The 72,089-nt window shown below is 40.6% G+C and overlaps 1 protein-coding gene and 1 pseudogene across 1 annotated transcript; both read right to left on the bottom strand.

The window, feature by feature from the left end:
• Positions 1-19,586: 19,586 nt before the first annotated feature.
• On the bottom strand, positions 19,587-54,650 carry AQP9 (aquaporin 9). Its single transcript, XM_007458906.1, has 6 exons — positions 54,185-54,650; positions 34,405-34,531; positions 28,779-28,916; positions 27,267-27,385; positions 24,743-24,960; positions 19,587-19,786 (listed from the first exon to the last, which is right to left on the bottom strand). Exons 1-6 carry the CDS (start codon positions 54,293-54,295, stop codon positions 19,612-19,614), a joined length of 888 nt encoding a protein of 295 aa, XP_007458968.1. The 5' UTR covers positions 54,296-54,650; the 3' UTR covers positions 19,587-19,611.
• Positions 54,651-70,488: 15,838 nt separating this feature from the next.
• The window catches only part of LOC103072859 (putative pre-mRNA-splicing factor ATP-dependent RNA helicase DHX15 pseudogene), a 2,384-nt pseudogene continuing 783 nt past the window's right edge, over positions 70,489-72,089 (bottom strand).

Below are 72,089 nucleotides of genomic sequence, written 5' to 3' on the forward strand. Positions count from 1 at the left end.
ACTCTCTCTGTCTGTACCATCAAGGTGCCCTTAAGTGTCACTCAAAAGCCATCTAAGACTTTTGCCATTTAAAAATTTTTAAAACTAAAAAAATTTTTTTTAAAGAAATGGAGAAATAAACTGCATCACAATTCCACCTTCTGGAGAAAATCTGTTAAAATTTTGAAGTGTATCTGAGCTAGTTTCTTTCTGCCCTCCTGTCCCCCCCCCCCCCCATGTACCCGCTTTCTTGTCCTCTTCTTTCTCTTTCTTTCTTTGGACCTCAGGGGCAGAGAGTTGAGTTATTTATGCTTTTCAGTCATGACGCATTATCAACATTAGCATGTCCTTGGTTTTCCTTCTATTTTACTTTATTATTTTCCCCCTTTCAACTGAATCTTTACTCTCAGTCCCCCCTCCTACTACTGGTGGCCCTTCTAAGATGCTGTATTCTTGCATTTGCACTCATCATTGAAGAATATATTGTATTTACGTATTTTCAATTTACATACATGGTACTTGCTATAGGTCTTGTTCTGTTTCTTTTTATTGTTTAGCGCATGATCTGTTTATAGTGCAGACGTCCATCTGGCTCATTGCCGCTTACAGCTGCATGATGTTTGATAGTATATATTCACCACATTTTATTTGTCTATTTCCCTGAGTGATGGACTTTCAGGTTGTTTCTAACATCTTACTGTCAAAAACAACACAATAACCATCCTCATGTATATACCCCTGTGCATCTGATTATCAGAAGTATATACACAGGAGTGAGATTGCTGAATTATAGGGATACACATATTTAGTATCACTAAGGTGTTCCAGATTGTTCTTCAAATGGTCATAACATTCTTTTTTATTGAGAGATGATTCACATTCCATAAAATTCATGCTTTTATGGTATATAATTTAGTGGTTTTTAGATTATTCACAGAGTGGTACATCTAATTCCAGAACAGTTTCAGTTCCTCCAAAAGAAACCTGATAACTATTAGCAGTCACTCCCCATTTCCTCGCCTCCCAGCCCCTATCAACCAGGGGCTGAAAATCTACTTTCCGTCTCTGTATATTTGCCTACTTTGGACATTTCATATAAATGGAATCATTCTGTATGTGGCCTTTTGTGTCTGGTTTCTCTCACTTATTAAACTGTTTTCGAGGTTCATCCATGTTGTAAAATGTATCAGTACTTCATTCCTCTTTATTGCTGAATAACATTCTATTGTATGGAGATACAGTATTCTTTTAATCCATTCATCAGATGATGCACCTTTGGGCTGCTTTTTGGCTATTATGGATTATGCTGCTATGAATATGTATGTATAAGTTTTTGTGTGGACACACATTTTCAGTTCTCTTGAATATAGACCTAAGGAGGGAATTGCTTGGTCCTATGGCAACTTCACTTAATTATTGAGGACTGTTCCAAAGCAACTGCACCATTCCATGTTTCTCCCAGCAGTATATGAAGGATCTAATTTCTGCACTTCCTCACCAATACTTATTATTATCAATCTTTTTTATTATAGCCAACAAAGTAGGTGGCTTCTCATTGTGCTTTTGATTTGCATCTCCTAATGACTATTTTTGAGCATCTTTCTATGTGCTTATTGGCAATTTATGTATCTTAATTTGAAAGAAAGTCTATTTAAATCCTTTGCCCATTTAAAATTGGCTTATTTGTCCATTTATGGTCTAATTGTAATGGTTTTTGAAAAAATACTATGGATAAAAGTTCCTTATCAGAAACACTCCCATTTATCATTGCAACAAAAAGAATAAAACACCTAGGAGTAAACCTACCTAAGGAGACAAAAGATCTGTATGCAGGAAACTGTAAGACACTAATGAAAGACATTAAAGATGATACAAACAGATGGACAGATGTACCATGTTCTTGGATTGGAAGAATCAACATGGTGAAAATGACTATGTGACACAAAGCAGTCTACAGATTCAGTGCAATCCCTATCAAACTACCAGTGGCATTTTTCACAGAAATAGAACAAAAAATTTTGCAATCTATATGGAAACACAAAAGACCCTGAATAACCAAAGCAATCTTGAGAAAGAAAAACAGAGATGGAGGAATCAGGCTCCCTGACTTCACACTATACTAGAAAGTTACAGTAATCAAGACAGTATGGTACTGGCACAAAAACAGAAATCTAGATCAGTGGAACAGGGTAGAAAGTGCACAGATAAGTCCACACACTTACAGTCACCTTATCTTTGATAAAGGAGGCAAGAATATACAGTGGAGAAAAGACAGCCTCTTCAATAAGTGGTGCTGGGAAAACTGGACAGCTACAAGTAAAAGAATGAAATTAGAATACTCCCTAACACCATACACAAAAATAGACTCCAAATGGATTAAAGACCTAAATGGAAGGCCAGACACTATAAAACTCTTAGAGGAAAACATAGGAAGAACACTCTATGACATAAATCACAGCAAGATCCTTTTTGACCCATCTCCTAGAGAAAGGGAAATAAAAACAAAAATAAACAAATGGGGCCTAATGAATGAAATGAAACTTCAAAGCTTTTGCACAGCAAAGGAAACCATAAACAAGATGAAAAGACAACCCTCAAAATGGGAGAAAATATTTGCAAACAAAGCAGCTTACAAAGGATTAATCTCCAAAATATATAAGCAGCTCAGGCAGCTCAATATCAAACAAAGTACCCAATCCAAAAATGGGCAAAAGACCTAAGTTGACATTTCTCCAAAGAAGATATACAGATTGCCAACAAACACATGAAAGGATGCTCAACATCACTAATTATTGGAGAAATGCAAATCAAAACTACAATGAGATATCACCTCACACCAGTCAGAATGGCCATCATCAAAAAGTCTACAAATAATAAATGCTGGAGAGGGTGTGGAGAAAAGGGAACCCTCTTGCACTGTTGGTGGGAATGTAACTTGATACAGCCACTATGGAGAACAGTATGGAGGTTCCTTAAAAAACTAAAAATAGAACTACCATACTACCCAGTAATCCCACCACTGGGCATATACCCTGAGAAAACCATAATTCAAAAAGAGTCATGTACCACGATGTTCACTGCAGCTCTGTTTACAATAGCCAGGACATGGAAGCAACCTAAGTGTCCATTGACAGATGACTGGATAAAGAAGATGTAGCACGTACATACAGTGAATATTACTCATCCATAAAAAATAAATGAAATTGAATTATTTTTAGTGAGGTGGATGGACCTAGAGTCTGTCATACAGAGTGAAGTAAGACAGAAAGAGAAAAACAAATACTGTATGCTAACACATATATATGGAATCTAAAAAAAAAAAAGTTTCTGAAGAACCTGGGGGTAGGACAGGAATAAAGTCGCAGACATAGAGAATGGATTTAAGGCCTTGGGGAGGGCAAAGGTTAAGTTGGGACGAAGTGAGAGAGTGGCATGGACATATATACACTACCAAATGTAAAATAGATAGCTAGTTGGAAGCAGCCGCATTGCGCAGGGAGATCAGCTCGGTGCTTTGTGACCAGCTAGAGGGGTGGGATGTAGGTGGGGGTGGGATAGGGAAGGTGGAAGGGAGATGCAAGAGGAAGGGGATATGGGGATGTACGTATACGTATAGCTGATTCACTTTGTTATACAGCAGAAACTAACACACCATTGTAAAGCAATTATACTCCAATAAAGATGTTAAAAACAAAAAAAGTTCCTTATCAGATGTATGATTTTTACCCATTCTGTAGATTGTGTCCTTGAAGCACAAAAGTTAAAGTCCAATTTATCTATTAATTTTTGTTGTTGATTATGCTTTTGGTATAAACCACTGTCTAATCCAAGGTCATAAAATTTTATGCCTTTGTTTTCTTCTAAGAGTTTTATAGTTTTAGCTCTTACATTTAGAGACTTTGATCCATTGTGAATTAATTTTTGTACATCTTACAAAGTATTGATCCACATTCATCTTTTGCATGTGGATATACAGATATCCAGTTGTTCCAGCACCATTTGTTGAAAAGACCATTCTTTTCTCCATTGAATTGTCTGTGTACCCTTGTTGAAAATCAGTTGACTATAAATGTGAAGATTTATTTCTGGACTCTCAATTCGATTCCATTTTTATATGTCTATTCTTATCCACACTGTCTTGATTACTGCAGCTTTGTACTACGTTGTAAAATTGGGAATCATGAGTCTTCCAACTTTGTTCTTTTTCAAGATTGTTTTGGGAGTGTTTGGGCATGTTAACCATCTGTATTAATTTTCTACGGCTCCTGTTATAAATTAGCACCAACCTAGTGGCTTAAAACAACAGAATTTTGTTATATTACAGTTCCACATGGATTCACCAAAATCACAAATTTCACATGGATTCACCAAAATCAAGGTGTTGGCAGGTTTGTGTTCCTCCCTAGTTGCTCCAGGGGAGAGTCTGTTTTCTTGTCTTTTCTAGCTTCTAGAGGCCACCCTCATTCCTTGGCTCCACGATATGCTTTTCCATCTTCAAAGCCAGCGGTGGCAGGCCTAATTCTTCTCACGCTGCTCTCTCACACATCTCTCTTTTGAGGGAGGCACACCTCCCTCCCCAAATAATGTTTTGTAGTTTTCAGTATACAAGACTTGCACGTCTTTCATTAAATTTATTTGTAAATGTTATTCTTTTTGGTACTATTGTGAGTGGAATTGTTTTTGTAATTTTGTTTTCAGATGGTTTGTTGCCAGTGTATAGAAATAAAATCTATTTTTGTTTTTTTGATCTACCCTGCAAACTTCCTAAACTCATTTATTATATCCAATGATTTTTTGTGTGTGAAATCTGTAGGATTTCCCACAAGAAATATCATGTCATCTCAAAATAGAAGTAGTTTTACTTTGTGTTTTCCAATCTAGCTGTCTTTTACTTCTTTTTCTTGCCTTATTGCTATAACCTCCAATAAAATGTTGAATAGATGTACCAGAATGGACAACCTTGTCTTGTTTCTGATCTTTGGGGGAAAGATTTGAGTTTTTCACCATTAAGTTTGATGTTGCTTTGTGTTTTTATGTAGATTCCCTTTATTGCATTAAAGAAGTTCCCTTCTATTACTAATTTGTTGAGTGTTTTTTATAATAAAAGTGTTTTGAATTTTTGTCAAATTTTTGTCTGTTAAGATGACAATATATCCTCCCATGTTTTTCTGTAAAAGCTTAATAGTTTTAGCTTTTATTCTGAAGTCTATGATCCATCTTGAATGATTTTTTGTGCATTGGGTTATCCTGAAGTAGGAGTCACGGTTTCCTTTTTTCTAGTTGTTCAGTACCATTTGCTGAAAATAGTTTCCTTTCTCTATAGGATTGTATTGGCTCCTTTACTGAAGATCAGTTTACTGCATAAGCATGGGTCAAAGTCTGAATTCTCTCTTCTGTTCCATTTATCTATTTGTCCCTCCTTATGCCAATAGCATACTGTCTTGATTACCATGGCTTTATAGAAAGTCTTAATATTATATAGTATAAGTCCTCTAACTTTGTTCCTCTTTTTCAAGGTTGTTTTGTTTCTTCTAGCTCCTTTGTATTTACACATACATTTTATTTTTTTTAAACATCTTTATTGGGATATAATTGCTTTACAGTGGTGTGTTAGTGTCTGCTGTATAACAAAGTGAATCAGCTATACATATACATACATCCCCATATCTCCTCCCTCTTGTGTCTCCCTCCACCCTCCCTATCCCACCCCTCTGGTTGACACAAAAGACCGAGCTGATCTCCCTGTGCTTTGCGACTGCTTCCCACTAGCTAGCTATTTTACATTTGGTAGTGTGTATATGTCCATGCCACTCTCTCACTTCGTCCCAGCTTACCCTTCCACCTCCCCATGTCCTCAGGTCTATTCCCTATGTCTGCGTCTTTATTCCTGTCCTGCTCCTATGTTCTTCAGAACCTTTTTTTTTTGATTCCATATATATGTGCTAGCCTACAGTATTTGTTTTTCTCTTTTTGACTTACTTCACTATGTATGAGTCTCTATGTCCATCCACCTCACTACAAATAACTCAATTTCGTTTCTTCTTATGGCTGAGTAATATTCCATTGTATATATGTGCCACATCTTCTTTATCCATTCATCTGTCAATGGACACTTAGGTTGCTTCCATGTCCTGGCTATCACAAATAGAGCTGCAATGAACATCGTGGTACGTGACTCTTTTTTTTTCCTTTTTTTTTTTGCAATACGTGGGCCTCTCACTGTCGTGGCCTCTCCCCTTGCTGGACGCGCAAGCTCAGCGGCCATGGCTCCGCGGCATGTGGGATCCTCCCGGACCGGGGCACGAACCCATATCCCCTGCATCGGCAGGCGGACTCTCAACCACTGCGCCACCAGGGAGGCCCCGTGACTCTTTTTGAATTACAGTTTTCTCAGGATATACTCCCAGTAGTGGGATTGCTGGGTAGTATGGAAGTTCTATTTTTAGTTTTTTAAGGAACCTCCATACTGTTCTCCATAGTGGCTGTATCAGTTTACATCCCTACCAACAGTTCAAGAGGGTTCCCTTTTCTCCACACCCTCTCCAGCATTTATTGTTTGTAGACTTTTTTTTTTTTTTTTTTCATAGAGCTGCAATGAACATTTTGGTACATGACTCTTTCTGAATTCTGGTTTCCTCAGGGTATATACCTAGTAGTGGGATTGCTGGGTCATATGGTAGTTCTATTTGTAGTTTTTTAAGGAACCTCCATACTGTGTCCTCCCAGACCGGGGCACGAACCCGCGTCCCCTGCATCGGTAGGCAGACTCTCAACCACCGCACCACCAGGGAAGCCCTGTTGTTTGTAGACTTTTTGATGATAGTCATTCTGACTGGTGTGATGTGATACCACATTGTACTTTTGACTTGTATTTCTCTAATGATTAGTGATGTAGAACATCGTTTCATGTGTTTGTTGGTAATCTGTATATCTTCTTTGGAGAAATGTCTATTTAGGTTCTTTTGCCCATTTTTGGATTGGGTTCTTGGTTTTTTTGATATTGAGCTGCCTGAGCTGCTTATATATTTTGGAGATTAATCCTTTGTCAGTTGCTTCATTTGCAAATATTTTCTCCCATTTTGAGGGTTGTCTTTTCATCTTGTTTATGGTTTCCTTTGCTGTGCAAAAGCTTTGAAGTTTCATTTCATTCATTAGGCCCCATTTGTTTATTTTTGTTTTTATTTCCCTTTCTCTAGGAGATGGGTCAAAAAGGATCTTGCTGTGATTTATGTCATAGAGTGTTCTTCCTATGTTTTCCTCTAAGAGTTTTATAGTGTCTGGCCTTCCATTTAGGTCTTTAATCCATTTGGAGTCTATTTTTGTGTATGGTGTTAGGGAGTATTCTAATTTCATTCTTTTACTTGTAGCTGTCCAGTTTTCCCAGCACCACTTATTGAAGAGGCTGTCTTTTCTCCATTGTATATTCTTGCCTCCTTTATCAAAGATAAGGTGACCATATGTGCGTGGGTTTATCTCTGGGCTTTCTATCCTATTCCATTGATCTATCTTTCTGTTTTTGTGCCAGTACCATACTGTCTTGATTACTGTAGGTTTGTAGTATAGTCTGAAGTCAGGGATCCTGATTCCTCCATCTCTGTTTTTCTTTCTCAAGATTGCTTTGGCTATTCGGGGTCTTTTGAGTTTCCATACAAATTGTGAAATTTTTAGTTCTAGTTCTGTGAAAAGTGCCAGTGGTAGTTTGATAGGGGTTGCATTGAATCTGTAGATTGCTTTGGGTAGTAGAGTCATTTTCACAATGTTGATTCTTTCAGTCCAAGAGCATGGTATATCTCTTCATCTGTCTGTATCATCTTTAATTTCTTTCATCAGTGCCTCATAGTTTTCTGCATACAGGTCTGTTGTCTCCTTAGGTAGGTTTATTCCTAGGTATTTTATTATTCTCGTTGCAGTGGTAAATGGGACTGTTTCCTTAATTTCCCTTTCAGATTTTTCGTCATTAGTGTATAGGAATGCAAGAGATTTCTGTGCATTAATTTTGTATCCTGCTACTTTACCGAATTCATTGATTAGCTCTAGTAGTTTTCTGGTAGCATCTTTAGGATTCTCTGTGTATAGTATCATGTCATCTGCAGACAGTGATAGTTTTACTTCTTTTCTGATTTGGATTCCTTTTGTTTTTTTCTTCTCTGATTGTTGTGGCTAAAACTTCCCAAACTCTGTTGAATAAGAGTGGTGAGAGTGGGCAACCTTGTCTTGTTCCTGATCTTCGTCGAAATGGTTTCAGTTCTTCACCATTGAGGATGATGTTGGCTGTGGGTTTGTCAAATATGGCCTTTATTATGTTGAGGTAAATTCCCTCTATGCCTACTTTCTGGAGCGTTTTTTATTATAAATGGTGTTGAATTTTATCAAAAGCTTTTTTCTGCATCTATTGAGATGATCATATGGTTTTTCCCCTTCAGTTTGTTAGTATGATGTATCACATTGATTGATTTGCGTATATTGAAGAATCCTTGCATTCCTGGGATAAACCCCACTTGATCATGGTGTATGATCCATTGAATGTGCTGTTGGATTCTATTTGCTAGTATTTTGTTGAGGATATTTACATCTATGTTCATCCATGATATTGGCCTGTAGTTTGCTTTTTTGTGGCATTTTGGCTGGTTTTGGTATCAGGGTGATGGTGGCCTTATAGAATGAGTTTGGGAGTGTTCCTCCCTCTGCTATATTTTGGAAGAGTTTGAGAAGGATAGGTGTTAGCTCTTCTCTAGATGTTTGATAGAATTGGCCAGTGAAGCCATCTGGTCCTGGGCTTTTGTTTGTTGGAAGATTTTTAATCACAGTCTGAATTTCAGTGCTTGTGATTGGTCTGTTTATATTTTCTATTTCTTCTTGGTTCAGTCTTGGAAGGTTGTGCTTTTCTAAGAATTTGTCCGTTTCTTCCAGGTTGTCCATTTTATTGGCATAGAGTTGCTTGTAGTGATCCCTCATGATCTTTTGTATTTCTGCAGTGTCAGTTGTTACTTCTCCTTTTTCATTTCTAATTCTATTGATTTGAGTCTTCTCCCTTTTTTTCTTGATGAGTCCGGCTAATGGTTTATCAATTTTGTTTATCTTCTCAAAGAACCAGCTTTTAGTTGTATTGATCTTTGTTATTGTTTCCTTCATTTCTTTTTCATTTATTTCTGATCTGATCTTTATGATTTCTTTCCTTCTGCTATCTTTGGGGTCATTTTGTTCTTCTTTCTCTAATTGCCTTAGGTGTAAGGTTAGGTTGTTACTTGAGATGTTTCTTGTTTCTTGAGGAAGGATTGTCTTGCTATAAACTTCCCTCTCAGAACTGCTTTTGCTGCATCCCATAAGTTTTGGGTCATTGTGTTTTGTCATTTGTTTCTAGGTAGTTTTTGATTTCCACTTTGATTTCTTCAGTGATCTCTTTGTTATTTAGTAGTGTATTGTTTAGCCTCTATGTGTTTGTATTTTTTACTGTTTTTTCCCTGTAATTGATATCTAGTCTCATAGCATTGTGGTCAGAAAAGATATTGATACGATTTCAATTTTCTTAAATTTACCAAGGCTTGATTTGTGACCTAAGATATGATCTATCCTGGAGAATGTTCTATGAGCACTTGAGAATAAAGTGTAATCTGCTGTTTTTTGGATGGAATATGCTATAAATATCAATTAAGTGCATCTTGTTTAATGTATCATTTAAAGCTTGTGTTTCCTTATTTATTTTCATTATGGAAGATCCGTCCGTTGGTGAAAGTGGGGTGTTAAAGTCCCCTACTATGATTGTGTTGCTGTCGAGTTCCCCTTTTATGGCTGTTAACATTTGCCTTATGTTTTGAGGTGCTCTTAAGTTGGGTGCATAAATATTTATAATTGTTATATCTTCTTGGATTGATCCCGTGCTCATTATGTAGTGTCCTTCTCTGTCTCTTGTAATAGTCTTTATTTTAAAATCTACCTTGTCTGATATGAGAATTGCTAATCCAGATTTCTTTTGATTTCAATTCACATGGAATATCTTTTTCCATCCCCTCACTTTCAGTCTGTATGTGTCCCTAGGTCTGAAGTGGTTCTCTTGTAGACAGCATATGAACGGGTCTTGTTTTTGTATCCATTCAGCCAGTTTATGTCTTCTGGTTGGAGCATTTAAACCATTTACATTTAACGTAGTTATCAGTATGTATGTTCCTATTATCATTTTCTTAATTGTTTTGGGTTTCTTATTTTAAGCCTTTTCCTTCTCTTGTGTTTCCTGCCTAGAGAAGTTCCTTTAGCATTTGTTGTAAAACTGGTTTGGTGGTGCTCAGTTCTCTTAGCTTTTGTTTGTCTGTAAAGGTTTTAACTTCTCTGTCGAATCTGAATGAGATCCTTCCTGGGTAGAGTAATCTTGGTTGTAGGTTTCTCCCTTTCATCACTTTAAATATGTCCTGCCATTCCTTTCTGGCTTGCAGAGTTTCTGCTGAAAGATCAGCTGTTAACCTTTTGGGGATTCCCTTGTATGTTAATTGTTGCTTTTCCCTTGCTGCTTTTAACATTTTTTCTTTGTATTTAATTTTTAATACTTTGATTAATATGTGTCTTGGTGTGTTTCTCCTTGGATTTATCCTGTTGGGACTCTCTGCGCTTCCTGGACTTGGTTGACTATGTCCTTACCCATATTAGGGAAGTTTTCAAGCATAATGTCTTCAGATATTTTCTCGTTCCCTTTTTTATTTCTCTTCTTCTTCTGGGGCCCCTATAATTTGAATGTTGGTGCATTTAATGTTGTCCCAGAGGTCTCTGAGGTTGTCCTCAATTCTTTTCTTTCTTTTTTCTATATTGTGCTCTATGGTAGTTATTTCTACTATTCTGTTATCTTCCAGGTCACTTATCCGTTCTTCTGCCTCAGTTTTTCTGTTATTGATTCCTTCTAGAGAATTTTAAATTTCATTTATTGTGTTGTTCATCATTGTTTGTTTGCTCTTTAGTTCTTCCAGGTCCTTGTTAAACATTTCTTGTATTTTCACCATTCTATTTCCAAGATTTCGGAACATCTTTAGTATCATTATTACTCTGAATTCTTTTTCAGGTAGACTGCCTATCTCCTGTTCATTTGTTTGGTCTGGTGGGTTTTTGCCTTGCTCCTTCATCTGCTCTTTATTTCTCTGTCTTCTCATTTTGCTTAACTTACTGTGTTTAGGGTCTCCATTTTGCAGCCTGCAGGTTTGTAGTTCCCGATGTTTTTGGTGACTGCTCCCAGTGGATAAAGTTGGTTCAGTGGGTTGTGTAGGCTTCCTGTTGGACGGGGCTGCTGCCTGTGTTCTGGTGGGTGAGGCTGGATCTTGTCTTTCTGGTGGGCAGGACCACATCTGGTGGTGTGTTTTGGGGTGTCTGTGAACTTATTATGATTTTATGCAGCCTCTCTGCTAATGGGTGGGTTTGTGTTCCTGTCTTGCTAGTTGTTTGTCATAGGGTGTCCAGCACTGTAGCTTGCTGGTCGTTGAGTGGAGCTGGGTCTTAGCGTTGAGATGGAGATATCTGGGAGAGCTTTCGCTGTTTGATGTTACATGGGGCCAAGAGGTTGCTGGTGGACCAGTGTCCTGAACTCGGCTCTCCCACTTCAGAGGCTCAGGCCTGACACCTGGCCATAGCACCAAGACACTGTCAGCCACAAGGCTCAGAAGAAAAAGGAGGAAAAAAAAGAAAGAAAGAAAGAAAGAAGGAAGGAAGGAAGGCAGAAAGGAAGGAAAAGAAAGTTATTGAAATAGAAAAAATTGTTAAAAATAAAAATGTAGGGGCTTCCCTGGTGGCACAGTGGTTAAGAATCTGCCTGCCAATGCAGGGGACGCGGGTTCATGCCCCGGTCGGGAAGATCCCACATGCCGCGGCGCGACTGGGCCCGTGAGCCATGGCCACTGGGCCTGCGCGTCCAGAGCCTGTGCTTCGCAACGGGAGAGGCCACAGCAGTGAGAGGCCCGCATACCACAAAAAAAAATAATAATAATAAATAAATAAAATTAAAAAGTAATAAAATAAGAAAGAAGAGAGCAACCAAACCATAAAAGAAATCTACCAAAATAACAAGCACTAAAAACTATACTAAAAAAAAAAAAAATACAGTCAGAACCCTAGGACAAATGGCAAAAACAAAACTATACAGACAAAATCACACAAAGAAGCATACACATACACACTCACAAAAAGAGAAAAAGAAAAAAAAAAAATATATATATATATAAATTAAAAAAGGAAGCAAGCAACCAAATCAATAAACAAATCTACCAATGATAATAAGCTCTCAATACTAAACTAAGATAAACATAAAACCAGAAACAAATTAGGTGCAGAAAGCCACCCCTAAGTTCACAGTGGCTCCCAATGTCCACTGCTTCAATTTTGGATGATTCGTTGTCTATTCAGGTATTCCACAGATGCAGGGTACATCAAGTTGATTGAGGAGATTTAATCCACTGCTCCTGAGGCTGCTGGGAGAGATTTCCCTTTCTCTTCTTTATTCGCACAGCTCCTGGGGTTCAGCTTTGGATTTGGCCCCACCTCTGCGTGTAGATCACCTGAGCACATCTGTTCTTCGCTCAGACAGGTCGGGGTTAAAGGAGCATGTGATTAGGGGGCTCTGGCTCACTCAGGCTGGGGGGAGGGAGGGGTACAGAATGCAGGGCGAGCCTGTGGCGACAGAGGCTGGCATGATGTTGCAACAGCCTGAGGCGTGCCTTGTGTTCTCCTGGGAAAGTTGTCCCTGGATCATGGGACCCTGGCAGTGGTAGGCTACACGGGCTCCCTGGAGGGGAGGTGTGGATAGTGACCTGTGCTTGCACACAGGCATCTTGCTGGCTGCAGCAGCAGCCTTAGCGTCTCATGACCATCTCTGGGGTCCGTGCTGATAGCCGCAGCTCGCATCCGTCTCTGGAGCTTGTTTAGGTGGTGATCTGAATCCCCTCTCCTCGTGCACCCCAAAACAATCATCTCTTGCCTCTTAGGCAGCTCCAAACTTTTTCCCGGATCCCCTCCCGGCTAGCTGTGGCACACTAGCCCCCTTCAGGCTGTGTTCACGCAGCCAACCCCAGTCCTCTCCCTGGGATCTGACCTCCGAAGCCCGAGCCTCAGCTCCCAGCCTCCACCCCCGACAGTGGGTGAGCAGACAAGCCTCTCGGGCTGGTGAGTGCCGGTCGGCACCGATCCTCCGTGCGGGAATCTCTCCGCTTTGCCCTCCGCACCCCTGTTGCTGCGCTCTCTTCCGCGGCTCCGAAGCTCCCCGCTCCGCCTCCCGCAATCTCTGCCCGCGAAGGGGCTTCCTAGTGTGTGGAAACTTTTCCTCCTTCACAGCTCCCTCCCAGAGATGCAGGTCCCGTCCCTATTCTTTTGTCTCTGTATTTTCTTTTTCCTTTTGCCCTACCCAGGTACGTGGGGAGTTTCTTGCCTTTTGGGAAGTCTGAAGTCTTCTGCCAGCGTTCAGTAGGTGTTCTGTAGGAGTTGTTCCACATGTATATGTATTTCTGATATATTTGTAGGGAGGAAGGTGATCGCTATGTCTTACTCCTCTGCCATCTTGAAGGTGGCCCCCTGCACATACATTTTAGAACCAGCTTATAAATTTCTACAAAAGAAGCATGCTGAAACTTTGATGGGAATTGCATTAAATATGTAAATCATTTTTATTTTTGTTAGATTTTTGGATAAATTTGGTAGCTCTATTAGGCAATTAAGTAGTTTGGTTAGCTTCTTTATTGAAGCTAGACTCTGTAATTCATGAACTAAGCATGGCCCTGTGCAAGTTCTTTGCACCTGAGTATATGAAGAAAGCTGTCAAATCTAAGTCAGTCACATGATTTGGATTATTTACGTGTCAGCAAATTTAGTCTCCTGGAGATTTTTCTTCAGCGTTTCTTTATGTTAGCAAAGCAGATTTACAGCTGAATTTGTAAATGTGAAATAGTAATAGAATCAGCTGACACTTACGAAGAGGAAAGTAAATTCCAGGCTCTGTGTTAAATGTTTCCCAGGCATTTTCTAAATACTTTCAACAACACATAGAAAGCAAGGCTAGTATCATTCCCATTATATGGATAAAGAGGCTGAGGTTTAGAGGGTCACACAGCTATTCAGCGGTAGATCAGAATTCAGTCTGGTCGTCTGTAAAGCCTGACCTCTTGAGGACTAGCCACTCAGCCACCAGCCTGTGATTGCACAGACTCCTTCCATGGTCTTGTTCCAGAGGTCTGTGATTCAGCAACAAAACATCTATTCCCTGCCCTTGGCCCAGGATAAGAGCAGGCTCCCGGATTGTCCTCTGCGGTGCATGATCCTCTTTGCTCCTTGATCCACAGATGTCTTTTTGGCTATAAATATGTCATCTATTAAATTAGAATCTAATTCTCTGTATATCAGCAGATGAGATCTGCCAGCTGAGGGCCATCAGAACCTCCTTTGGTAGAGGTAATTTCCTTCATGCAAAAGTTGGGAAGTATTGTGCCGCTTTTTATTAGCTTTTATTTCTAAAGGTCTGAAGTCATTGGGCAAAAAGTATAAACAAAAACAAACAATAAACAGGAAGTATCAAATAAACACCACTACTCCAGGTAGAGAAGCTTAGGAATTTTTAGGTTTTCACTTCCCTTAATCAGTCACTGTGACTCTCTTGCATAGGGCTGCATGGATGTTAAATATTTAGATTTCTTTCCACAGTGTGTTTTACCTTTTAAAGTATAAGCATTTTATGGAGTGTGCGTCTTTTGATGTAACAAAAGTCACTAAAGACCTTTTCTGCAATTCAGGTAAATTCAAGACTTCCTCTCTTTCTAAAAATAATTTCACTCCTGGCAGATGGCTACTTTTAGTAATAGTAGACAAACACATTTTCCTTTTGGTATAAAAATGAAAATATTTTACAAAAATCTTACAGAAGACTGATACAAGGGTACAGAACTGAGGTAAACTTGTGCTACAAAGTGAGGTAAACTTGTGCCCCATGTTCTCCTGAACAGTTAGACATCAGAGTAAATCCCGTTTTCAGTTTTCACAGATTCCACATTATTACCTGGGGTTGAAGGACAGTCTCACTAGAAATGTGAACTGTGACTAGATATTTGATGATATTAAGAAATTATTGATAATTATTTTTATGTGTGATAATGGTATTTTGTTTTTGTTTCTGTTTTTAAAAAGTATCCTTATCTTTTAGATATACATATTAAATATCCATGAATACAATTATATCATGTCTGGGATTTGCTTCAAAAAATAATCCTAGGGAGAGTAGTGAGACACAGAGAGGGGGTATTGATGAAGGCATGTTGACTATGTGTTGGCAACTGTTGAAGCTGGTGGGGAGTCTGTTATACTATTGTACTAGCATGATACTATTTCCGACTATGGTATATTTAAAAAATCTTCCATAATAAAAAAAAAAATAATGAAGCAATTCCACTGACTTCTGTTAAAGAGTGGAAAATAAAACTGGATCATTAAGTATTTGAAAGATAGTTTCTGGAAGATACATGTAGCTGAGAATTATTAAACTATGGAGAGTAAGAGAAGAGCTTGTGACCAAATTCTGATTTCCTCACTCCATGTCATCAAACTACAGCACATTAGAATGCCATTAATAATAGTAACAATAGCTGCTGCTACAGCAGCAACAGTTCATATTCATTGAATACATATCTTGAGCCTGGAACTGTTTTAAGAACTTGGCATTGATTATCTCACTATTTTTAGCCCCACTTAATAGATGACTAAACTGAGGCTAAGTAACTCGGCTACTGTCCTAGTAGTAAAATCCTGAGAAACCAGGATTTGAACCCAAAGAGTCTCACTCTACAATCCATTCTTTCATTCATTCTCCAAACACTTATTGAGCAGCTACCATGTTCCAGGCACTAGAGCAGCAGTGGTGAATAAAAGAGCAAAAAGTCCTGCAAGCATGGGGCTTCTATTCCAGTGGGAGGAGCAGACAAAACCCAACATGCTTAATAAGGAATATGTGTGTTTTACTTATGTTTTTAAAATATATTTTTTAAAATTAATTTTTATTTATTTATTTATTTGCTGCGTTGGGTCTTTGTTGCTGTGTGCAGGCTTTCTTTAGTTGTGGCGAGTGGGGGCTACTCTTCGTTGTAGTGTGCGGGCTTCTCATTGCAGTGGCTTCTCGTTGCAGAGTGTGGGCTCTAGGTGTGCAGGCTTCAGCAGTTGTGGCACGTGGGCTCAGTAGTTGTGGCTCGTGGGCTCTAGAGCAGTAGGCTCGGTAATTGTGGCTCACCGGCTTAGTTGCTCCGCAGCATGTGAGATCTTCCCAGACCAGGGATCGAACCCATGTCCCCTGCATTGGCCACTTAACCACTGCTCCACCAGGGAAGTCCAGGAATATGTGTGTTTTAGAGATGGTAGTAAGTGCTGTGGAAAAAGATTAAGAAGGGAAGAGGATAGGGAGTGACACAGTTGTCAGAAAGACCTGAAAAATGTGGTGACATTTGAGAAGACCTGAACAGGTGGTATAGGGAATTTCAGGCAAGAGAAACATCAAGTGCAAAGGTCCTGTGGCAGGAGCTTGTGTGGTGGGTTCAAGGATCAGGACAGAGGCTTGTATGGCTGCAGCTGAGGATAGACAAGGAGTAAGATAAAGGCAAGACCAGGGATGACCCACATATTACAGGGTCTCTGGAGCTTATGGTGCCCCAGGACCTCCCTGGTTCCTTCTCAGAAGGTCAAGAAGGCCCTTTCCTGCTCAGTGCTTGAGAAGGAGAGAGAAGGGCCAAGATGTGGATGGTCCCCATGGTCTCAGGCCTCAGACCTGGCCTCCAGAGTATCCTCACAACTTCTAGGACTTCCAAGGCTCTCCTCTGTTTCCATCCTTCCTCTGCCCTTGGCCGTGTTTCCTGAGACCCCACAGGCAGGGTGTCGAGGACCACAAGGAGGAAGAGGCTGCAGTATGACTGAGCTCTATTTATTTTTATAGAGACTTAGAGAGTCAGTAAACCTGACCAGGTCTACCACTGTTTCTCTCCATATACTGTGATAAGTAAACATGTTGTCTCAGAGAACTTAAATTCTCAGTTTGAGAATTGATAAACAACTTGATATAAAAAATTTCTTTGTGGGTGATATTTGGTAGGTTGAGTAATTCTGTTTAACTTATCTAAATACACTTACTAAGAAGTCTTTGACAAATTACCTGAGATTGAACTAACATCGCTTTTTGTAGGTTCTACACTTGAAACTTTTATAAAAATTTTTAGCAACAACTTGCCCCAAATTCTTTATCAGTGGTTTTCAATTGGTGTCCCCCACCACACACACAGAGCTTCTCTTCATAGACCCTTCAGTGGCTGCATTGGGGGTGGTGTGTGAGATGATATCACAGGCAGGATGAAACTCACATCCTCTTCCCTGCCCTCTTTCTATTTATAGCAGCTCTGGTTTACTTGTGGATATCATATAAGATTTTATTTGAACAATAGGTTCTGTGGCTAAACAAAACTTGTAAACCATTCTCTATAACTGGAAGTTGTAATTCTTTTTCCATGATGACATTTTTGAACACTGACATACCTTTAAATAAGGCAAGTGTGTGTGTATGTGTGTGTATGTGTGTGTGTGTGTGTAAGCAATTTAAAGGAAATAATAATTTATATCTTAAGGATTGGATTTTTAAATGTAACATTTTTACCCCACGTATTCTGTTCAACAGCTGAGTGTTAACTTTGGCTCTTAAAGGTTAGAAAAGTCCTACAACCTTTGGCATGCTCTGAGATCTCAACTGGTTGGGGAATCATAGAGAAATTCCATCTTTGACATTAAAATAAATGCTTCTATTATGTTTTGTGATTGACAAGGAAGAGAGGAGGGAAGATGTTGCAATTCTACCTCCTAAAGAATCTATTTTGTAAAGGTAGGTATTTGGCTCTAACTGACTTCTGACACATGTCATTCAACCCTATAGAAATTCTCTTGGATAAGAACCTGACCCAGGCAAACCCACTTGTAAACTGGGGAAGGGGGAGGATTTGAGTGTAAGCACCTTGAACCAGAGGACTTTTTTTTTCCATTTAGAAAAACCTTCCTGGGGTTGATTTCCATAAGTGTACATTTCCTCTTCATAATTCTAGTCATTAATCACCAAGTAGTGTTTAAAAGCACCTGCGTGGATCACAGATTCCACAATCCAACGTGAAAACTGGAATTTGGGATTACTTCTTGCTCTAAGAAGTATAATCCATCCCCCGGGTCTGCCCCTGGCTCATCTGGCATCTCTGTTTTTGAAAGAACTTGGATCAGGGTACAGGATTTCAGTGTCTTCTCTTACTCCTCTTTTCTTGAATCCAGGGTCTCTTAACCTCCGCACTATAGACATTTGGGGATGGATACTTCTTTACTGCAGGGGAGGGCTGTCCTGTGCATGGTAGGATGGTTAGCAGCATCTCTGACTTCTACCCACTAGGTGCTAGAAATGCTCCTACCCCCGTTGTGACAACCAAAAATGTCCCCAGACATAGCCAAACGTCCCCTCGCAGAGGTAGTAGGTAGGACTGTGAAGGAGCAAACTGTCCCCTACTGAGAACCACTGCTCTCTAATCCCTGCGGATCCCCAAACTGAGAATCCTACCAGGAATTACCCGGTCACTACTAGACATGGTTCTCAAGGATACCCATGTACTTTAACCAAGTCAGTGTTCTCAACACTGGCTGCACATTAGAATCACCTGAGATGTTTACCAATGACCAAGTGAACATTAGCATTTTTAAAAAAGCTCCCCAGAGATCTTAATTTGTAGACAGGACAGACAGCCTCTGAACTAAGTGTACTGAGCAATCTTAATACTTATTAAAACTCCAAAAAAAACCTCACCCCAAATTTATTTCAAATAGGAAATGCCAAGTAGTTTCAGAGAAATAAAAAAAAAAATCCATATATCAATCTATTACAGTCTATTATAGGCCCCTGGAGACATTCACATGTGCTTTTTGTTGTTTTGTTATCATCACAAAGCAGTTGAGAAACGATAATTCTGGGAGTTCTGAGCTTTATAACAGTTTGACTAAAGGTGCATCACTTGATGTAGAGCAGTTTCTCTGGTGCTTGTAATGCACAGACTTTTTTGACCAAAGTGACAGGGAGAAGCCTGACCAAGAGGAAATTCCTGGAATGTACAGTGTTAAAATTGGCAGGGAAGGAAGATCCAGACTTAGCAAGACTAAGCGTGGCCTAGGAAGGGAGGCCTCTGATAATGTTCTTCAGCAGATGAAAAATATGATCTAATGGCTACCTCTTTCCTTTGTTAGTGCTTCAGTAACAGTGGGAATGAAACCAGACAATGGCGGTCTTCGTAACTTAGGATCCAAAAGAATGATGCCCAGAAGGTGAACATGTTCTGGCAGCTGCCAGTCCCACTTCTGGCCGGCCAGGAGGGGCTGGTCAAGGTTTTCATCCAGTTACTAATCTTCTGAAAGGTATAGGATGCATTCAGTGATGTTCAACTTTCCATGTGACCTTAGGCAACTCAACTTCCCTGAGATTTTGTTTCCTTATTTGAAAGATGAGCAGCATGATATTTACCCCAGACAGTGACTATAAGGATTAAATTAGATAATAGGTGTGAAAGTGCTTTGTGAAGTGTAAAGCCCAGTAGGTAGCCAATTGTAAACCCGGAGCTGAGCGTGCTATTACATTAGCACATTAAGTTCATGTTTCTCTCGTTTGTCCTCTGGCTGTTCTTCCTCGCAGTCTGGGTTAGGATCCGGGTGGTGGATTTCAATGACAAGAACATAGATGAGGCCTCCAGCGATAGCACCAGCAAAAGGGCCCACTACAGGAATCCACCAGAAGTTATTTCCAGCTCTGAAATCAAACAAAGAAATTAGTGATACACCACTTGGCCTTCTTCCTGGTATTACTGCTAGTTATTCACTAACCAGCTAGTCATTTCTTATGCTCATGACTCCCTTTTAAATCAGCAAGAGCTAAGTATAAGGGCACTCACTGTAGCTTGGCAACCATCATCCTAGATTTTGCAGTATACCTGATTTCAGATGATCTATTCCATTGTCCTCTTAGTACTTGTGAGAGAAATGTCCCATTTACTTTCCTTTCAGAAAATATAGTCCCCGAACCCATGGCTACAATTGAGGGCATTTAGGGAAAGTTCAGGTTGATTATTCAGGAGTTGCCTTCCCCTCATCCTGAAGTAATGAGTCCTGGGGATTACGAATGGTTGGGAGATGTGGAGAGATTCCTGGACATGATTGGTATATGAGGGCAATTACAAAATAAACAATCAGGAAACATTTGCCAATAAGTGAATTAAAAAAAATCAAAGGTAGAGATATGAATTACCTACTAAATATAATTGAATTCAGTACTTATATTTTGAGGTCAAAGCTTACTTAAACTTACTCTCTGATAAGGACTTTCTGCCATGTTTCCCTCTCCCCTCCAGAAATCCTCAATGTCAGCACATTGTATTGGAGGTATAGTTCTGAGAGAAAGCAGGTGCCTTTGCAAATTGTCACCATCTCTTTTGGAGATAGAAAATCCACTTAAATAATTCCGTAGAAAGGACCATGAGTGGTCAGAAGCAAGTAAAACTATACAATATGTTGTTTAAGGATATGTACATTTGAGATAAAACTTTTTAAAAGCAGGATAATTATGAACAAAAAATTCAGAGTAATGCAGAGGAGGCAGAGGAAACAAGAGGAACACAACTACGCATGGGAATTTCACAGTGTTCTATTTGGGGGAAGGATTCATGGCTGCTATTTTTATTTTTATTCCTAACAACTATACATATTTCCATGGGACCTTTGTTTGTATCAGTTTTTTATTAGAAAGGATGATAAAGGAAATAAGCACAAAACAGGGGGCCTGTCCTAGAATTCATGAGATTCAGTTCTAATCTCAGGAGTGTCCAGAAGGTCTTTGGGCAAAGTCTCCTCATCTCTGAGCTTCATTCTTCCATCTGAACAGTGGTCCCTTCCACCTGTATCATCCAAGCAGTCTCTTAGATCCTGAATCGTAGATCATCAATGCAGGCTCACAGTAAGATAAGAAGTCTTAGACCATAAACACAGGCTCTGGGGAAAGAGCACCGTGATTAAGCACAGTGGCCAGCAGATGTCACTCTTACTGCACTGGAAAGAGGTCACTGCATTCAGCTGTTCTCACAGCGCCCTTTCCCAAGCCTCCAAATCCAGGTGGAATTTTCTATGAGAGGCACCTGGGCTTTAAAGAACTAGGAGCCTTCTCTTCAGGTAAGCACATGAAGCAAGTTTAAGCCACCTTATTTGGCCCATCACTTCCTTTCTTCCATCACTGGTTTGTGGCACATCTCTTACTGTCATTTAACAGATTAGGGTCGAAGATATCTGCCAGCACACATGTCCTCCTTTCACTGGCTGGACCCTCTTGAGCTGGATGTGTTGCACCAGGGTCACAAGGCTTAAATGGAGGAGTTCTGATACGGTTCCCTGCCTGGCCTCACAGGTAAACAAGGTCATTTGCACACTATGATTTGGGGGATGCCAGAAATATGTCTGTGTTAATTGCTTACAGTCCCATCATGAGGGGTTCATTCCTTTGGTTAAACTATTGTAAAAATTAACAATACCCCAGAGATCCTTCATCCACTAAGTTATCAACACTTTAAAGTGAATTAGTGAAGACCACTTGCTTACATCCTAATACTTAAGGGAAAAGCAAGAGTCAGCCAGGGTCTGTCTTGCCCTTGTCAGACCTACTGGAGCCCCACTCCCGCTCTCATCCTCACTCCGTGCCGTACAGGGGCAAGTGAGGATCCAAGGCAGTCTCGGTTTTATCTGAGACCTTGGGTGTGGATCCAAACTAGAAAGTTCCCTGAAATGCTTAGCTTGGATGTAGAACCCTGAAAGGATGGGACACTTTAGGGACTCTTTGGAGTCCTGTTATCCCTCAACGGTTTCCTTGGGAACTTTTTGGTTGAGGATTATCAGTCAGTCTAGCTATTTCCTAACTGGTTTCTGCCCCCTCTACTCATTTTTAATCTGTTCTATATAATAATGTCGGATCCATTTTGCTAAATTGAAGTTCTAAACATGTCAAACTTCTGCCCTAAATCCTTTGTTGCTCCCTATAACCTACAGAAGAGGGAGCAGCAAAAACCCCGAAGTCTCATTCTGGGAATCTAGGTCCTCTAATGGTCTGAGGCAATTGCCCTTCCAAGCTTCTTCACTCACCCTTCCAACTAAACTAGATCATGTGTTATTTTAACATTCTGTCTTGGGATACAGAATCCTCTCTGCCTGAAATATCCTCTCTGTTCCCTGTTTAAGCATGTCCAAATACTACAAAATGCCCCTACGTCCACCCCCATAATTCTCAAATTTGGAGCTACAAACCTTCTCTCAACTCTTGGAGTTAATTAGTCAAATCTCTTCAATGGCACTTGACAGCTCCAACCTGTGTAAGAGCCTGTGCTCACTACTCTGAAATAGAATGTAAATAAAGCAGTGAAGGGCAACAACTGTGAGGGGCATCTTTAGCACAGGGCCTTGAATAAGAAATCAGGTAGCTGCATGGGTGAATGAATGCATGAATGAGGGGAAAAACCCTGATGCTAGCAAGGGACATGGTGCTCAGAGTTTGGCATTAGGTGATTTCAGCATTCTCCCACAGACATGGTCTCCTGCCATATACTCAACAAAGCAAAGCAAAGAGGCAAGATCTCTACCTCTTTAGAACCACCATCCTCTTAGAACTTTGGGTGAATCACCAAGCAGGGCTCAAATAGAGGTCACATCACTGTGGGGCACCTTTGTTCTCTGGGTCTGTGTGAAGCTCACAGAGGTGTCTTGATGGTAGGGGCAGTGGTCTCCTGGAGTGAACCTCAGGAAATTGGGATTAAAGGAAACTCATGGGCCAATTCTGGGCTTTGGAAATAAGGAGATGTTTAACGTATGCTTTTGACAGTACATTGGAAGAATACAAATGATCCTTCCTAGTTGGCATTTTGTTCAACCTTTTCACGTTCTAGTATGATCATTCTGGAAGAGAGCTCCTCAACTGTGGCACTCTTAACATTTTTGGCTGAATAATTCTTAGTTGTGGCGATCTGTCCTGGATACTGTAAGATGCTTAGCAGTATCCCTCTACTGGCCTCTACCCACTAGATGCTGGTGACAACATCTGCCCCCACCCTCCCCAGTTGTGACAACCCAAAGTGTCTCCAGGCATTGCCAAATGTCCCCGAGGGCAATATCACCTCTGGCTGAGAACCACTGCTCTATAAATTCACTGCATTGTTCGTTTCTTAAAGATAGGGAATGTTTCTTGATTCTTTTTTATCCCTCATCTCCTAGGACATATGTGTCACATAGCATTTATCCATATTTTTATTCAATAGCTTTTATTGAGGCTTTCTATGCACCAGGCCACATCCTAGTCACAGCGGACACAGCAGTGAAAACATGGTCAAGGTCTCTGTCCTCATGATGCTTATGCTATAGCAGCTCTAATGCTGTCTGTGGTGGTGATCAGAATGGTGTCAGTGATTGCAGTAGCTTGTGTTTCATGATGGTGAAGGCAACCCAAACTCTTAAATGAATTCATCACTTGTGTACAGCTATATACAGGTCAGCATTAGGGACACTCAAGTGTTTTGTTCCCACAGCAGACATTAAACTAAAATTTGCTCACACATGTTTTCCATGCTTCTCTTTCTCCATGTTAGACCCCTGTTTCCTGGGGAACAAAGGTGGGTGCCTTTCCCAGAGTGAGATGTGATGAGTGGTTGGGGCCTGGCCACCATGACTTTAGCGGGGGACGGTGGGAAGGAATTAACGGGCAAAGTTTGTCCTGGGAGCTTGGTACCAGCAGTTGGCATGTTTCATCAGCACATTCTGAGGTGTAAGGCACGGGGTCTTGCCACTTCCTGTGCACAGGCTCTCTTTGATGCCTGTTCCACTAGGAATTTCTTATGCTTCAAGAATTCAAGGACCAGTGATTAGGACTCCGCGCTTTCACTGCCGAGGGCAAGGGTTCGATCTCTGATTGGGGAACTAAGACCCCGAAAGCCACATGGCATGGCCAAAAAAAAAGAAGAAAAGAAAAAGCTCAGCATTCACTTCTTCTGTGGTGCCTCCTGCAGCTTCCCCGGGTGGAGGTAGTCACTCCCTCATCTGTGTTCCCTTAGCACTTTGTCTCAGGGGTTACCAGAGCACTTGTTACATTGCTCAAGGCCAGTGTCTTATCTGATTTTGAAATTTCCTTGCCTAGCACAGTGACCACAGCATAGGTGGTGATTAAGGTAGATCTGTTGAATGAATGAATGAAGCGAAGCTAGCATGGTCTCCTAGAAAGAGCCCTATAGTAGTATCAGAAGATAGAAATTCTACCCCTTTGTCACAAAGTGAATACGTAGGCAAGTTCTACATCCAAAATAGTCACTTAAAGCCATATACCAATTGAGAAATTATTATTATTATTATATAGGATAAACCTATCTCTTTGAATCTATCTAGAGCCTCTCTTTCTCTGTCTCTTTGTCTCTCTCTGTCTCTTATTATGTCTCTGTGTCTGTCTATCTTTTTGTCTCCCTCCCCCTTCTCTCTGTCTCTCTCTTTCCTACACACACACACACACACACACACACACACACACCGTATCATAAATCACCAGTGATACGTTCCACACTTATGATGAGGATGCACTTAACCTCACCCTCCCATCTGCACTCTCTTGGATCTCCAGGTCAAAGCACAGCCCTCCCCATTGAGGCACAGTGTGAATCTTCCTCCCTCCTCCCTGACCATTGTTACTTACGTGAAGACCTCAAACCCCCAACCTGCCAAGGCAGTGAAAAGTCTGGGACTCAGGTCTCGAGCTGGGTTCATGGCACAGCCACTGTTCATTCCCAGAGAGGAAGAAATGACAACAATCAGGAAGCCAATGACAATGGGCTGTAGGCCTTTGGGGACTCCCAAGTTTCTTGAGTCAAAAATGGCAAAGATGACAATGAGGAGGAACATGGTGGCCACTACCTGGGGAGGAAGAAAGTATACAAGGGATTTAGCTTATATTCTTCCCCCTTACCCACCTCAAAATTCACCCACTCTCATTAAAAACAAACCTAGTGGGGCTTCCCTGGTGGCGCAGTGGTTGGGAGTCCGCCTGCCGATGCAGGGGACGCGGGTTCGTGCCCCGGTCCGGGAGGATCCCGCGTGCCGCGGAGCGGCTGGGCCCGTGAGCCATGGCCGCTGGGCCTGCGCGTCCGGAGCCTGTGCTCCACAACGGGAGAGGCCACAGCAGTGAGAGGATCGCGTACCGAAAACAAAAAAGAAAAAAAAGTCCCATTACTCTGTGGCTCCTCTTTCTTATTATAATGTCTAATAAAAAAAAAAAAAAAAAAAAAAAAAAAAACAAACCTAGCAATAAGTAACATACGCTGGGTGAGCACTCTGTGCCACACCCTTATCGCAGCAATCCTAGACATGGGTGCTGATATTATTCTCCTTTACAGATGAGTTACCTGCCCAAGGTGACACAGTCAGTGACAGTCAGGTGTGGATCCAGAGAGTTCAGCTCTAGAGACTGTTATTTTTACTACACTATTCTGCTGAGCTACTACCAGCTAAATGGAGAGCAAGCTACAGGCTGGAAAAATGAACAAAGGGGCTCATTCAAATTGGTGAGAAAAACAATGTGAGACATCAATAGATGAATGGGCAAAGGAAATGAAAAGAAAATCCATAAAAGAAAAATAGATTTAAGAAACAAATAAGAGGGAAAAACTGATTCACAATGAAAAAAAGTGCAAACAATACAAAGTGTTAGGGAACTGATACCACTTCTCTCAGGCTTTCCTAATTAAACTAAGCACATACTACACTTTTGAAAGGCAATTCATCAGTAATTTAGCAACATGCATTAAAAAAATCCATAAGATTATGTACTGAATTTGACCCAGTTGGATATTTTGAGAACCACATCATGGAAACAATCTAAAATATGGAAACATCATAAAGCAAATATGCAAATAAATAGTTAAACATCATTTATAGTATTGAAAAACTGGAGTCCACATGAATAGGGAAAGGGCTAACTATATAATGAAGTGCCCATTCTATAGCCTATTATACAGCCATTAAAAACAGATATAAGGCCTTCCCTGGTGGCGCAGTGGTTGAGAGTCTGCCTGCCGATGCAGGGGACACGGGTTCGTGCCCCGGTCTGGGAAGATCCCACTTGCCGCGGAGTGGCTGGGCCCGTGAGCCATGGCCGCTGAGCCTGTGTGTCCGGAGCCTGTGCTCCGCAGCGGGAGAGGCCACAGCAGTGAGAGGCCCGCGTACCGCAAAAAAACCCAAAAAACAAAACAAAAAAACAAATATAAGAGCTATCTGGTAAAATTTTTAAATGCTTATGATATTAAGAAAAATATGTGCATTATATTTTATACTTGAAAACAACATAAAAACAAGTTGTAAGAGATTATACAAACAATGACAGCAGGTATTCTGAAGTGGTGTGGTATAGTGGGTATTTTCCCCACTCTCTAGTTTCTAAAATTTCCAAACTATTATTTTACTTTAACACCTAAATGATAGCTTCTATTTACCAGACACTTATTATGTGCCAGGTACTTCATATGCTTTTTCTCATTAGAACTTCACACCAATCAGTGAGATAAATCCTATTTATTCACAGTTTACAGATGAGGAAATGTAAATAGAAGGAGGTTAAGAAACTTGCCCAAGGGCACACAGCTCATAAGCAGAAGAATCAGGATGAGAACAAGACAAGTGATTTTAGACCAGAATAGTTGTGCTATTGGCTACACGACAGATGCTTGGATGCAGCTTGTTTAAATGTTATTAAGGCAGAGAGACTTATAGCTGCCTAGAGAGTCTGGATAAACCTGTGCACGGGGGGAGACACAGAAGACCTGTGATACTCTAAGCTCAACTACTACACTTCACAGTCCTTGAACTGAGATCACAATGTCTTTTCTTGAGGCCTCTACGTTTAGATCATGTGTACAAAAGAGACAGTTAGGTGGAACAAACCCCATTTGCCCCTACAGGGGTTGAAATGTCCAGTCATGCACTTTTCTCTGAAACTTGACTGTTGTGGAACAAGTGTATGTATTAAAGAGGAGGCAGGAAACCCTTAGTGGTATCAACTTTGGCAAGGGCAGAAATTTGTCAACAAAGCTTGGGTTATGCATAGGGACCTCTGACTTTGGAAACATAGCCTTTCTTTTCTGATAGGCCTATAATGTTCCTATGCATCCCCCTTATTAGATTATGTCTTTTCATGAAAGTTAGGTCTTTGTTGAATGTACACTTACTTGATCTGCAAGTGCATTCACCAGAGACAGATACGGAGCTGGGTATGTTGCGAAAATGTGTGCTGTTGCGTTTTCTCCCACGACGAGCAGTTTTCCACCAGCAAAAGACAGAAATGCATCTATGGAAGACAGAGCTCTGGCATGTTAGTGTGCTCTGGGCAGGGAGGGACGTAGGCCTATGCCAGGTCTTGTGCTGAACAAGTACAGGCGAACCCTCAGGTTCAGCTAGGAAGATCCATATCATTTGCCTCTTTTCACTTCACAGTATGGTAGCTTTAGAGATACCCAGAGAACTCCCAGGATAGCGGGTCAGAGAGGGAAAGCCCCGGCTGCCCTTGATGGTTCACTCCACGTTTGAGCCAAATCCTTATCCAGTGGGTCTTGGGTACCATTTTTCTTTGAGGGGAATTCTTGGAATTTTCAAGATTGACTAAAAGGGAAAGTGAAGCTTGGACTTGATCTATGCAGAGCTCATGATTCCCAGAGGGTTCTCAGTAACCCCTAATAGCAGTCCAGAATTTGAGGGCATCAAGGTACAGTGAAGATGCCCTTAGAACAAGGAACACAGCAGTCCCTGACACAGCCAGCACCACCCCCAGGCCTCTCTGGCCACAGCAGCTGGTTCTCTATGTTTCTGGTCTGGTCTTGAGTAATTCTTTAGTCTTCTTACACTCTAATTCTTAGGATACTCTGGGAAGAGGTCCCTTTCCACAACGTACCTCTCAGGCTTGGCTCATAAATTCTAGTTCCTAAGGGCTTCAGTTTGAGAGTCATAAAGTATTAAGACTTACCTTGGGTTAGATAGAAGGAACTACTTTAACACTCGATTTTATGGAACCCCAAGATTTTTTAGTTTGAAGGGCCTAAGAAGTCACCTACTAGTTCAATTCCTTTATTTTCCAGAGGAGGAAACTGAGACCGATAAGATCAGATGACTTAGTGAAGTCACACAGCTAAGTACTTAGTTCACATGGAACTAAAGTCTGGGTCTTTGATCGTCAGTACCGTGGTTCCCCCAGAACTGTTGCAGAATGGAAGCCCTGGCTATTGGATGGAAGGGAGAAGAGGTTCCCCACCCAGCCCATTTCTCTGCTATGCTTCTTCCTTCAAAGACTTTGTTCCAGATTCCTTCTTTAAGTACTTACTCATCATTCTCCTTGCCACAAGTCAATGGCTCCCTTCCCAGCCAAATCAGAGAAAGCCATGGAGAAGCCAGTGGCCTGTTGCTTACTTTGACATTGTTCACAGTGTAGTGCTGGTTGGGTCTAAAAATATACTTCCTTTAAGTTCTGCCCTCCATTTAAGTTGTGACCATTTTCATTAAGAGGCTTCCTGGACGTGCCCTGATGATAATGTTGGCCCCATTATTTAGTACTTAGGACTCTTAGAACTGCTTGTCAAGTGGAGAACGTTTCCTGTTCTTACCTCATCTCACCTCTTCCTACCAAGTAATTCTGACTTTCAGCTTATAGCCAGTTCTCCCTAATCTCTGGACTCAGGGGTCCTACTCACCATAATAAATACCAAAGAGGGTTGCAGCCCCTACAAAGGCTCCCAAGAGCTGGGCCCCCACATAAAAGGGGAATTTGAACCACTTCATCCGTCCAAAAAGACACATTGCAAAAGTCACAGCTGGGTTGATGTGGCCACCTGCAAGGAAGATAAGGTGATTAGGAAAGTCAGAGGGCAGGCCAGGGAGAATTATTGTGAAGGAAACCTTATCTAGGGACTGCAGGCAGAATTCAGTCTTCTAGGTGAGGAACTGTATGTGAGGAGGAGACAGCGGGGTGTGTGTGTGTGTGTGTGTGTGTGTGTGTTTGAGTGGAGAGGAAGAGAGGACTAATAATCCTCATGGCATCATTAGACACTGTTTAGGAAGTTTAGCTTTCTCAAAAGAAAGTCAAATATATAAAGAAACTTGTACTCAAGTGGCTCATTTTCTCTCTCTCTCTCTCTCTCTCTATCATCTCTCTCTCTCTCTCTCTCTCTCTCTCTCTGTCTCTCTCTCTCTCTCTCTCTCTATCTATCTATATCATCTATCTACTGGGTTTTGCCTAATATAAAGCAATAACCCCAAAGAGATTGATATAAACCGTTAACTTCAGTATATTTGTAAGTCAATATACTTATACTTGTAAGATTTAAATCTATATCTAGTCATTTCTAAGTCCATGTCCAGAGGATATAGAAACAATCTTAGGACTGAAAAGAGATATCTCTTTAAGGGGAAATGGCCCTTCCTTTGTGGGCTGTGCCTCTCACTGAGGTAAGGGGCTCAGTTTATTTTGAGGTAGTCACAGTGTCTGAGTGGATTTTCTGTAGTTTCTCTGCATAAACGATGTATATCTCACACACACAAATGGAGCAACACTTCCTCCTCCACTCCAGCCTAAACTCTGACTAGAGAAATCAGCCTCTTTGATTCTAACCCAGTTGCAAGGTTAGGTAGAGGGCTTGCTCTGGGGTAGGTTACTGATATCCCTAGCTGGCTTTGCTAGTAACAACAGTAACAACAATGCATATTGAACACTTGCCAGATGCTGTCATAGGGGTACTACGTGCACTTGATCCTCCTAAGAACCCAGTGAGGTGGGTACTAGTCCAGTTAACTGCTGAGGAAACTGAGGCACAGACGTAAAGTAACATTTTAAGGTCACATGGCTAATAAGTGGTAGGTCTAGGATTCAAATTCAGGTTTATTTGAACTCTTGGGCCTGTGTTCTTTTCTAGACCTTCTTCACCAAGTTTATAAAGGTTTCTCCGCCTTAGAAGGCAGGGAAAAATTTTTCAAAGATCATCTTTGAGCATATGGGCTTGATTCCTAGGGATGAAGGACACTCATATGAAGAGTGCCAATGACATTTAGTGTGGAGGGGGGAATCAGAGTAACTGTCAATGTGACCACACTGAAATGTGGACCTCTGGGTTGTGGAAATAGTTGTAAACAAAGGAATGATGATGATGATGATGATGATGATGATGACGACACTTTGCCATTTGACCCCCCACAGAACCTATTGGTGAGCTTGTTTTGGGAAGCCTTCCCTCCTCTCCCCAGTCCGTGAAGAAAGCTATGCTTTTCCTGAGTCTCTAAGCCAAAGTGGGCTTGCAGTGGGGAGGGGTTCTGACTGCTGACTACACCGTGAGGGTCCTTTCTTCACCTGCCTCTGCCACTCTGGGGCTAATATGAACAAGAAAATGCCAATATATCAAAGCACAGGTGACTTCCTGAAGCCTTACACACATATCACCTGTTTTGTTTTACTTTTAAATCTAAGAGAGTCATAATTCTGGAGACTGGCAGGAGTACAGCTTCCTAGGGAAGCTGGAAACAGGGGTTAGAAGAGGGGAGCACTCAGGGCAGTGGAAAGTTCCTGGAGCCAGCCCTGTTCCTCTTCTCCCAGAGCTGGTTGGAGGGTAGCCGCCACCCAGCCAGCCTGGAGGAACCCATTGTGAAAGGACAAGGGGATGTAAGAAATCACCTCCAATCAAAAATGTCTCCCCTCAGATGAGTCCACCAATGGGACAGTTACTGTTTAGCAAGCTCCTGTTCCAAAATAAGACTCGCTGTAGGTAGGTTTATGCTTTTAGCCCCTCAGAAGCACTCTGAGGCAGGAACTATTGTTCACCTTGACCTTGACATGCTGCAAGGCACTTAGTAGGTTTTCAAGATATGAAAGTTGATATATGTGGAATCTAAAATATGGCACAAATGAACCTATCTACAAAGCAGAAACAGACACATAGACATAGAGAACAGACTGGTGGTTGCCAAGGGGGAAGTGGGGAGGGACAGGGATGGACTGGGAGTTTGGGGCTGGTAGATGCCAACTATTACATTCAGAATGGATGAACAGCAAGTCCTACTGTATAGCATGGGGAACTATATCCAATCTCCTGAGATAAACCATAATGGAAAAGAATATAAAAAAAGAATGTCTCTATGTGTATAACTGCGTCACTCTGCTGTGCAGCAGAGATTGCCACAACATCGTAAATCAACTCTACTTCAATTTAAAAAATTGAAGGAAAAAAAAGATATGAAAGTTGAAGAAATAGTTAGAGGTCTTTATTCAGGTAGCTCAGACTACAAAGATCTACAGAGGGAAAGTTGTTTGGGAGTCAGAGAGGGTGTGCCCGGGAGGGTGCTTTGCAAAGCAACGAGGAGAGTTTCTCCTTGCAGAGATGCGTGATCACTTGGCTTACCCGAAGGACAAAGCAGAGCAGTGTAGTGGAAAGAACATGAGTGCTAGAGTCACAGAAGGCCACACTCACATCTTGGCCCTGCCAAGGTGGTTGTGATGATCAGATTATTCACATAAAGAGCCCAGGGGGATAGCTGGATTCCCCGAGGCCTGAGATGAAAGTCTTACGTGAGCAAGGTGAGCTCTTTCAAGGTTCTGTCCTAGACGAGTCTCCTGCCCACCGCCCACAGACAACTCTGTGATAGAGATCATCTTAACATTTTATTTGTCATTAAGCAAAGCTATTTTGATTTTTCAGTGAATTTTTATTGCTTATAAAAACTGCATCAAAAACAACCGCCATAGTCTAGGTACAAGCTGGCAGTGTAAACACTTTGTGGGGGATGGTGCATAATTAGGGCATTATGAGTTCTGATTGGCCAGATTGGATTGGCAGACTACTGGCAAGTTCACAAGGGAGCAGGGTGTGGTAACTGCCATGCAGTAAAGTAATGCTTTATGTTCCACAACCAGATGTCAGCTGACCTTACCAGTCTGGACCACAAAGTGGGATCCCATTTATGTTTATGCCTAATACACATTGGTTATTTTTGGAATTCCCAAAGAGGGCCTCACATATGCCCACAAACCAGCATGTTAGCTGCAGCCACTGTGAGAAAGTCACCTCCCCTACGTAGTCTTCCTCTCCTATTCCTGGGCTGCTGAAGCCAATACTGAGTCTGCACTGATGTCATCAGTGGGCCAGTGTGTTGTCTGTGCATGTTCCCCCCCAGTTCTCAGGGAGCTTGAATATCATTTCCAAACAGAGATGGGGAGATAAGCTCCTTTTCCAACTCAGTGCTACCTTATATCAGCCAGGCTCAGAAACTGCTCTCCTTGCATTTTTTTTTTTTTTTTTTTTTTTCCTTGCGTTATGCGGGCCTCTCACTGTTGTGGCCTCTCCCATTTGCGGAGCACAGGCTCCGGACGCGCAGGCTCAGTGGCCATGGCTCACGGGCCCAGCCGCTCCGCGGCATGTGGGATCTTCCCGAAACGGGGCACGAACCCGCGTCTCCTGCATCGGCAGGCGGACTCTCAAGCACTGCGCCACCAGGGAAGCCCTCTCCTTGCATTTTGAGATCTCAGTCTCTCATAAACAATGTGGACAGCTCCCAAGCCTCACCCAGAAGCAGCCTCTAGTGAAAACAGTCCCACAGTTCTGGCCCTTACTCTGAGCGCAGGGGCTTAATCCCAGTCTAAAGGCCGGATGGGAAGACTCCACACCATCCTTTACTCCCTCTTCCCCTTCCTGCTGGTCCCTGTCCTTTCTCCTCCTATCGTGACTCCAAATATATCAGTGGATGCAAACAGACAGTGACAGCGCTGGTGGTAAAGGGTGTTAGCTACATTGGTAGGGTCTGGGACCAATTTATCCTAAGTAAATATTTGATGAAGTTTAATTCAGGGTGTTATGCAGGTGAAATACTGCAAAACCACATCTCCACCTTAAAAAAATCGCTGAAAATATGCCTACATTTATATTGCATGGTTTGTGGAAACAACACCTGTGTGAATGTAGTTGGGAGCGTGCAGGGAGGCAGTGGAACATCCTGCATGCTTATTTGAAGCCAGGAGTGTGTTGTGTGTCTGGTGTCAAGGCCTGCAACTGTAATTAAGCCTTGGCACATTCAGGGTGTTCCCCTGGTTATTCTTGTGTCTTAGGTAGGTAGTCCAGTGCTGGGATCACAGCAAAGGCTCGGCAAGAGTTTGAACAGAAACACTGCTCATGCCAAACAAACCACACGTATGGGAATCTGTAACCTGGTCTGCCCCAAGATCTGAGTCCGCCTGTGATATAGAAAGGCTGACAGCTAGCAAATGACTGTTCCAAGTGCCCAGCCCATGGATGCTCTGTGGGGGTCTGGGCAATCATTCTTTAGCGCTCCAGTGGCAGCACTTGTCACCAGTCCAGCCAGCTCAACTGCAGGATCCTCCCGCTGGACCGTACTGCCCATAGGCCCTGCCTGTACTGGCCTTCCCATAGCAGACCACTGGAAATGTTGTATAATAATGGGGACCTGTGCTTTGCTGTCGTATAGACCTGTGTCAAATCTTTGATCTGTCTCTTTGCCAGCTGTGGGACTTCTGGCAATTTACTCAATCCCTTGGAGCTCCAGTTTTCTCTGTAGAATGGACAATAGTACCGGCCTCAGAGTGCTGCTATAGAAGTGAGAGGAGATAAAGTATGTACAGCACCCAGTATAGTGCCCAGCATGCAGGGGGTCCCTTCTTCCGTTATCACCAACAGTCTTGCCTTAGTTCTCTGAGCCCCCAGACAAGGCTGCTGAGGATTCTGCAAGCCTTTGGGAAGTGGATCGTTTCCACAGTACCTTCCTAAGGTCCCAGGCTATATTAGATATCATTTCATTTTGCTCCTCAGAACCTTGAGAATGGCTTCTAATTAGCCTACCACTCAGAACAGAAGTGGACCAAGACCTTCTGACTAGCCTTGCAGCTCCATGAACACACTAGCTATTTTGCAAATGACCTAGGCTCTCTCTGATTGCTGTGGATAAAGGTCCAGCGAATTGCCTCTGTTGGAGTGATATTCACTGGGCTATTCACAGCATATCTGGGAAGTGGTTTCCAAGCGTGGGGTAGAGCTAGTAAAAGATTCTATTGATAAACTATTCAGTAGCCAGATTTATGAATCAGTCAGTTCTGAGTTCCAACCCTCATCTCTGTCTTTTGCTAAATGTTGCCTTTGTGCCAGTCACTTACCATTTGCTGGCCATTTAAATTTTGTCATCTATAAAAATAGAATCAAATACATATTCTTGCAGGACTGTTGAGATCTAAAAAAATTAAGGTCTGTAGAGTACCCAGAACTGTGCTAGTACATTGGAATGGTTGAGTTAATAGTAGCTGTTATTATTATTATTTCTATTACTTACCAGAGACACCTCCAGCAACATAAATGGCCATTACTATTGCCAATGAAAATCCAATATTGATAGTGATGATTCCTCCATGACGTTCTCGACTGAGGACAGCTTGGGCAACACAGCCACATCCAAGGACCTGGAATGAAAGGGAACTCAACAAGTAAGTGAAGATGGCCACTATCAAAGACAATGGAAAGTCAGAGTAACAAGAAGCATTTTTCAAGCACACTCATGGCTTGGACTGCCATAGGCCTCGTGCAAATCAAATTATAATCTTCCAGCTGTGCACAAGTAGCAAAATGATGGTCCCAAGGCTGCATCTGGCTTATGGATGAGTTTTGTTAAGACTGCAAAGTGTTAAAATTTTGTATGAATTTATAAACCAAGTAATTTGTTAATCATTTCATAATATATATAAATATCAATATCATTATGTTGTAAAACTGAGACTAATATAATGGTGTATGTCAATTATACCTCAAAAGGAAGGAGGGAAGCAAGGAAGGAAGGAAGGAAGGGCAGGAAGAAGGAAGAGGGGAAGAAAGGAACCTTTGGTGAGGGAGGGTTATCGGGAAAGATGAAACAGTCACATACAAGTTTGGTAGGAAAACAACAGGACAACGAATGACCATCAGCCTTTGTCACTCTGTGGTTTAAAGAGCCAGTGTGGTCCTGGAGGAATAAGTTCTGGGCTGCAGGATCATTAGATCATTGCTCTTAGATGTCAAGTAGTCACAACTTTTTGTAGAATACAGGTTCTGTTTTGGGTTTTATGACTAAAGAAGAGCAACCAACTGGAGGGAGGGCTCAGCATCAAGTAATGGATATTATTTAAGGGCATATGAAGAAAGGTTTCAGAAACAAACGTATTTAAGCAACAAGAGATTAAGAATGTGAAGACTTCTCATCAGGAACATAATAACCAGCTCTTGTGTCCCTTCACAAAAGAATGAGAAAGGAAGTCTGAACCTGAAATATGAGAAGTTGCACATAAACCATTTCCTGATAGTGATGAATTAATTCTAAATAGCTCCCTTGGGACCCATTTGTGGAGTCCTTCAGAGAAATACAATTTACAAACAATGGATATTTAATACATATAGAATGATTTTGGTTTACTCCTCCCTGAAGGCAGAGAAATTACCTAGATGATCTTTTAACATCCACTCCAGGCCCTGATTCTAAGATATATTGATTTAGCTCTACCTGATAGACAGTAGGGAGAAGTAGGACTTGACATCTCAAGGGGAGAACAGGGGCTGCATATCACATGCACAGGGCTGTCTTTGACATTAATCACAGACTCCAGACCCTGTACTGAGAGCTAAATAAAGTTGCAGCAGGAACATGTTCCCTTTTCCCTTTCCAAAAAGAAAAAAATCCCCTGGGTTCGTTTCACAGCCTACCAATTTCACCTAGGCTTGACATTATTTTTTTCTAGGATCCCTATCTGTTATAATAACTGTCAGAATACCGTATGCTAACACATATATATGGAATTTAAGGAAAAAAATGTCATGAAGAACCTAGGGGTAAGACAGGAATAAAGACACAGACCTACTAGAGAATGGACTTGAGGATATGGGGAGGGGGAAGGGTAAGCTGTGACAAAGGGAGAGAGAGGCATGGACATATATACACTACCAAATATAAGGTAGATAGCTAGTGGGAAGCAGCCGCATAGCACAGGGAGATCAGCTCCCTGCTTTGTGACCACCTAGAGGGGTGGGATAGGGAGGGTGGGAGGGAGGGAGACGCAAGAGGGAAGAGATGGGAACATATGTATATGTATAACTGATTCACTCTGTTATAAAGCAGAAACTAACACACCATTGTAAAACAATTATACTCCAATAAAGATGTAAAATAACCCAAAAAAACCCCAAAAACCACACTGCTTTCTTTTTAATTTATAGCCAATTAAATGCACCTGGCACAACTTCCAAGCTAACTGGCATTTTGGTAGCATCTTCTGAAAAAAGGAAAAAAACATTCCTGACAGCTGAGATGACCTGATTTAGACAACCGGGGGTGAGAAGAGGCACATCCAGACACTGGCCAGTCCTGAGCTATTACTACGTTCCACATAAGCTTCTTCCCTCTTTTATGGTCTGATGTTCACGCACTTGTGATAGTCTACAGGGGGCATCAAAGCTTTAAATGGCCTGAGTGGACCTGGGGAGGCTTCTGTCCTGTCAAACTTCATTGTGATTAATACTCTCCTCTTCTACCCTAGATGTTGAAACTGCTTTTTTGTTCTTTTCTAGAGAGTATAACTGATGCTGTGCACTGCAAGAAAGGAGCAGAAGGAGAAATGAACAAGGTAAGTTACCCTAGTCAGAAATTGTTACTCAGAAGATGTCAGCCCAACTTGACATCACTGCTTCTTAATTTTTAAATACATTCATACAGCCTGAAAATCAATGAGGAAGACAGGTAATTGCCTGCTAGTATCTTTCCTTGCCTGCTTCATCCCGCCTGCATTCACAGCACCAGGGAAGCAGATCTGGGATATTCTAATGTTATCATGGTCTGATTGCTAGGGAATTGGTCACCCACTCTGGTTTCCTTCTTCTGTGTGCCCACTGTAATTTTTTTTCCTTAAAAAAAATGAGAGAACTGTTGTTTATGGTATTACTGATAGAATTTCCAGCATGATTCCGTGCTCTAACCTTTAAGAACTGCCATACTTTTCCCCTTCTTAGACACAGAAAGAGCCAACCTGTCTCAATTTTTCAGGTCTCCCTATCTAGAAATCTTTTTTTGGACCCATCACCCTTTCATATTCTTCTCACTAAACCTAACCTCTTTTCTCTGAAATTCACTTGGACTGTCTGTACTGAACAATTAATAGTTGTTTTCCAGATGGCTGATCTTGATTTCCTTATCTAGAAAACAATCTCTAAGATTCCTTTACATACCAACAGTATGCTAGTCTATCCTGTTTTATTCTGTTTCCTTGGATGTTGTGTTTTCCAAGTCCACCACCCATATGCATGCCATCAACAGACCTCCAAGGTCTGTTCCACCTTCTTGTCAGGATCCAGCACCTACCTTCTCCAGGTAGGTAAAAAAAAAATCACAAAACCATGTAGGGGAGGGAGGGTATTACAAAACCATGGATGTAGTCTTCACTGTGCCCCCAAAAGTCTTCATTCATTTCTCATTCATATTCTCCCAATAGTTTCATCAAGCCTTCTCTTCTGTCATTAGCCCAAGACACCTGAGCCCCTTTCTGCAAATAATATCTCCTTCTACTTGACTCAGTGCCTGTAGGTGGCCTTGAAGATCAATGGCAATTCAGAAGATCACATAAACATTGTGTTCCGGTTATTCAGTGCTACGAAACTAACTACTCCCAAACTTAGTGGTTTAAAATGGTAACATTTATTTTGCTTGTGAATCTATCATTTGGGCAAGGTTTGGTAGAGCATCTTACGTCTGCTCCATTTGGTATCAAATGTGATGGTTCAAAACTTGAAAGACTGGAATTATCTGAAGGCTCACACAGTCACATGCCTAGTGGTTGATGTCACCTGTCAGCTGATGCCTCAACTGGTGGGTTGGCCAACACACCTACAAATGGTCTCTGTGTGGCTTGGCTGAGTTCCAAGGGTGATCACTGTACAGCCTTCAGAGCCTACGTTCTTAAACCCTGAATCATGCTACCTCTCAGACATAGCACTACTTTGGTTCTGAACTCAATAGCACACAAATTACAACATCCTTAATAGGCATTAACTTGGCCCATGTTGGTTACCTTTAGGAATAGGGAGCTCATTACCACATCAGGTAGCTTGTTCTAAATATTTTTGGTGTTCCAGTGGTTGGGGAGTCCTTCCTTATATGAAGTTGGAGTCCTTTTTCCCTGTAACTTCTGTTCATTGGCTCCTGGCTTACTCTTGGGACCTCAGAGGAGAAGCCTCTTTTATACACCAGGCACTCCATTAAGTAGAGGGAGCAAAAAGTCCTCCCTGAGTTCTTTTCTGCTGGATGTTTGTCCCTTCACCTTTGATCCCTAGGGCTCCTCAGATTCCCAGTGAGTCTCACCTGGATGAGCTCTAGGTTGTTAGCACCACTTTTAAGCACAGAGCCCAGGAATGGACACCATCCTCCCTTATTTTTTTTAAGCTTTTAAAAATGTTTATTATTTAAGACCAAAAATCCTGTACAGGCTCCTTATAGAGAATATGAGGAATATATAAAAATATAAAGAAAAAACCCAATCACAATGCCTTTACCTATGAACAGACATTATAAGCATTTTGGCTTATTTCTCCCCAGTAACTTTAAAAATATTTATTTATTTATTAAAGTATAATTGACCTAAAACACGATTCACTATTTTCATACATTACAAAATGATCACCACAAGTCTAGTTACCATCTGTTACCATACAAACTTATTACAGTATTACTATGTTCCCCATGCTGTACTTTTCATCCCTGTGACTCATTTTGTAACTGGAAGTTTGTACCTCTTAATTTCCCTCACCTATTTCACTCATCCCTCCACCACCCTCCCCTTTGGCAACCACCTGTTTGTTCTCTATATCTGTGAGCCTGTTTCTGTTTGTTATATTTATGTATTTTGATTTTAGATTCTATGACTTATTTTACCTAGCATAATACCCTCGAGGTCCATCCATATTGTCACAAATGGCAAGATTTTATTCTTTTTATGGTTGAGTAGTATTCCATTGTATATACATACCACATCTTCTTTATCCATTACTCTATTGATGGACTCTTAGGTTGCTTCCATATCTTGGCTATTGTAAATAATGCTGCAGTGAACATAGGGATACATATAACTTTTCAAATTAGTGTTTTTATTTTCTTCGGATAAATACCCAGGAATGGAATTGCTGGATCATGTGGTAATTTTATTTTTAATTTTGGGGGAAACCTCCATCCTGTTTTCTATAGTGGCTGTACCAATTTACATTCCCACCAACAGTGCATGAAAGTTCCCTTTTCTCCACATCCCTGCCAACACTTGTTATTTGTTGTCTTTTTGATGATAGCCATTCTAACAGGTGTGCGGTGACACCTCATTGTGGTTTTGATTTGCATTTCTTTGATGATTAGTGTTGTTGAGCATCTTTTCATATGCCTGCTGACCATCTGTATGTCTTCTTTGGAAAAATGTCTGTTTAGGTACTATACATATTTGTTTCTTTGATGTTGAGTTATATAAGTTCTTTGCATATTTGGGATATTAACCCCTTATCAGATATATGGTTTGCAAATGTCTTCTGTTTTGTAGGCAGTCCTCCCTTATTTGTGCATCACATTATGACATGGTAATTAATCATGTACCTTCTGCTCCTTGCTTCTATTGCTATCTAGTGGAGCACTGAACCACAGGATGTAATTCAACTGTTCACATATCAATGCCTGGTTTTCCCAATTTGGTAAGATGCTAAAGATTGTGTAATAAACTTCTTTGCCTTTTAACAGCATCTAGTATACTGGACGTAATTAAATAACCAGATCTTACATGTTGTTTCCAGTTATGACACTTGGTGTCTGTGTAAATGAACATGTTACTTCTCAGCCTCAGCTTGCTCATTTATTAAAAAATAATACCTGCCAGACTTGTTTCATAGGATTGTTCAGTAAAGGTTCAAATGGGATAACCTTAATGAAGGCACTATTTAAACAACAAAGGACAATAATAGGTGCAGGATATTATTGCCTTTGGTATAAACTCAAAAGGAAAACCCCAATTCAGGGTGAATAAATTAAAACAAAGGGACTCATGAACTTAACCACTAATGCACTGCCTGGCAATAAAAATGGGGCGAAAACACATCTATGACAGATATTAGAAATAGCTACTATTTCATTCCAAACAGGAGATCAAAATTTTGGGGGAGAGGGGAAGTGAGAAACTGACAAGAACTTCAAGGTGTTCTGCATATTTATGATTACTCTTGAAAGATAGGTCGTTGCATAGATGGCAAAATTTTAGTGCTTTTGGTAGTAAAGCAACACTAGAAAAGAGGAGGGGGTAAATACCGTTGTTATCAGGTTCCTTGCATGGCAGGAGTGGGAGAAAGAATTTCAGTAGAAAAGGAAGAAAGACATTTGAAAGGCAGAACTCCTATAAAAGATTGATTGGTGAGTGAGGTATCCGCAGTCATTCCCAGTCACCCAGGCCATACATTCTGGAATCTTTTGGTATACCTTCCTCTTCTCTCTGTTGGCTACCCATAGTCAAATCATTTCCAAATCTTTGGAGTCTTCTTCTGTGGCCTCTGACCAGTGTCCCCACTTCCAGTGTCTCCCTACTCAGTGACCATGCCAGTTGAAGCACAACATACATATTCTCCCACCCCTGTTGTTCAGGAATTGCCAGCATAACGAATTGCCCCTTAACCTGGTACTCAGGGCCTTGCCTCACAATCCCCAGCTACTTTCTGCCCAGGGTTCTTCAGCATAAGTCTCTGCATCAGCCAGTCACTTTGAGTCCTTTGAGCTCATGACACTCATTTCCACCTCTGCACACCTGCTCATGCTATACCTTCCAGCAGAATATCTTTTCTGCATTTTTCCCAATCAAAACCAATCTATTCTTAACACTGAGCTAAAATGCTACCTTTTCCGTAGGGCTTTCTCTGGCAACTGAAGCCCTCAAAGTTCTCTTCTGCTTATTTTGCCATGTCTTTACAATGTCATTTCATTTTATTTCACCTTGCCTTGTGGCACCCCACCAAGGCTGTAATGTTCACCAGGGCACTCATGCTTCTTTGTATTCCATGCTCAAACAATACTTATGAAAAAAATTAAAATATCTAAACAAGCAGGAAAAAATCCTGCGTAAAATGCCTTTTCAAGAGAAGAAGTTAATTTGAGGGTAAGATGTAAAAAGTGAGAGGTGTAATTTCTAAGACATACCACTTGGGACTGCTGGGAAGTTCCCAACTGAGCCATGAACCCTGTGACAGGCTGATTAATGGACACAATGAAATGCTGGAGATGAGGAGAGAGGATAATGAGTCCACAGATTTTATTTCATTCGGGCCTTCTCAAATCCCCTTTGCATATACTACCTCCTTTAAAGTGAAAGGTTCTGAGCACAGAACAGAGGGCAAAACAGGCACTCAAAATATTTGTTCAGTGAGTATGTAAAAACTGAGCCCTTTCAGAAAAGCAGTTAGAGAAGGTTAGGGATTACTTAGCAAAATGTTGGCAAATGCATGCACCCTGGAGCCAGGGATCACCTGTGAACCTTCTAATTATCGCAACAGGTCTGTGATTCCCTGTGCACATCAATGTTATCCAAAGAAGGAAAAAATTAACATGTCTTGTATCTACCTTTCTGTTTCCGTATTTTCAGAATTAATGGATACTAAAAGAACAGTTTCTGTCCTATAAAGCTCCTGAAAAAATTTTAAAGTCAAAAGGAGCTCCTTGGGAAACATTGTCATAGACTTTGGAATAAAGGCTCTATGAAATGTTAACTATCTTTACTCATCTGTTTAGGGTAATGTGAGTAAAGGAATACAAATACCAGCTACCATCTATTTGGTGTGTGCTTTGTGCCAACTTCCATGCTAAGTGCTTTGCCTGTATTACTTCATCATTATCCCATTAACTTATGATCACCCTGAAGGGGAAATATTATTATCTCCATTTTATGGAGACTAGGAAAGGCCAAGCCATTTTCCCAATGTTACACAGTTAAAATAAAGGAGACAGAACCAGGATTTGATCCCAGGTCTTAGTCAGAGGACTGTGCTCCTAACCATGACGTATTGGACAGAGCAAGAGGTCATCAGAACCAACCAGTGCCCCCGAGAATTCATGGAAGTTTTCAGGAAGGACACTGAGTTTTCCACAGGAAGTGAGATGGGGCACAATTTTTCCTATCTGCGTACGGAGAGTGAAGGCTGTCTGGGAACGTTGAAGGACTTGGAGAGCCCAGGCAGCAACCATCTGTTACCATCCACCCAGTATAAAAGGCCTCCTGCAGACCAGATACAGTCTGAGGAAAAAAGACTGAGGTTGAAGCTCATTTGGAAGCCTCCTTGTAGACCCTGCTCTTTGTGCCAGGACAAGTGGCTTTTCTGCTGACAACACATGTGATCACTCTACCTCAGAAAAGTACCCAACACTTGTACTTTTTCTCTAAAGCTTCCCATGACCTAGAGAAAAATTCTTTTCGGCCCCATTTCCCTTCCTTTCTCAGAGATCAAAGAGACATGTTGGTGATTAAGTGCAACTTTTTAGTTTATGCAAAACTTTTTTTATGGATTTCTGTTTGCTTGATTTCTAGCTCCCTTTGCAGAGACAACTTCCACTAGATGACCAAGTGCTCACTGGGGAAAACTAGACCTGAAGGCAGAGTTAAAGCTTTTCCTCTCTTGTTCTCTTTTGCTCGTTTTCTTTCCTCATAGTGTCTCCCAATCTTGTAGTCATCAGCAGAAATCACACTCCTCCCCTAATGCTGACAAAACCTGCCTACTCTGGGGAGTCAGTGGGCTGAGAGAAGGTGGGGTGGGCCTTTTCTACACTTACAAACCACACCCACGAGCCATGTGGATTTCTTGTGGAGCTGGCCAAAATTTAGGGCACTTATTTAGCATTCATCCTATTCACAACACCACGACTCAAGAAGTCAACCAATTCCACCTCTCCCTCTCCGCCCCAAGTGCCCCGTTAGTACATGTTACTGAAAAAGAGCCAAAGAACTAACCCAGGTGGCCATTCTAAACTGCTCCAGTATCTCCAAAGCACACCTGACTAGTGTTTATTTAATATTGTTCTTTTAAAAATGTATCTAGGAAGCCAATATCCTCCTTTAATCCAGTAATGTCAGTTTGTGTCATGTTTGCTATGTGCCATGTGGGCAGCAACAACGTGACCCAAGACATGAACCGTGTATGACTATTTACCTTATGTTGCTGCAGGTCTTCTTGGAAATAAGTAAGGAATAAATTTTGAATGAAAAGTATTCTTCAGTAGATAATTTGTCATTAAATGATGTAATATTCATAAAACAAGTCAGCATTAAAAAGACATATCTGTGGCAACATTTATATTTTAAATAAACTGAGTTGTATTATGTGTAGGTGGGTGAGTGTATATGTATACACACACCCACCTACCCACATATATATAGAGATATAGATATGTTATAAATAATCTCATTTAGTCCCAATAATAACCTAAGGGGGAGGAAAACTCTGCTGTTTTCATCTAAAGAAAACTTAGGTCAAAGAAATTAAGTAATGTGCCCGAGGACTATAGCTAGTGAGAAGATCGTTTTGAACCTAAAATTAACATTTCCGTCCAAAGTTCATGTTCCTTCACTTACATAAACAGCCCTCAAGTGTACCTGAGCCAAATAAGTCATTTGTCCAGATTTGTACTTCAGAAGCCTCTCTTTCAAAAAATCAAATTGTGGGAAATGAAGATCTCCAAATCTACAAATACCTCTCACTGGGAATTGGCATTCACTTTTCTTCATCCATTCCTCCCTGTTCATGTACATTGAAAAATTCTAAGTGCCATGCACAGTGCCTGGTGTCATAGGGATGCAAAAAAACAGACACAGGGCCTCCAAAGTTCACAGACCAGTAGGAGAGGTAGGAGCTGGGAACTGGTAAGAATCACAAGAACAGTATGAAGTGATTCCCTGTCCTTTTATGTTATAATCCTGTTATTTGTGAATGGTTTAAGTATTTATGCCTAGGAAAAGTGTGCATGGGGATGTGGTTTCATAATTCAGCCTTACTAACCAGGTGATGGAAATTTTGACATTTAAGTCTCCCCAAATTCTTGAATTACTTGATTAATACCCAAAATTATTGAGCCACCTGACAATACTAAGTCCAAGATATATTAATATATCACGAGTGTATAACAGATTGGCCTCATGAGGAACTTGACTACGATAATATAAGATCAAGATTTATCTTCTGATATTGCCAGAAATAAAATTGTTTTCACCCTATTGCCTCAACCAATTTTACTAGGGGGTAGGATGGGAAAAGGAAAGGACCACAATCTTGCACGTAGGACTTAGATTTCTAATAGCCAGGCCCCCTGTAAACAGATGATATTGGACAGTAGCCCTCACAATCTCTCCATTTGCGCTTTTGTGGTGAGAATATTTTGTCTTTGTAGAATGTGGTTAAGGACACCTTCAGGGCAGAGTCACAAACTGGTGGTCCATGGCTAAAGACAGCCTATGAGTAGGATTGACTCAAAGATGTGTTTTGTTTGGCCCACGTGGTGATTTTTTATAATTTTAGAAATTGTTACCAGTATTTAAAAATAGAAAAATTGGGCTTCCCTGGTGGCGCAGTGGTTAAGAATCTGCCTGCCAATGCAGGGGACACAGGTTCGAGCCCTAGTCTGGGAAGATCCCACATGCCGTGGAGCAACTAAGCCCGTGCACCACAACTACTGAGCCTGTGCTCTAGAGCCCACGAGTCACAACTACTGAAGCCCACACACCTAGAGCCCATGCTCCACAACAAGAGAAGCCGCTGCAATGAGAAGCCCGCACACTGCAGCAAAGAGTAGCCCCTGCTCGCCACAACTAGAGAAAGCCCGCGCGCAGCAGCAAAAACCCAACACAGCCAAAAATAATACATAAATTTACGAAAAAAAAATAGAAAAATTACACATAGAACTCTGGATTACTGACCATTCTTGAAAAACTGGAATATCTGATAAAGCTTTACCCCATTCCCGCTTAGCCACAGTGGAGACGGTCTGGGTGGCAGATGCCCCCGCAAGACATGGCATACACTGTCCACTTCCTCCCTAACTCCCCCATGCCCATGTCACCCAAATATCTTACTGACTGGTCTCAATAAGCTTTGGGGCTATTGAGTACCATCTTAAGTCCTAGAAAGAGAAACCCATTGAGATTTTGGGGCCAGTGACTTCCTGGCCCCACAGATACCATGGGGATAACCTACCTGGGCTGAGACGCAGGACAGCCTCCCACTTCCTGGAGGAAGGATTGTTGACTACCTTCAAGTGAAGGAATAACTATGGGCAAAGCTTTATCTAGGGAGGTAGTAACAGGGAAACCGAAAACACAGTCCTATTCTTGAGAAGAAAGTCATTTTGGGGCCTGCCACAGGCTCTCCTCTCCCTGTAAGCGTTGTGTCTTTTGTAATTGGAGAGGAAGAACAAATCCCAACCTGTCAGTACGCGGATCTCTGCAAACGTTGTCCCTCCGGCCCGTGCTGTAGGTATGTGTTACCAGAAGTCCCACCTCCTACTCCATCTGTCTATATATACCTATTTAGTTTATGTAACTGTGTCCATTGGAACATGTAATGATAATAGTAACAAGAACAACAATAACAAATACTACTTATTGAGTATAATAGCATACATTAGCCCATTAATCCTCACAAAGACCCTATGAGTCAGGTCCTCTTAACTGTCTCCACTTTACATATCAGGAAACAAAGCTTAGGGAGGTTAAGAGGTCAAGAGAATTCCTCACATACACACAGGCAGTAAGTGATAAAGCCCAGGTTTGACTGCACATAATTTTGGCCGCTGGGTGGATGAATGAGCAAACATTTACAGCATGTATACCGTGGGCCAAGCGTGCTCACTTCTATTACTTCCGTTATTCCTCCCAACACTTAATCCTCATTTAAAAAGTGAAAGACTGGATGGCTTAGCAAAAAATCCTATGGCTAATAAGTGGCAGAATCTGAGTCGGGAGCCAGGTTCTCTGCTTCCCAGTCCTGTGTTTCTCCTGAGACAACTTCTGCTACCTTGGTGGGGCTGCTTGGTTTGTTTATTAGGACAGAATGTCTCTTCAGGCACGGCTTTCCAGTCAGTTAGCTTTCCAACTGGAAAATAAAACTTTCTCAGTCATAACAAAAATGGTCACAAAGAACCAAGACTGAAATCTGGACATTCCAGTTAAAAATAAAGTATTGGGTGGCATGTAGCCTGAGATAATATCAGAATGCGATCAGTCACCTCTCAAGAACCAGCTGTACTTCAAAAGAGACGAGATTAAGGCAGGTTCATCAGAAGAGAGGAATCTGAGATTTGAGAAACAGGTGAATGGGCAAATGGCCAATTTTATAGGTCTCCAAATAGAAAAGACTACCAAGAACCAACACAGACCTCAGAAATGAGAGATGACTAAACTCCACTATTTCCACTAGGCTGAAAAGAATAGTGCTCTCCTTTTCTGATCTACACCAGGCATTCACTCCTACCCTCAGCTCATCCCAAATAATGTTAGCTTGGACAAGAGCTTGATCATGATCCCAGGGCCAGAATAAGAAACTAATTATTGATTAAGGTGTGTGTGTTCATATCAGGATAACCATGGGGCTGAGTGTACTGGGTGTGGATGGGGGGTTGCTGAGGACAATTCTCTCTTTATTCAGAGTGGCCCAACAAAGTCAAGTGTACCTCGGGTCACCCTCAATCTGGAAGATCACTGAAGATGGAGGAGTTTTGGGCACTGATTTGTTTCTTAGGTTCATTCCAGGGCTTGCAGTTCCCAAAGTGTGTTCCACAGTTTATCAGTTCTGTGAGGTGCTCCTCAAAAAAAGTGGTTTGTGGTCAAGTAAGTCTGGGGACAACTGTATATTCTAGTCTCCTCATAGAAATTTACAGTGAAGATTAAAGGCTCTGATAACTCCTACAGTTAAGAAAACTACCTAGGGCTTCCCTGGTGGCGCAGTGGTTGAGAGTCCGCCTGCCGATGCAGGGGACACGGGTTCGTGCCCCGGTCCGGGAAGATCCCACATGCCACGGAGCGGCTGGGCCTGTGAGCCATGGCCACTGAGCCTGCGTGTCTGGAGTCTGTGCTCCGCAACGGGAGAGGCTACAACAGTGAGAGGCCCGCGTACCGCAAAAAAAAAAAGAAAAGAAAACTACTTAGTTTGGTTTAACCCAGTGTTTCCAAAGCATATCTGGGAAGGACAGCATATTTTCTTTCATGTGGTTCTTGTTTGCATTTCACAGAACTAGTGTTCTTCAGAACACAGTTTGAGGATCTCCCTAAATCACTTGGAAGGGATAAATTCTGCTGAGTGAGCTCTTTTGTGGGGAGCAGAGAGGTGAAGAAAATATACATGAACATTAAAAAATTTTCAGTTACAAAGGGTATGTGATAAAATATAAGAATTCGTGGGACTTCCCTGGTTGTCCAGTGGGTAAGACTCCATGCTCCCAGTGCAGGGTGCCCGGGTTTGATCCCTGGTCCGGGAACTAGATCCCACATGCATGCCGCAACTAAAAGTTTGCATGCCGCAACTAAGAGTACACATGCCACAACTAAAAATCCCACATGCCGCAACTAAAGATCCTGCATGCTGCAACAAAGATCCCACGTGCTGCAACTAAGACACAGCACAGCCAAAATAAATAAATAAGGAAATATTAAAAAAACAAGAATCCGTGTCCTTCCCACCCCTGATTTCATATTTTATCCTCAATAGGTAACTAATATCAATACTTTCTGGTGTATTGTTAAACATGTGTGTATATGTGTGTGTGTTTATACAAATGGGAGTTTTTATACATACCATTTTCTGCCTGCTTTTTCACTTTAAAAGCTTAGCGAGTCTTTCTATATTAGCATTTAAAGGTTGACCCCATTATCTTTAATGGCTGTATAAGAGTCCATTGCAGCAATGCACCCCAATTTCTTTAACCAATGACCTGTTGACAGAGGCATAGGTTTTTGTTTTTTTTCTTTTTCGGTACGCGGGCCTCTCACTGTGTGGCCTCTCCCGTTGCGGAGCACAGGCTCTGGACGCGCAGGCTCAGTGGCCATGGCTCACGGGTCTAGCTGCTCCGCGGCATGTGGGATCTTCCCGGACCGAGGCACGAACCCGTGTCGCCTGCATCGGCAGGCAGACTCTCAACCACTGCGCCACCAGGGAAGCCCGAGGCATAGGTTTTGAGGGGAGGTTTCCTGCTAAGAAAGTTTTACACAGAGTCTGAGCCATGTGGGCCAATTCTAGGACGAGAGGGACTAAGCCCTTGGGTCCTTTTTGGTCTTCGCTGACCATCCCAGGCCTGTACCTTAGAGCTTATCAGCCAATCTATCAAGATGGCTGAGGGGGGGCGGTGCATATTTTGCTGGCATATTTTCTTTTAAAGTATTTGCTTTGCTTTCCAGGGTCAGTGAACGTAGCAATCCTACCTCAGATGTGAAATAAAGTGCCCACTAGATGCATGGAGTCACTGCTGGGCTCTTTCAGCATCTTGATATGTTGTATGGGTTGTCTCACTTCTGTCAGGCTTCCCTTCCTCAAAGGCCTCACTTTATGCCATATCTACATCACAAGGCTGATGAGTAAGGAGGAGCCAGCTTCTGCTCTCATCCCATGTTCTCCTTTCTCCTAAGCAACTCCACTTCTGGAAAGTAAAAAACAAAAATACTTCCCCTTTGAAAGTAATGAAAATAGCAAGTTTTCTGGGTCAAAATTAAGACTCAGGGATCACAAGCACAGTTTTGTTTGGCAGAATCAAATTTGGCTTTATGAGTCTGCAGCCCTTAGATCAGTGACTCAAAACAGACTGTTCTTCCCAGGTTCTTTGGAACTTTGAGATTTCCCAAGTTAGTCTGGCCCTTCATGTTCACTGATGATAAGGGGAAGCCCGCAGGAAAATCCTTCTTCAGTTGATACTGACTCAGGGTCTCAGGACTTGAAGAGGATCAGCCTCATTTAGAGAAAGCATGGGGTTTCCTAGTCACTCATGGTCACACATCCCATGTGGGAGAAAGGGAGCAGAGAGCTGTTCTTTAGAGTGAGTGCTCTTCACCGCCACACCCACATTCATCAGTCTTCTTTTTTGTCAGTTTTCCACCTCACAGTAATCATTTCTGGTTGGTGATATACATGGACACCCTAGCAAAAGCAAATGCAAACCTGTTCTGGAAGAGCAACTCCACAGTTCAGGCCTTACAGATTTCCCACACTGAATAATAAACTTCCTGAAGAGCTTACGGTACAAAACACTAAAGGAAATGATCCTTTATGAATGAGACAGTGGATAAAATAAGCAAGATAATTAGCAACTCCAAAACTTGAGATGATGGAAATAAAATATCATAAAATACTATAAATATGTTAGGCTTTAGTAAGTTAAACAGATTAAAAATAAACACATAAGGAGGGAAAAGAAAAGTAAGTAAAAGAACCAAATAGAACTTCTAGAAATGAAAACATTAATGAAACTGAAGACTTAATGAATGTATTAAACAGAAGACTAGATATAACTGAATAGGAAATTAGTGAATCAGAAGACAGATTTGAGAACACTACAGAAAATTCATCATAGAGAGATTGAGATAGATTTATGAAAGAATGGTTAAGAGACATATAGAAAAAAGTGAGAGGGTCAAGCATATATACAAATATAATAGGAATTCTAAAAGGAGAAAATAGTCTGGAGGAGAGGAAAGGTGATAAGCTGAGAATTTTCTAGAATTGGTGGAAATTGCAAATCTTTACATTGAAGATGAACAATGAATCCTGAGCACTACAAAGATTCATCCCTAGTCATATTATAGTGAAGTTTCAGGAAAAAGAAGAAACTTGTAATAGTAGGCAGAGAAATGCAGGTTATTAAGGACAAAAATTAGACCAGTAACAGACTTGTCAATAGCAATAATAGAGACATTGGGATGACACCTGCAAAATGATAAACAAAACCAGTCATCACCCTCAAGTTTATCAACTAATTTATCATTGAACCTTGAGAATGAAATAAAGACATAGGCAAACAAAGACTGAGAAAGTTTATCCCTAACACACCCTTCCTGAAAAATTTCCTTAAGAAAGTTTATTTTATTGCGCAAAGAAAATTGCACCTGAAAGAAAGTAATGAATGGATGCAGTAATGATTAGCAGGTAAACTGGTAAATGATAGTAAATTTAAATAAGTATTCACTCTTAAAAACACTAATACTAAGAATAATGAGAGTAGAATATTAGATAACAATGGCATAAGATGGAGTGGTTGATTACAATGAGGCTTTTAAAAAGTTTTTGTGTTCAGAAGCAAAGAGATATTAATTCACCTTAAAGTTTGTGAATGCAATAATAACATATTTTTAAATGTAAGGATAAGTACGTAAAGAATAGAAAGTGTAAGCAGAGGAGAAGAGGGAGAAACAAAGAAATCTGATCAACTCAATGGGAGAATATAAGAAAGGTCAAAGCAGAAACTACTAAGTGGAAAACAAAGAAACCACTTTAAAAATTAAAGAAAGGGCATCACCACAGGTACAGAAGAGATATTGAAAAGCTGTAAGCAAATACTGTGAAAAATCATCTCAAAATTACTGCTTTCACTATATTAATTTTGAAAGTATTAACAATTTTGAAAAACTACATTTGAAAACAGAAATGAAGTACAGTTCCCTAGGAAAACAATAAATTTGCCAAAATGGAATTAAGAATAGAAAATCTAAATGAGACATAGCTTTAGAGAAACCTTCTCTCACACGTCTCTCTCTCTTTTTCTCTCTCTTTCTCCCTTTTTCAGTTCACATGCTAAGTAATCTTTAAGAAACATAATCCTCATTTTATACAAAATGTTCCAGAAAACATAAAAAGAGGGAAAAATTCCAAAACATTTCATGAAGCTAATATAACTTTGGTAATGTCAAGGGCAACATAATAAATGAAATTATAGTCCAGATCCTTAATAAGACATTGCAAACTGAATGCTCCATGAGTAGGTGGGAATTAATCTCAGGAATGTGGTGATGATTTTACCCAAAAATATTTATCAATGTAATTTTCTTTATCAACAGGTAAGAAAAGAAGCCCTTGTGCTTATTTTAATAGATGTAGAAAGGTATTTTTTTAAAATTCAACAATCTTTCCTAATGAGAGTTTTAGTAAATGAGGAACAGACAGGAGTTTCCTTTCTCAAATCAAGAATGTCTACCAGGGCTTCCCTGGTGGCGCTGTGGTTGAGAATCTGCCTGCCAATGCAGGGGACACGGGTTCGAGCCCTGGTCTGGGAAGATCCCACATGCTGCGGAGCAACTGGACCTGTGAACCACAGTTACCGAGCCTGCACGTCTGGAACCTGTGCTCCGCCACAAGAGAGGCTGCGATACTGAGAGGCCCGCGCATCGCAGTGAAGAGTCACCCCCACTTGCCACAACTAGAGAAAGCCCTCGTACAGAAACGAAGACCCAACACAGCCATAAATAAATAAATAAATTGGGAGTATCATTCTCTGTTAAAAAAAAAAAATGTCTACCAAAAACTTAAAGAAACTATCATGTTTCATCGTAAAATACCAGAAGCAGATTTTTGAAAGTTGGGAATAGAACAAGAATGCTGCAATTATTGCTTCTAATAACATTGAACAAGAGGTTTTAACCACTATAATAAGATAGTGAGAAGAAATTAACAATTTAAGGTCTAAAAAGAAAGAAAATAAAAACTCTCATATTCTCAGAAAAAAGTATTATCTGTGTCAGCACAGTCCAATAATGCATTTTTTCAGTGAGAGAAAAGTTCAACATCTGTGTCATCCAATATGGTAGGCAGTAGTCATATATGGCTCTTGAGCACGTGAAGTGGAACTAGGAAGACTGAGGAACTAAATTTTTTATTTTATTTAAGATTAATTTTAAGTAGCCACATATGGCTAGCGGCCCTCAAATTTGACGGCCTTGATCTATACAGAATAGCTAAGATAATCTATAAACTTATTTGAATTAATAAGAGAATTACCAAGTTTGCTGAATGTAAAATCAATATACAAAAATCAATATTGTTCTTAAACCCTAGTAGTAACCAATTAGAAAATATAATTTTTAAAAGGTACTATTCACAATAGTGATAATAACCATAAAGTAGCTAAAAATATATCAAACAAAAATCTCCCTGGCACTAGCAAAGGCATAAAGGCTTACCTATCCCAATGTCTAAAAGGCCAAATTAGAGCTAGTTTTTTAGCTTATGACTTAATTATTGTTTTTAGTTGTAGTCTACAGAGAAGTTTTCACGGACCTGCTCTTTCCTTAGTGCTACCAGTAGCCCTTATTAGTCATTTATACCACAGTGTGAGTGAGCTTGAGATGCTTCCCTTAAGAGCAGTTTTCGAGAAGAGGGAGGCAAATGGCATCAGACTCCCAGTGTCTGGGGGAAAACTAATTTTACATATGAAAGACCAGTGAGTCCTGCATATACTCTGTCATCTTTTTACTGCTCCCTTTGCTCCATGCCTTATCAACATGCAAAGCTTTTTACTAGAGAAAGTCAGGCAAAATGCACCTTTTCTAATAAAGCAGAAACAATTACTTTGAATAACCTTTGAGAAAAACCATGTAGATTTATTAAAAATTAAATTTTTAATTTACATGTATATTAAAAATTGTGTTTTTGCAGAAGTTTCTTGTTTACACATCCCCACAAGCCTCAACAAAATTGAAGATTATACTCGCCATGAAAGATTTCATCAGGGTTTGTTTTAGAACAGTATAAATAGAAATCAAACCTTTCAGGAAATTATTGGCTTTAGCCAGAAGATACAAAGTTTAACTTTTCAGCATACAGTATTAAGATATTATTTCTTTAGCTCCCACCTTGAATAGTAGGGGAAGGCACAATACTATTTGCATGAGGAGAATAGTGAATGGCTAAAAGCCACTTTCCTTTACTTAACTCAGACAGGATGGGATCATGAAATAGGTTCTTGTTAAGAAATAAAGAGGGTTTTAACTTTTTTGGTTACAAAATACATAGATGTTTAGTTCACTTCCTCTTCTGTATTATTTGCAGAGCACTTAGAATTGTAACTGAATTTGCCTCACCTCTCTGTACCACAGGTCACCTTGAGGATGAAGTTAGGCCCCGGGCAGCAACCACTGTCCCCTTTGGGACCAAATTATCAGGTAACATGACCTCAGAGTTTCTGTCTCCCTGAGGGCGATTTTCCAGTAAAGAGTGACGAGAATCAGAAGAATCTTGGACTTTTATTTTATCTCTCTGTTCCTTCCAATGCCCTTCTCCCCCACACTACCCCCGCCTAACAAGTCACCATAGATGAGAGGTGAGGATGGTCAAGAGGGAATGTAGGAAATTGTCCATAACACCTTGAAAATACTTGAACAAATCAGGTACAAAGAGCTTTTCAGAGACCAGAAAATGTATTGCTCTCTCTTATTTTACACTAGTTCCATTTTTTGAATTCACATTTGTTTCTCAGTGTTGGCTTAGTCTCCTAAAGTATTATATATTTACCCAATGCAAAGAACTTTAAAAAAAAAAATTAGGTATAATTAGCATATAACAATTTATTAGTTTCAGGTGTACAACATACTAATTCAATATTTGTTTATATAATGAAATGAGCAATAAGTCTAGTTAACATCCATCACCACACATAGTTACACATTTATTTTTTATTTTTATTTTTTGTGGCACACGGGCCTCTCACTGTTGTGGCCTCTCCCGTTGTGGAGCACAGGCTCCGGATGCGCAGGCTCAGCGGCCATGGCTAACGGGCCCAGCCGCTCCGCAGCATGCGGGATCTTCCCAGACTGGGGCACGAACCCGTGTCCCCTGCATCGGCAGGCGGACCCTCAACCACTGCACCACCAGGGAAGCCCAGTTACACAATTTTTTATCTTGTGATGAGAACTTCTAAGATATACTCTCTTAGCAATTTTCATATATGTAATATGGTATTATTAACTGTAGTCACCATGCTGTATATTACCAAAGAACTTTTAATGTACAAAGTTTATGGACAAAAATAACTTTTTGTTATTTTTTTATAACAGAAATCAGAAAATACTCACAATCATTATAAATGTGCCCAAGAACTCGGAGAGCATTTCTTTAGCTAAGGTGCTCTTCAAGACCAGTCTCTGCTTCAAGCCTTTTTTCTTTTGTTCCATCCCAGGCTGCATCTTGGGGCCTCTACAAGGACCACTCTTTTCACCAATACCTGCTTCTTCTGGTCCCTATTTCACTGGCACATGGAAGTTTTAACAACTGCTCACAGATTCCTGGAGATGCCTGATTAGATAATATGGCTGTACAAATCCAGTCCCAATTAGAGCCTGTGGCTTAATCCTCTTCTGGTGAAATTGTCATTCCCTGTTTGCTGCTGTTTATTTGAAATGGCGTATTAGAACCTGAAATCCTGAAAACAGTCTTTTTTGTGCCTGATGGATTAATCATTACCTTTATTTTCAAGGTATTTTTTTTTCTCTGTTGGCTTTTTTTTTCAAGAGATGAGAAGAGATATATTTTGGTTGCGTTGCCAAACCACAGTGATGGGCTCCAGTCCAGGAGAGATTTACATGTTGCACAACTGCAAGCTTCTGATTTTTTTTTCCTATTCAGAATTGGTTGGTTGAGGTGTAGTTTGGAATTGTCAGATCAGGTATATACACATCTAATGTAAACATTCTTTTCTGAAGGAGCTTTCATGCAAATTGGAGAACAAGAAGAAAAATAAGATGTGTTCAACAAGATTAATCACTCTCTTTTCTTCCAGTAACATTTCAGTAATTTAATTACACCTCCCTGAGGGTGTTAAGAACCACTGCATTCGTTCTAGAGATGAAGAAATTAACGTACAGAGAGACCATTCCAAGTCTCACGTGGCAAGTCTGTAGGACAGGATGGGATCTCCTCCTCGGTAACTGTAGCTGGGGTTCATCTACTGAGGATGACTTGGGATAAAGAATCAGAAAGATGGAGAAGCCAACTTCTTAAGAAGCATTCTAGTTTGAAAACCAAGTTACTGTCCTTCATTTACCATGAAATATTTAGGCAAAATACATACAAATAAACAAGAGTAGCTTGAAAGTCTATACTGCTTGGAGATCACTAAGCCAGAAGGAGATCAGTCTGAGTATATGTCACCCCAGTTGAACAAGAAAGGGAGTAAACATGCCTAAACAAGGCTCCTAGATTATATCTTTTAAGTTTGATCAATTAACATCATTACAGGCAACAAACTGTGTTCAGGACTAGCTTCTCATCATGTCAAGTATACAAGCCTTGTTTTTCAAAACTAGTTTGTGAGAAGAAGTAGAATCCAGCAGTTGTTTCTGAATACGAAGGCAGTCCCATGGAATTAGTACCCTTGCTGTGTGCTTCCTCCCAGTCCTCCCACAGAAAAGCCTGCTCTGTTTCAGACCCTCCCCTATCTTTGCAGGAGGCCCACAGTCATTACCAGTTGAGGAGGCAGGCTGGAAGAGGGGCCTGGAAAAAACAGCTATAGAGATTTCAAGGACAGAAGACGTACCTAGTCTGTAGGTGAAATCAAGAGTTAAGGCCTAAAGTGGTTATAACTTGCCTGAGGGCATGCCATTGCAGAGCCAAAACAGGAATGAGCATTTTGACTGTAACTCCTGGTTAAGTTATGGATACCATCCCACTACTGGGCATATACCCTGAGAAAACCATAATTCAAAAAGAGGCATGTGCCACGATGTTCATTGCAGCTCTATTTACAATAGCCAGGACATGGAAGCAACCTAAGTGTCCATCAACAGATGAATGGATAAAGAAGATGTCGCACATATATACAAAGGAATATTACTCAGCCATAAAAAGAAACAATGGAGTTATTTGTAGTGAGGTGGATGGACCTAGAGTCTGTCATACAGAGTGAAGTAAGTCAGAAAGAGAAAAACAAATACCGTATGCTAACACATATATATGGAATCTAAAAAAAAAAACATTGTTCTGAAGAACCTGGGGGCAGGACAGGAATAAAGATGCAGATGTAGAGGAATCGACTTGAGGACACAGGGAGGGGGAAGGGGAAGCTGGGACGAGGTGAGAGAGTGGCACTGACAGATATGCACTACCAAATGTAAAATAGCTAGCTAGTGGGAAGCAGCTGCATAGCACAGGGAGATCAGCTCGGTGCTTTGTGACCACCTAGAGGGGTGGGATAGGGAGGGTGGGAGGGAGACGTAAGAGGGAGGGGGATATATGTATGCATATAGCTGACTCACTTTGTTATAAAGCAGAAACTAACACACCATTGTAAAGCAATTATACTCCAAGAGTTATTTATGACCATGCTATTCCCAGGTCCCAGTGGATGGACCAGAGAGACAGGACTTCATTGTGATTACAACTAATACCACACAAGGGTGTTCTGTGGTCTCTCCATTCCCTCACCTAACAAATATTTATGGCATACTCATTATGTGCCAAACACTGTACTTAACAAAAGCACATGGGGTCCTTGCCCCTTACAGAGCTTAGAGTCTCATGAGGGAGAGAGACGTGAGTGAACTAATCATAAACACAGAAATACGAAGATATGTCCTCTGAAGATAGAGGACATATTTCTGTAAGCAGATGTAAGAGGGGGATTTCATCTTGCCAGAGATCTCTGATAGCTTTTCCAAGGACATCATGTCTGAGCTGAGATCAGAAACAAGTGTAGTGGGGAATGTCTTGTGGGCTGGGGATGGGAACAGTATGATGCGTATCCAAGAATGAAAGAGAGGCAGCAAAGGAGCACAGTGCAGAATGAACCTGGAGCCGTGGCAGGGATCGGACCATAGTGAGCCTTGTAAATCAAGTTTAGGGTAAGAGCAATAATAAGTCACTGAAGTGGTTTAAGCAGGAGCAGGACACCATCAGATTTGAGTTTTAAAACTCATGTCCATGGCACATAATGTTTGAATAAACATATGTTGAGGTAGGGAGTGAGGAGAACCCTCATCCTAGCTGTGAGGTGGAGAGGGGATTGGTGGGGGCCTAAGGTGGGCATATGTAGACATTGGGTGATATTCCAGAATTCCAGGACTAGGTGGTGGCTTTCACAATGGAGAGAAATGGAAGGACTCAAGAGTTCTTTATATCTTAAATTGGAAGGACTTGATGGATTGGATGTGAAGGATGATCAAACTCAAGTTTGATGGCTGTATTCCTGGCTTGTTGGGGAAGGAGGTGCTAAGCCTCCAGAGAGGAAATGCTGGAAGAGGACCAGGACTGCAAGGGAAGGTCATGAATTCTGCTTGTGCAGGCTGAGACCTCAGGGGCTCTGTGGTGCTTCTGAGAGAAGATGTCAAGTAGGAAATGATATAGGTCTGTATTCAGAGGGAAGGTTCTTGTGCTCATCGAGGTGATAACTGAAGCCATGAATAAAGATGAGGTTACCTAAAATTAAATTAAATTAAATTAAATTATTAAAAAAGATAAGGTTACCTGAGGGGAGAGTTTGAAGAAAGCACAGGTTAAGCTTGTGGTACTGAACATTTCAGGCTTAAGTGGAGGAGATGAAATATTTATCATTTCTTTCAGTCTGCCTTCAGAGGACAGTTACACTTTTTACCTGCATCACCACGAATTCATCATCAGACCTAACTCACTCACGCCCTCCTCTGCAAAGCACCCTCATGCCAAAGTTCCTGTTAGAAATATGGGGCTTCTTAGTTTCTTTCATTCATTCAGAAAAACCTTTTATTATTTACCATATGTCAGGCACAGCATTAAGCAGTAGGGATTCAAAACTAAGGAATACAAATCTCTACTTCTAAGGAGTTATATAGTCTAGGTGACAAGTACCTCCAAATGAACACATCATATGGTAAAATAGAAGCATGTGCAAAGTACTGAACCAAAAGTCCAGCTATCACTGCATGGATATCCTTGAGGTTACCGTACACTGCCAACATATTGACTCATCCTGCCACCAACAGTCCTAAAATTGTGCTTACCTAGACACAGTGCCATGCTGAATCTATGGAGCTGGCCTACCCAGCTCTTTTGTTTGTTTATTTTTTGCCTCAGTTTCCTCATCTTTTATTTTTTTTAATTTTTATTGGAGTATAGTTGATTTACAATATTGTACCCAGCTCTTTTATTTCTCCCTGACTCTGTCCCTCCCTGACCCCGACATTGTCTTCTCTGCTTTTGCCTTGAGAAGAGAAACCATCTTTGCCTCCATCATGGGATTCAACAAATCTGTTGTTCGTAAGGATAATCATCTCACACTCTGACCTTTACTCCCCCAACCTCTTCTACTTTGGCCAAATTTATCCCCACTCTAGTTCAGAAGCCCCTTTCACGGCCACTGTTGGAACTGTGTCACCATCTCCTCTCTCAAAGTCTTTCATACCAAGACACATCCCACTGACTGAAACTTCCAGTTCCCGCCTTTCGCCCACTCTCTTTCACAAATCTGCTTTACATCCTCTTCATAGATGACAGTTTCTCAACTCCTCCCTCTCCACCCAGCCCTTACCTCACTGTCACCCAGGTTAATGATGCACTTACCAGCGTCTCTGGTTCCATTGACCCCTTGACTTTCTTCTACACCCACATTGCCAAAGCCCAACTCTGAGTAAATCCAGTGATCGATTTTTCTCAAATGCTCTCTTCCCACACTGTGAGTAATGCTGGAAAAATTATATAAATGTACCGATTGACCCTAGAGATAGTTGCGATCTAGCATTAGCAGTGGTCCCATATCCTTAGTTAACCTTTTATTTCAAAGGTTCCAGACTTCAGGGTGCATTCGGACACCCAGCTTCAGAGGGTATGATTTGGTAGATCCGGGATGGAGCTCAGGAATCTCACACATATACCTGATACTCCAGATACCATGCACTATTTCATTCTCCACAGCAGTAATACACCTCTTCCATGCCCCTCCAGTTCCCTGTCCCGGTCCTCCTACTCAGCTGATGACCTTTTCTCCCACTGGGAGAACAAATGGGTTCATTAGCTATAATACTTTTGTACCTCTTCTCCTCAAAAAGTTGCCCTAATTTTATTTATATTGTCCTTCTTTCCCTTCCTTCTTTCTAAAGTTAGCCCTGATGCTGGTGTACTGTCCCAGCCCGTCTGAGACCTTGGCTGATTAACATTCTCCTCACTCTCTCGATCTCTTTCCCCCTTTGGCTTCTTTCCTGGGGCCTAAAAACAAGCTTAAGTCTTGACTATCCTGAAAAACGTTCCTTCAGAATTGTTTCACCTCAAATTCCACAGTCTTAGTCAATTTGGGCTACTATATCAAGACCCGTAAACTGGGTGGCTTAAGCAACAAGCTTTTATTTCTCACAGTTCTGGAGGCTGAAAGTCTGAGAGTAGGATACCAGTAAGGTTGGAAGAGGGTGAGAGCTCCTTTCCTGGGTATAGACAGCCACCTTCTTGCTGCATCTTCACATGGCTGAGAGTTCTAGTGTTTTCATCCTCTTTTAAGAGTACCAGTCCCACCATGGAGACTCTACCTCCATAACTTCATTCAAAACCAGTTTCCCCCAAAGTCCCCCCACTCCAAACACCACCGCATTTGGAAATTAGGGCCTCAGTGTATGAGGACACGAACATTCAATTCATAGCAACCATTTCATGTCTCATCTGCTTTTTTTTTTTCTAGTTGGGGTAAAAAAATAACCACTTTACCTTGAGCATAAAATCATACTAAACTGAAATAAAAAATCAAAAGTATTTAAATTAAAACAAAAATCTCTCATAATCCCAGCCCTCATAGATGACCACTGTTAACAGATTGAAATATATCCCTCCAGAATTTTTTTCAGTAGATCTATATAAATATTTTTTTCTAAAAGTGGGATTATATTATACATACTAGATTAATGTGTTTTCTCTTCAGAATTTCTGTCTTCTTTCTATGCCAATGTATAACTCATCTTTTTAATGACTGTAATATTCAATTGTACAAATGCGCCATAATTTAAACAACTTCCTTTCAATAGACAATTGGTTATTGCTATTTTCCCCCCATTAAATGAATATCCTAGTGTATATAATTATCTATCTATCTCTTAGCACAATGGCCTAGAAGTTGAATTACTGGTCAAAGAATATGCATATATTCTGGGTTTTAAAAGTACCTATTTCTCCGGGACTTCCCTGGCGGTCCGGTGGTTAAGACTCTTTGCTTCCACCACGGGGGGCACAGGTTTGATCGGATTCTGCATGCCGTGTGGTGCGGCCAAGGGGGGAAAAAGTACCTATTTCTCCCATTCTCTTTAATATTGGTTAATGTAAATTCTTTCTACTTCTTTTCCGACTATAGCAGTTAAAAAATTACATTGTTTTAGTAGGCATTTCTTTGGTTAACAGTGAGGTTGGGCATCTTTCATGTGTTAGCAATTTGTGTTTATTCTCTTATACATTTTAAATTTATGTGTGTTTATTCTTTTATACATTTTAAATTTATGTTCTCTACCCCTTTTTCATCCATTTCATTTTTTATTAATTTTTGTCACTCTTTATAAGAATATAAATCTTTTATCTCTTATATGTGACAAATCATTTTCCACTTAATCTTTTATCTTTAATTTATAATGATGATGTGTGCCTGCCATAGAGAAGTTTATATAATTTGTGTACTCAAGTCTATAAATATTTTTCTGTATGGTTACCAAATTTGGTATTTATGCTAAAAAGCCCTACTCTATCCCAAAATTACAAAAATATTAAACTTTGTTTTATGTTTTATTCCAATATTTTCATGATTTTACTTTTCACACTTAAGTTTTTAATTTTTTTAGAATATATGATGATATACAGTATAAGGTAGAATTCTAATATATTTCCAAAATATTTTGAAACACTATTTGGTTTGAAATTCCTTCTACGCTATACAAAAAAATTCCTGGAAGTAGAATTGTAATTTTTTTAACATCTTTATTGGAGTATAATTGCTTTACAATGGTGTGCTAGTTTCTGCTTTATAACAAAGTGAATCAGTTATACATATACATATGTTCCCATATCTCTTTCTCTTGCGTCTCCCTCCCTCCCATTCTCCCTATCCTACCCCTCTAGGTGGTCACAAAGCACCGAGCTGATCTCCCTGTGCTATGTGGCTGCTTCCCACTAGCTATCTGTTTTACGTGTGGTAGTGTATATATGTCCATGCCACTCTCTCACTTTGTCGCAGCTTACCCTTCCCCCCCACATATCCTCAAGTCCATTTTCTAGTAGCTCTGTGTCTTTATTCCCATCTTGCCCCTAGGTTCTTCATGACCTTTTTTTTTCCTTTCCTTTCTTTTACATTCCATATATATGTGTTAGTACACAGTATTTGTTTTTCTATTTCTGACTTCGCTCTGTGTGACAGACTCTAGGTCCATCCACCTCACTACAAATAACTCAATTTCGTTTCTTTTTACGGCTGAGTCATATTCCATTGTATGTATGTGCCACATCTTCTTTATCCATTCATCTGTCGATGGACACTTAGGTTGCTTCCATGTCCTGGCTATTGTAAATAAAGCTGCAATGAACATTTTGGTACATGACTCTTTTTAAATTATGGTTTCCTCAGGGTATATGCCCATTAATGGGATTGCTGGGTCATATGGTAGCTCTACTTTTAGTTTTTTAAGGAACCTCCATACTGCTCTCCTTAGTGGCTGTATCAATTTACATTCCCACCAACAGTGTAAGAGGGTCCCCTTTTCTCCAAACCCTCTCCAGCATTTATTGTTTGTAGATTTTTTGATGTTGGCCATTCTGACCTGTGTGAGATGGTATCTCATTGTACTTTTGATTTGCATTTCCCTAATGATTAATGATGTTGAGCATTCTTTCATGTGTTTGTTGGCAATCCGTATATCTTCTTTGGAGAAATGTCTATTTAGGTCTTCTGCCCATTTTTGGATTGGGTTGTGTTTTTTTGATGTTGAACTGCATGAGCTGCTTGTAGAGTTTGGAGATTAATCCTATGTCAGTTGTTTCATTTGCAAATATTTTTCTCCCATTCTGAGGGTTGTCTTTTCATCTTGTTTATGGTTTCCTTTGCTGTGCAAAAGCTTTGAAGTTTCATTAGGTCCCATTTGTTTATTTTTGTTTTTATTTCCATTTCTCTAGGACATGGGTCAAAAAGGATCTTGCTGTGATTTATGTCATAGAGTGTTCTGCCTATGTTTTCCTCTAATAGTTTTATAGTGCCTGGACTTACATTTAGGTCTTTAATCCTTTTTGAGTTTATTTTTGTGTATGGTGTTAGGGAGTGTTCTAATTTCATACTTTTACATGTACCTGTCCAGTTTTCCCAGCACCACTTACTGAAGAGGCTGTCTTTTCCCCACTGTATATTCCTGACTCCTTTATCAAAGCTAAGGTGACCATATGTGCGAGAGTTTATCTCTGGGTTTTCAATCCTGTTCCATTGACCTATATTTCTGTTTTTGTGCCAGTACCATACTGTCTTGATTACTGTAGCTTTGTAGTACAGTCTGAAGTAAGGGAGCCTGGTTCCTCCAGCTCTGTTTTTCTTTCTCAAGATTGCTTTGGCTGTTCGGGGTCTTTTGTGTTTCCATACAAATTGTGAAATTTTTTGTTCTAGTTCTGTGAAAAATGCCAGTGGTAGTTTGACAGGGATTGCATTGAATGTGTAGATTGCTTTGGGTAGTAGAGTTATTTTCACAATGTTGATTCTTCCAATCCAGGAACACGGTATATCTCTCCAACTATTTGTATCATCTTTAATTTATTTCATCAGTGTCTTATAATTTTCTGCATACAGGCATTTTGTCTCCTTAGGTAGGTTTATTCCTAGATATCTTATTCTTTTTGTTGCAGTGGTAAATGGGAGTGTTTTCTTAATTTCTCTTTCAGATTTTTCATCATTAGTGTATAGGAATACACGAGATTTCTGTGCATTAATTTTGTATCCTGCTACTTTACCAGATTCATTGATTAGCTCTAGTAGTTTTCTGGTAGCATCTTTAGGATTCTCTATGTATAGCATCATGTCATCTGCAAAGAGTGACAGCTTTACTTCTTCTTTTCCGGTTTGGATTCCTTGTATTTCTTTTTCTTCTTTGATTGCTGTGGCTAAAACTTCCAGAAGTATGTTGAATAATAGTGGTGAGAGTGGGCAACCTTGTCTTGTTCCTGGTCTTAGTGTAAATGGTTTCAGTTTTTCACCACTGAGGAGGATGTGGGCTGTGGGTTTGTCATATATGGCCTTTATTATGTTAAGTTCCCTCTATTCCTACTTTCTGGAGGGTTTTTATCATACATGGTGTTGAATTTTGTTGAAAGCTGTCTCTGCGTCTATTGAGATGATCATATGGTTTTTCTCCTTCAATTTGTTAATATGGTATATCACATTGATTGATTTGCATATATTGAAGAATCCTTGCATTCCTGGGATAAACCCCACTTGATCATGGTATATGATCCTTTTAACGTGCTGTTGGATTCTGTTTGCTAGTATTTTGTTGAGGATTTTTGCATCTGTGTTCATCAGTGATATTGGCCTGTAGTTTTCTTTCTTTGTGACATCTTTGTCTGATTTTGGTATCAGGGTGATGGTGGCCTCGTAGAATGAGTTTGGGAGTGTTCCTCCCTCTGCTATATTTTGGAAGAGTTTGAGAAGGATAGGTGTTAGCTCTTCTCTAAATGTTTGATAGAATTCGCCTGTGAAGCCATCTGGTTCTGGGCTTTTGTTTGCTGGAAGTTATTTAATCACAGTTTCAATTTCAGTGCTTGTGATTGGTCTGTCCATATTTTCTATTTCTTCCTGCTTCAGTCTTGGCAGGTTGTGCATTTCTAAGAATTTGTCCATTTATCCAGGTTTTCCCTTTTATTTGGCATAGAGTTGCTTGTAGTAATCTCTCATGATCCTTTGTATTTCTGCAGTGTCAGTTGTTACCTCTCCTTTTTCAACTCTAATTCTTTTGATTTGAGTCTTCTCCCTTTTTTTCTTGATGAGTCTGGCTAATGGTTTATCAATTTTGTTTATCTTCTCAAAGAACCAGCTTTTAGTTTTATTGATCTTTGCTATCATTTCCTTCATTTTGTTTTCATTTATTTCTCATCTGCTCTTTATGATTTCTTTCCTTCTGCTAACTTTGGGGCTTTTTTGTTCTTCTTTCTCTAATTGCTTTAGGTGTAAGGTTAGGTTGTGTATTTGAGATGTTTCTTGTTTCTTAAGGTAGGATTGGACTGCTATAAACTTCCCTCTTAGAACTGCTTTTGCTGCATCCCATAGGTTTTGGGTCGTTGTGTTTTCATTGTCATTTGTTTCTGGGTATTTTTTGATTTCCTCCTTGATTTCTTCAGTGATCTCTTGGTTATTAAGTAGTGTATTGTTTAACCTCCACGTGTTTGTATTTTTTACAGATTTTTTTCCTGTAATTGATATCTCGTCTCATAGCGTTGTGGTCAGAAAAGATACTTGATACGATTTCAATTTTCTTAAATTTACCAAGGCTTGATTTGTGACCCAAGATATAATCTCTCCTGGAGAATGTTCCATGAACACTTGAGAGGCATGTGTATTTCATTGTTTTTGGATGGAATGTCCTATAAGTATCAATTAAGTCCATCTTGTTTAATGTATCATTTAAAGCCTGTGTTTCCTTATTTATTTTCACTTTGGATGATCTGCCCATTAGTGAAAGTGGGGTGTTAAAGTCCCCTACTATGATTGTGTTACTGTCGATTTCCCCTTTTATGGCTGTTAGTACTTGCCTTATGTAGTGAGGTGCTCCTATTTTGGGTGCATAAATATTTACAATTTTTATATCTTCTTCTTGGATTGATCCCTGGATCATTATGTAGTGTCCTTCTTCGTCTCTTGTAATAATCTTTATTTTAAAGTCTGTTTTGTCTGATATGAGAATTGCTACTCCAGCTTTCTTTTGATTTCCATTTGCGTGGAATATCTTTTTCCATCCCTTACTTTCAGTGTGTATGTGTCTCTAGGTCTGAAGTGGGTCTCTTGTAGACAGCATATATATGGGTCTTGTTTTTGTATCCATTCAGCCAATCTGTGTCTTTTTGGGGAGCATTTAATCCATTTACATTTAAGGTAATTATCGATATGTATGTTCCTATTCCCATTTTCTTAATTGTTTTGGGTTCGTTATTGTAGGTCTTTTCCTTCTCTTCTGTTTCTTGCCTAGAGAAGTTCCTTTAGCATTTGTTGTAAAGTTGGTTTGATAGTGCTGAATTCTCTTAGCCTTTCCTTGTCTGTAAAGGTTTTTATTTCTCCATCAAATCTGAATGAGATCCTTGCTGGATAGAGTAATCTTGGTTGTAGGTTTTTCTCCTTCATCAATTTAAATATGTCCTGCCAGTCCCTTCTGGCTTGCAGTTTCTGCTGAAAGATCAGCTGTTAACCTTATGGTAAACAGCTGCTTTTAATATGTTTTAATATGTTTTCTTTGTATTTAATTTTTGGTAGTTTGATTAATATATGTCTTGGCATGTTTTCCTTGGATTTATCCTGGAAAAATGGGACTTTATTTATGGGACTCTCTGTGCTTCCTGGACTTGATTAAATATTTCCTTTCCCATATTAGGGAAGTTTTCAACTATAATTTCTTCAAATATTTTCTCAGTCCCTTTCTTTTTGTCTTCTTCTTCTGGGGCCCCTATAATTTGAATGTTGGTGTGTTTAATGTTGTCCCAGAGGTCTTTGAGACTGTCCTCAATTCTTTTCATTCTTTTTTCTTTATTCTGCTCTGCAGTAGTAATTTCCACTATTTTATCTTCCGGGTCACTTATCCGTTCTTCTACCTCAGTTATTCTGCTATTGATCCCTTGTAGAGAATTTTCAATTTCATTTATTGTTTTGTTCATCACTGTTTGTGTGCTCTTTAGTTCTTCTAGGTCCTTGTTAAATGTTTCTTGTATTTTCTCCATTCTGTTTCCAAGATTTTGGATCAACTTTACTATCATTATTCTGAATTGTTTTTCAGGTAGACTGCCTATTTCCTCTTCATTTGTTAGGTCTGGTGGGGTTTGCCTTGCTCCTTAATCTGCTTTGTGTTTTCTGTCTTCTCATTTTGCTTAACTTGCTGTGTTTGGGGTCTCCTTTTCTCAGTCTGCAGGTTCGTAGTTCCCATTGTTTTTGGTGTCTGTCCCCAGTGGCTAAGGTTGGTTCAGTGGGTTGTGTAGGCTTCCTGATGGAGGGGACTAGTGCCTTTGTTCTGGTGGATGAGGCTGGATCTTGTCTTTCTGGTGTGCAGCTCCATGTCTGGTGGTGTGTTTTGGAGTGTCTGTGGCCTTATTATGATTTTAGGCAGCCTCTCTGCTAATGGGTGGGGTTGTGTTCCTCTCTTGCTAGTTGTTTCACATAGGGTGTCCAGCACTATAGCTTGCTGGTCGTTGAGTGAAGCTGGGTCTTGGCGTTGAGATGGAGATCTCTGGGAGATTTTCGCCGTTTGATATTACGTGGAGCTGGGAGGTCTCTTGTGGACCAGTGTCCTGAATTTGGCTCTGCCACCTCAGAGACACAGCCCTGATGCCTGGCTGGAGCACCAAGCGCCTTTCATCCACATGGCTCAGAATAAAAGGGAGAAAAGAAAGAAAGAAAGAAAGAGAGAGAGAGGAGAGAGAGAGAGCGCGCGCGAGAGAGAGAGAGAGAGGAGAGGGAGAGAGAGAGAGAGGAGAGAGAGAGGAAGAAAGAAAGAAGATAAAGTTATTAAAATAAAAACTGATTATTAAGAAAAAAAATTTTTTAAGTAAAAAAAAAAAAACAGAACTCTAGAACAAATGGTAAAAGCAAAGCTATACAGACAAAATCACACACAGAAGTATACATGTACACCCTCACACAAAGAGAAAAAGGGAAAAAAATATATATATATCTTTGCTCCCAAAGTCCACCGCCTCAATTTGGGATGATTTGTTGTCTATTCAGGTATTCCACAGATGCAGGGTACATCAAGTTGATTGTGGAGATTTAATCCACTGCTCCTGAGGCTGCTGGGAGAAATTTCCCTTTCTCTTCTTTGTTCACACAGCTCCTGGGGTTCCGCATTGGATTTGTTGCTGCGCCTCTGCATGTAGGTCACCTCAGGGCGTCTCTTCTTTGCTCAGACAGGACGTGGTGAAAGGAGCAGCTGATTTGGGGGCTCTGGCTCATTCAGGCCGGGGGCAGAGAGGGGTACGGAGTGTGGGGCGAGCCTGCGGTGGCAGAGGCCGGCAGGACATTGCAACAGCCTGAGGCGTGCCGTGCGTTCTCCCGGGGAAGTTGTCTCTGGATCGTGGGACCCTGGCAGTAGCAGGCTGCACAGGCTTCCGGGAGGGGAGGTGTGGATAGTGACCTGTGGTTGCACACAGGCTTCTTGGCAGCTGCAGCAGCAGCCTTAGCGTCCCATGCCCGTCTCTGGGGTCCGCGCTGATAACCGCGGCTCACGCCCGTATCTGGAGCTCCTTTAAGCAGCGCTATTAATCTCTCCTCGCGCACCAGGAAACAAAGAGGCAAGAAAAAGTCTCTTGCCTCTCAGGCAGCTCCAGACTTTTTCCCGGACTCCCTCCTGGCTGGCTATGGCGCACTGGCCCCTTCAGGCTGTGTTCACGCCGCCAGTCCTCTCCCTGGGATCTGACCAAAGCCCAAGCCTCAGCTCCCAGCCCCCGCCCACCCACCCTGGCGGGTGAGCAGAGAAGCCCCTCGGCCTGGTGAGTGCTGGTCAGCACTGAGCCTCTGTGCGGGAGTCTCTCCGCTTTGACCCCCGCACCCCTGTTGCTGCGCTCTCCTCCGCGGCTCCGAAGCTTCCCCCCCTCTGCAACCCGCCGTCTCCGCCCACGAAGGGGCTTCCTAGTGTGTGGAAACCTTTCCTTCTTCACAGTTCCCTCCGACTGGTGCAGGTCCCATCCCTATTCTTTTGTCTTTGTTTTTTCTTTTTTCTTTTGCCCTACCCAGGTACGTGGGGAGTTTCTTGCCTTTTGGGAGGTCTGACGTCTTCTGCCAGCGTTCAGTAGGTGTTCTGTAGGAACTGTTCCACATGTAGATGTATTTGTGATGTATTTGTGGAGAGGAAGGTGATCTCTGCGTCTCACTCTTCCGCCATCTTGGAGCTCCTCCTCTGTAATTTTAATTACTCTAGTCTTGCTATACTTTTTGATGTGTTTTTGGTAGTGTAGGACCCTCCTAATTACTGTTTTCAAATATTTATTATGTAGGTGAACTTTAAAATCATTTTTAAACTTTCATATTCTCCCAACTCTAATTAATGAAAAAGCATTAACTTTATGGATAAACTTATAATATTGAATTTTCCCTTCAAAAATATAATTCTCATCTCTCCATTTATTCAAGCCTTTTTTATGTTTTCAAGTAAGGTTACATTGTTTTCTCCACTGGGTCTTGCAAATTCTTAAATTTATTTCTAGGCATTTGATATTTAGTTGTCTTTATTTTTGTAGTTAGGATGAGATCCCTGTTTTAATTCTGTTTTCTGACTGACCATTAATTATAAGGAAATTTCTGCATGTGTATCTTTTATCTGCCCATCCTAATGAACTTTCTTATAGTTTTAAATAGGTTTCTAGTTGACATTGTAGTGAACAGCATTAGTTGCCTGCTTGGAATCTCTTAAGCCCGCTTTCTAATAGGACCAGATTTTTATTTGGATATCCACCTTTTTTTCTAGGCAACTATAGGCTTTGGGTGGAACACTGAGTAAGGGTAAATACAGGTTTAGGGTTTAAGGGTAAAAACAGATTAGTCTAAGCTATGAGAACCATTTTTCCACCCTTGAAACAATGCCTGGTTCAGAAATAACAATGTGGTTTAATTTGGGCCAATGAAATTTGACAAGAAACTTTCTGAGACTTTAGAAAGGAATTCCTCAACTCTCTGAAAGCTATAAGAACCGAATTCTCTGTCATCCCCTGGACGTGAACAAGGAAGCTTATAGCCCCAACTACTGTAGACACCCATCCTATAACTTTAAGGGAAACTAGCCTTTCAATTAAGCTGACACAGGGACCAGGACCTGAAGGCAGAATGCAGCTGAGTCCTTGATGATATCACTGAATTACTGGATCAATCAACCCTGAGGCCTATGCCATTTCTGGGCTTTCAGTTATGTAAACCAATAATGTTTAATATTTTCAAAACCAGTTTGAACAGGATTTCTGTTAATTTCAATGTTGAAGAGCCCTAACTTGTTTGGTATCTTAAATTTTTAAGATAGAATATAATATGAACTATAAATAATCATCATTTACTCTCTTTTTTTCTTCTTAATCCTTATATTTATTTCTTTTTCTTCCCTTATTATGTGGGCGGAAATCATTACAAAAATACTGAATCATAATAATAAAAACAGGCATTCTTGTATTGTTCCTTAATTTACTGACAGTGTATTTAGTGGGCCATTCATTAAGTTTCATGTTTCCTGTTTCTCATGATAAGACTTTTTAAAAAAAATTTAAGCAATGTGATTTTAAAAGCAAGAATGAGTTTGAATTTTATCAAATGTCTTTTGAATATTTAATGAGGATATTGCATTTCAAAAAATTCTTCTGTTTCTTGTTATGTTATTACTTGATTATACTATATTTTAAAAGTTCTACTGTTGAGCTAGCCTTGTGTTCCTGAAACGACCCCTATTTAGTCATGATACACATATTCATATACTGCTAGATTTAATTTCCCAGTATTTAGTTTTTGATTTCTTTTTGGCTTGGAAATTATAAGTAGGTGATTTGTGTTTTATTTGTCAGACTTTGATATCAAACTAATACTATACATGAACAAAAGAACTGGAAAGATTTCCATATTTCTCTAGCCTATGGAACAATTTAAATAACCCAAGAATGATCTGTTCCTTTAAAATAATGTGTTCTATTTATATACAGATATGAGCCAACCTCCTCTTTGGTTAGCAGATCTTGGAGAAGGTTTTAATGTCTATTATAGTTATTGTTGTTTATATGTCTTAAGTGATTTTTGATCAGTTATGCTTTTCTAGAAATTCTTTTTTTTTTTTTTTTTTATGAAGATTGTGTCTACATAAGCACAAGTTGTAACATTTCACAACTTCTAAAAGGAATGTCAACAGTTACAACGATCATGCATACCATGGTCGATAATCACATTTTAGAAGCATTTTCAACCATTTCTAAAGAAATGCTTATAACATTGTTATATATAGAACTACTTTCAATAAACTGCAAAACATTGATCGACTTTTCCAGTATGAGCTACAGTGTCAACACAAAAGGGAGGCATAAATGTTTAATTTATGAAATCAGAATGGAATATTTACTGTAAAGAAAAATTAAAAAGCTTTCAAATAAAGGCCATTATTGAACCAACGTGAAGAGCACAACTTGAACTTTTGAGTTCATTCATCTTTTAAAGCTGTCCTCTGAATAACTTCAGTTCTAAGCATTGAATTCAGTACTGTGAATATTCCTTGGATTGCAGTTTGGCAGTGATGCGGTCCGCCTGTCTCTTTGCTTCACACTGTGGGAAATTGCTCATGTCATAATATTGAGGGGCAGTTTTCACCAACCATTCGGGCTTGATATCTGTACACGTCCAGATGTAATTCTTCGTTGTAAGAACAAACTCATTATAAAGCACCCATTCAAGCTTGTGGTCAAGAACAGTAGAGGGATGCAACTGAACCACCTGGTTATCTTTCACAGTTAAGTAATGCCCTGTTCGTTCTAAATGTGCCACCTGCATAAAATACCCAGTAACCAAAGATTTTCTTATATTAATATAATAGTCCCTGCTTGTAAAGTCAGTACTTCGACGAGGCAAATTAAATCTGTCCATAATTCTTGATAACTGCTGGCGTACATTGTCTCCTGACATCAGGGACCTGTAGTTAATGAAGTTGTCATAACACCACTGAACCGATTCATGATTTTGTTTAAAAGCGTGGTAGACATTCAGCAGTGTCAGATGATCTCCATCTATGTGGGCAAATCTCATCTTGGCCTCATCTGCGGCTTTCTTGGCCTCCGTGGGGCGAACAAAACACTGTGGGACTGACAACATAGCAGTAATAGATAGGACCTCATTAGAACAGTTGTGGTCACACTTGCAATAACCATTTTAGCGAGCTGTGGATCTAGAGGAAACTCAGCCATCATGGATCCCAATTCAGTCAGATCTCCATCATCATTTAAAGCAGCCAGATAATTCAAAACTTCTAGGGCTCTCATCAGAGTTTCAGGAGCTGGTGGATCCATAAAATCAAAATGCACCAAATCATCAATACCAAGTTTCTTCAGTTGTAACACAACTGATCCTAAATTAGAACGCAAAATCTCAGGATAGGTGTTATCCTGCATTTCTGTTTTGTAAGCTTTCTCTGTATAAAGTCTGAAGCACTTCCCAGGTCTGGTTCGTCCAGCTCGACCAGCCCTTTGCTGAGCTGAAGCTTTACTAATGGCTGTCACTAAAAGGGACTCGACTCTGATTCGAGGATTATATACCTTTTGTTTCGCAAGTCCAGGATCAATCACAAATACCACACCATCTATTGTCAAAGATGTCTCTGCAATGTTAGTTGACACAACAACCTTTCTTCCAATTGCTCCGTTCTGCTTTTTTGGAGGCGGGGGCTCAAAAATGCGTTGCTGCTACTGAGGTGGGAGTGTAGAGTACAGTGGAATGATTTTAATGTCACCAACTTCAGGGCCCAAATCATCAACCTCACGCTTTATTCTCTTACAGGCTTCGTCAGTTTCCTCTTGACCAGTTAAGAAAAGTAGAAGATCTCCTTCCTCTTCTTCACACATATGAATCTGGATCACGGTTCGAATTGCTGCTTCAAGATAATCTCTCTCTGGTTCGGGAGTATAAAAGATCTCAACAGGATGTGTACACCCAGGAATAGTTAAGAGAGGACAGTTATCAAAGTAAATCTGGAATTTTCCTGCATCTAGAGCAGCGCTCATAACTATAACCTTTAAATCTGATCTCTGTCTAACAACCTCCTTCAGAACACCCATGAGAATATCTCTAGCCAATGTCCTTTCACG

This window comes from Lipotes vexillifer, unplaced genomic scaffold (assembly GCF_000442215.2).
Source record: "Lipotes vexillifer unplaced genomic scaffold, Lipotes_vexillifer_v1.1 scaffold102, whole genome shotgun sequence".
NCBI lineage: Eukaryota > Metazoa > Chordata > Mammalia > Artiodactyla > Lipotidae > Lipotes > Lipotes vexillifer.

Coding starts and splice junctions, on each gene's coding strand:
- AQP9 (XM_007458906.1), bottom strand. CDS start 54,295: ATGCAGCCTGGGATGGAACAAAAGAAAAAAGGCTTGAAGCAGAGACTG. Junction 28,917..34,404: donor TGTTGCTGGAGGTGTCTCTG/GTAAGTAATAGA, acceptor TCTTCCTTGCAG/GTGGCCACATCAACCCAGCT. Junction 19,787..24,742: donor TGGGGGTTTGAGGTCTTCAC/GTAAGTAACAAT, acceptor GTTTGATTTCAG/AGCTGGAAATAACTTCTGGT.